Source organism: Triturus cristatus, chromosome 4_1 (assembly GCF_964204655.1).
Source record: "Triturus cristatus chromosome 4_1, aTriCri1.1, whole genome shotgun sequence".
Classification (NCBI taxonomy): domain Eukaryota; kingdom Metazoa; phylum Chordata; class Amphibia; order Caudata; family Salamandridae; genus Triturus; species Triturus cristatus.
This window is the reverse complement of record NC_140585.1, coordinates 1,191,990,860-1,192,062,948: the sequence shown is the minus strand read 5'-3', so window position 1 is coordinate 1,192,062,948 and position 72,089 is coordinate 1,191,990,860. Positions and strand designations below refer to the sequence as shown.

General features: G+C 44.0%; 1 protein-coding gene across 1 annotated transcript; it reads right to left on the bottom strand.

Annotated features, from left to right (window-relative positions):
• Nucleotides 1-15,869: 15,869 nt before the first annotated feature.
• GET3 (guided entry of tail-anchored proteins factor 3, ATPase) lies at nt 15,870-59,727 on the bottom strand. The gene is made up of 7 exons (XM_085654466.1): nt 59,549-59,727; nt 44,015-44,162; nt 43,240-43,388; nt 41,534-41,684; nt 36,496-36,603; nt 34,244-34,441; nt 15,870-17,404 (listed from the first exon to the last, which is right to left on the bottom strand). The coding sequence occupies exons 1-7, from the start codon at nt 59,689-59,691 to the stop codon at nt 17,273-17,275; spliced, it is 1,029 nt and encodes a 342-aa protein (XP_085510592.1). The 5' UTR covers nt 59,692-59,727; the 3' UTR covers nt 15,870-17,272.
• Nucleotides 59,728-72,089: the final 12,362 nt, after the last annotated feature.

The window sequence follows — 72,089 nt, the reverse complement described above, 5'->3', positions numbered from 1 at the left end:
AATAAGTTATAAGACTTTCTTGTCTGTAAGCCCAAATTCAGCTTTCTTGTGGTCTCCCCTGATTGGTCAGAGTTGAAGGTATTAGCCAGGCTGCTTTGTTGAAGCGATAAGTGGCTCACCCAGTGAGAGTCTATCTCTTGGAAGAGAGCTCTGCTACACAGGAATGCCAGAGCAGAGGGAAGGGGAGCTTCAAAGAGGTATAGGACAGGCAGAGAATACCAAGCCCTCTGACTGCGCCAGATGGAAGGCCAGATGGTAGGGGGAGGAGCGCTATGGAAATGAGCCATACTGGAGGTTGGTTTAGCTAGTTCTTGCTCCTCTGCTGCAAGTTCAGCCGTATTGAATTTTCGAGAAATAGTGCTTTCTGATACAAGATTATGCCACACTTTGGAGGAAGTGGTCATGCTCGGAGGTGTTGTCCTGTACCTCATTGGACAGGAGTGCTCTCCTGCTTGACCCCAGAGACCACTGAAAACATATGTGAGAGGTGCAGAGTATTTCGGATCTGCTGCTTGAAACTAAAAGAAGGGTTGCCAAGCTGGAAACTAGATTTGCACCATCGGGCCCTGCATTCTGACTGACTATGCACGCTGCGTTATCTGGGACTACAACCCTTTGGATGTACCTTGCTTCAAGAGGAATAAGGAGTAGACTCACTGCAAGCTACAGGTTAACAGAGCTCACCTGGTCCATCACCACCAAGAATCGCCAGCCTGGAGTGCGTCCAGTGGATTTGAAAAGGGTTTTGTCCAAGTTGGTTGTGGGAATTGAAGTCCCAAACTTTTAAGGACCGTCTTGGAGATTGCAGACCCTTGGATTGTGTTTTGGACACTTTAGGATTGCAAAGGAACTTAAGAAAGAAGTTTCAGAAGTTTGGAGCAATTTTAGAAAAAAGCTCCAGAGGGGGACCGACTCAACCCCGAGAGCCAAGCCAGAGATCTTCAACCGCGAGCCGGCCTACCCTGCTGGTTCCTCCCGCTGAAAAGCTCTGGTGGTCCTACGTCCAGAGTTTGACCAGGAGCTTCTTGGAAAGTAATCAGGCGAACCCTCACCGGACACAGCTTGGTGAAGAGCATCGAGGGACCCTGGCAGAAAAAGCTCCAGAAACGTTTCTACGTCCGAAGGTAAAATCTCGACCGAGGCCTACCGCAAGGTGTATCCAAGCAGGGCTCCATCGCGGTCAGCCTGACACTTTAGGATTGTAAAGGAACTTAAGAAAGAAGTTTGGAGCAATTTTAGAAAAAAGCTCCAGAGGGGGACCGACTCAACCCAGAGAGACCAAGCCGCAGATCTTCAACCGCGAGCCGGCCTACCCTGCTGGTTCCTCCCACTGAAAAGCTCTGGTGGTCCTACGTCCAGAGTTTGACCGGGAGCTTCTTGGAAAGTAGTCAGGCGAACCCTCACCGGACACAGCTTGGTGAAGAGCATCGAGGGACCCTGGCAGAAAAAGCTCCAGAAACGTTTCTACGTCCGAAGATAAATCGACCGAGGCCTACCGCAAGGTGTATCCAAGCAGGGCTCCATCGCGGTCAGCCTGAAACTTTGACTTTGTCCCAGTCAAGCGCGACCAGATGTCCCAATGTGGCGCTATAGGTTTCTAAGTGCTATATGGTGTTAAATCTTTAAAAATTCATATCTCCGGTTTACTGCATTGGAGTTTTGTCATCTTGGTGTCATTTTAAAGATACAAATATTTCCTATTTTTAAAATTGGTGTGGGATTTTTATTAAGTGCTTTGTCTTAATTATTTACTGAATTGGTGTTTTTATTTTTTATTTTAAATATTTTTTTTTATTTTTTCCCCACAAATAATAAACCCCACCCTAGCTCAGAACAATCCAGTACATACAGATAACAATGTTTATCTTAACATGATACGTTTAGGACAACATTGAAAAAAGCGGATAAAGACTTCAACAAAAAATGAACACTATACATTATCTTTGTAGCCATCGTAGAAGAGGATCCCAAATTGCTAACCCTTTTTTGCGTTTGATAAAGCCCTTTCTTTTATATATAGCTACTTCTAGACTGCAAACTGCTAAAAACCGAGCTCTCCATTGTTGAAACGCCGGAGCATTGGTATCTAAGCAAGCTGAAGCAATACACAGTCTAAAGACAGCCATTGCAATGAATATTAATCCACGCATATGTTTAGGTCGTATGACATTTGACGTGCCCAGCATGATTTCTGCAATAGAAATTTCTATTCTTGTATTAAAGATATTGGAAAGGAAAGTGGAGATATCGTTCACAGTGTTCGATAATACCGTGCACGTAGCAAAAATATGAATGCTATCAGCTTCGGGTAGCGCGCATCTGGGGCACGTAGTTCCTTTCCCTGAACCCCATTTAGCAATTTTATAAGGGGTATAATACAAGAAAATAAAAGTCTTATAAAATTGAGCCTGGAGCTTGATTGACATAAAGCTAGACTGATATAAACTAAATGAGAATTGGACAATTTCAGCCGAAATCCCAAGTTTATCCTGCCATTTACATATATATTTATCCATATCATCTGGACTACAAAAATGTAATAGTTCGTAAATTTCCCCAATTTTAATTTTTGAGTTGTTTAATAAATTCTCGATTAATGGGACTGTCAGGAATCTTGACCCACTCCCCCCTCTCTTCAAAAGGAAATCTCGGATCTGCCGAATTGGTGTTTTTAAATGCTTTATATACCCATCTCTTAAGTTAAGCCTGCCTGTACGCAGCCAAGCTACCCAGGGTTGAGCATGGGAATAATTTATTGAGACCTATTCCGTGCCCTAGACTGTGGTAGTGGCCTTATTGCCAGTGGTAGATGCATATTTACCACTCCTAATAACCCACTTTTCAACACTGGCTCTTCTCCAGCTCTCAATACACCATCACATCTGCCTAGAAAATCTGATAAATTAGACACAATCTGGGAAACAATCGAAATATGTTGGACTTCACTTGAAAGCAAAATAGACACATTGACGAATTAAGTAAGAAGATACAGGTTGACCATACTGCAAAGGCTACAGCCAGAAACACTAGAACTACAACAACTATTTGACCTGATGCACTGATTGCGCTTCTTGGATGGCAGGGCTAAGGACGCAGAAGGCCACGCTCAGCCTAGCAACATCAGATTTGTGGGCCTGCCCGATGGGTCAGAGGGGCAGGACACCATAAACTTCTATTAGAAATGGATCAAAAGCTTTGCAGCCCTGCCCCCAACACAAACTATCACCCATGTTTCAAACCCACCCTTAAACTCTATCACCTAGGATACTTATGTTTTTCTACTTATGTTCCACGTTCCTATGCACACCCTAATCCATGAGTACTTGCAAACATCTGCCCAGGGGCCACAAAGTATGGCCTGTGGTGTGACCGAGGGTTGCACTGATGCCAGCAAGGCTATGGTAGGGGTCTGGGTGGATCAGGGATTGTGTAATCTGGTCTAAAAAAATTTTAAATAAACGGCCAAGCATTTATTTGCAGGTTAACTAAATTTAAGTGGTGCAGGATGCCATGGTAGTTCCTTCATTTAACCTGCAAATAAGTGCTTGCCTGCTTATTTAACATTTTTTGTGAATATTAGTGATCAGGATGTAAACTGCTGCTCGTGCTGCTGTTCAACGGGGTGGGGGGGCACGTAGAGGTCAAGAGAGGCGCACTGTGAATATCACTGCCCTAATCCATTTACAGATGATGAATGGCTTGTCTGGTACTGTGATGGCATCCATGCCCCTTACACCTGTAGGAGTTGTACCTTCAGGACAGGTAATGCCTCGCAGAAGTAACCTTGGGGCGCCAGGTGTAAACCCATTCAGTTGCAATCATATTCCATACCCCATATTACTTTGAATTGGTTTATTAATTGCTTTGTACACTTGAGGATTCAGTTCTCCAAAAAAGAGACTAACAGCTTGATTACGATGGTGGTCAGAATGCTCGACGAAGGAATGGAACGGCCCGACATGTAGTCAGCAGTTCCACCCGCCAAATTACGATGCGACCACCGTGTAATCGGTCTGAAAAATGCCTTTTTCCACTGCGGCATTTGCTGCAGCCCGAAAAAGGACTGCAGCACAAGCTACAATTGAAAAAGGCAGTTTGCAAACATCCATGCATCGTATGCAGGCACCATGTGGTGCCTGCACATGGTGCATGGATGCTTGGGGGGCACCACATGCCCCCCTGTCCCCATAGCGGAGGCCCACCGGGGACGGGTGCTCTGCTAGGGGCCCCAAAAGTCAATTTCCGGCTGCCTTTACATGGCAGTCGGACCGCCATGTAAAGGCAGAGGGAAAGGGACATCGTAATCCCTACAGTGGTGCCTCTGCAGGCACCACCCCCATTGTATGGATTATATTCCAACCAACGCATCGATGGGCTCCTTGAGCCTGTCGGAGGCGTAAATTGGTTCCTCCGACCGCGACGCTTCGACTGACGCCATAATGCGGCAGTCAGGCTGCTATCCTGGCTGTCGGGTAGACCGCCACATATGGACTGTCGGTGGCAGTCCGCCCGACATCCTAATCGGTCCCTAAGTCCAAACATAGAAATCTTCAATGGCTGAAGGCCCCAAAGAATGCAACTGGTAAGAGGGCTTCCCTGGGCATGAAATTCAAATGTTCCCCCATGGATCTTTCCCTGCCTAAACCAATGGCTTCAGGGACCTCGTTCTTCGGCTATCTGACATTGTGGAGCTCTCCTCGGACACAGTCTGCTGCCTTGCCCCGCTGCAGGATTTTGACTTTTTTGAGATTAAGTCCCAAGGTACACCTTTTGACTGTGTCGAACCTGATTGGTGTATCTGACCATGCTCCATCGCCGTCATCCTGAAATCACGCCCAAGTCTTGATTTACCATGACAAGTTGACCCGGATTAGCGTTTAGCGGTATTTGGTGCTATTTTTACTTTAAAAATCCACATCTCCAGTTCCCCTCAGTGATTTCTGTCATTTTGTTGTCATTTTATTTATTACTTTTCTAATTCAGTTTGTAATTTTTATTGCATGCTGTTTTTACTTTTTTGCTATTTTGGAACTGCATAAAGACTTTACATATCGCCCTAAACTAAGACCGTCTGCTCTGTGCCATAGCTACCAGGGGTTGAGCTCAGTTTAACTTGGTGACTTTAATGGTTCACACTAACATGGGTTGTGAATATTTCTTGCGGTCGGTACTCACCCACTACACTTTCCAAAACTGCTTTTCCACCATGGCTACTTCCTGGAAAGTTTTGGGGCACTCAGTCATGCAGGGTCTGAGAAAACAGGGGCGGGAGGGAGGGTTCCAATGTACTTTTGTACCGTGCAGTTTACAAAACAAATTTTACACCATGATACAGAAAAAACAGTTGAACATAATTACATAAAATTTGGCAGAAAGCTATATCTCTATCCAGAAGCATGATTTTAACGATTAGGTGTAAATCAGTTCAGCGGTTTCTGAGAAATTAAGGTAAAAAAAATATATAGATATCTTGACGGTTGGTCCTGCGGAAGTCCCGCTGAACAGCAAATTAAAAAACATCGAGCAATCCCATTGGTCGCTAGCATTTGTTTTTCCCATCAGCCTATTTGGTCCCATAGTGCAGAGGAATCTAATTAGCCGGCTGCAACATTAAGAAAAAAGTTGTGGTTACTATTACAATACCCGAGAAACAGTGCAAGGGGAAAGGGTAGAGGCACCCTGACTCCCTAAGCTTTGTAGGGGGAGGGGGTCCCAGAAGCACCATCGTGGGCCCAATATTAACAAACAACGTTTTTTGCCATGCTGGTCTTGTAGTACTCGGTTAAGAACTTTAGACAGTTCCTGTGGGTGTCCCACAAAGCCCAACGCAACTCATGTGGTCCCAAGGAACGAATAAAACATTATTTTGTTTTTTAAAAGGAAAATGTCATGATGGGAGGTGGGGTCTGTGGCCAGTTGCGTGCTCGTGGGTGTTGACTTCCAGTTGTGGTGGGTGTCGGCTCTGACTGCAGCCCAGACCCTGCTGCCTAATCCATTTGCCCACGGCCAAAAGCCACGCGTGGCGAGAGAGGCCAAAGATGTATGGTTATAAGGTTTTACTTTGTGTAAAACATTTTAAAAAACATAGAAATTCACTTACAACAACAAAGGTTAAAATGGGGTTATATGTAAGGTAGTAAGATTTTATCTTATGTTAAAAAGCTTAGAAATTCACTGAAAAAAAGCAAAGGTTAAAGTGTAGGTATACGTAGCAGGTTAATACCGTTTCTCTGGAGACAGACTACTTTCCAGTACCAATATCCATCCAAATTCATTGAGTCACTGTGAAGGAAAGAATTGCTTTTAAGTCCGTATATCTAGTTCACTCAGTCTTTTAAGGTAACACCCCTGCATTTCTGGCCAAATCCTTTAAGCTCTATTACCGTTCACGTCAGCTGACATCAGTGTCTGTCTCTCGAATGCATCTGTGCTCACAAAAAATGTTCCCACGGGCCAAAAAGGTTGGTCTGTGGTGTGAAGGAGGGCCTTATTGATGTCAGCCGGGTGGCGGGGGATGGGGGTGTGCCGGTGTTGGGGACTGTAAGGTGGATGTAGGGGAAGAGAAGCATGCACATCTAGTGGCTGAATTGCATAATGTGAAACCACAAAACCTGGGATCAATCCTGGCTTCCCCACTTTGTTTGATTCTAGGCAATTGTTTTTATTTCACTTTCCCTCCTTTTTAGGTCTCGCCTGGCTTTGGAGCGCGCAAGCGCTCCTCGCCTGCGAGAGCTATAGTTAATTATATATTTCAGAAGGGGGCTTGAAGCCCCGCCCCCGTTTCCGATAGGTGCGCATCGTACTTTATGCTAATCGCAGCCTTGCGATTAGCTTTTCGTCATTTCGGTTACCGCCCTGTGATCATTTAGGCCGGCCAATCTGGACAAGCGCACGCCATCTTTGTTTCTGCATGTCATCACTAGTTAACAATATATTTCAGAAGGGGGCTTTAAGCACCGCCCCTGTTTCCGTTAGGTGCGCGTCGTACTTTATGCTAATCGCAGCCTCGTGATTAGCTTTTCGTCATTTCGGTTACCAACCTGTGGACATTCAGGCCGGCCCATCCGGACAAGCGCACACCATCTTTGTTTCTGCACGTTATCACTGACCTCAGAGAGGAGCCGCGCTGGGATTGGCTCCAAGGGACTCGTCACGAAGAGGAGCCACGTTGAGTGGAGGAGTTGCGAGACGTCACCTAGCAACCCGACCGCGTCCCCCGATCAGCTGCTACCCGCCCGGAGAATTAGAACACACTGCACTACCAAGGTAAACATCTGGACCGGAGTCCTGGGAGCGGGAGTGTGTGGTTGCCTCAGGCAGGGTGCGGGCTAACAGTCATAGCGTAACAGCTAGGGGCCTGGGGCAGTCTACACACCGTCCCTCGGTGTTAGAGGGGCTCATAATTTACTTAAACAGCAGGACTGTGAGTATTGGTATTTTTAGTAGATTATCAGCATACTTAGTAGAGGAGCAGTGAGGGGCATTGCACAAGTGAAACACCGTCCGACAGGCATAAACGTGGCACAAATTTCTAACCCGGCGACAAGCGCATCGATCTATTGGACTTGAGGAACTGTTGGGCATTTTATTTTCCAATCGTCGGGCCTTTTGACTCTGCACTTCTTTGCCGCCATTGTTTTGGCCCCAGCCTGGTGTCGGGGAGGCAGAAGGCAGCCGTATTGTTTGGGGTCTCGGGTGCCACACAGGTCTGCCAGACAAAGCTTCTCACACTGCAAAAGGAACACCCCGCCACCCGTCTTTATTTTACATACATGTTTATTTGTTTGCAGATGATATATTATATGTTGGCAGGGGGAAAAAACTGCAAGGAAATACTTTGTTTAACCGCTTTTCCCTGGATTGTTTGTTTTTAAAAGGATGTGGTTCGCACATCATTTTCCTGTAATTAATGAAAAAGGAAGATGTTTAACGCAAGCAACAACAACAACACAGCAAAACACTATTATATGGGCTTTTTATTCTCCCCTTGTCAGCTTCAGTGGGGATAAATTACCAACTTATGCCGGGTCCCGAGTGGAGAGAGACCGCACACGCTGCAGCAGCTATGCAAGAGGGAAATAATATTTATTTTTCTTCCTTAAAAGGCATATTTTTGAATGCAACTTTATTGTTCTTTAAGAGAAGCATTTCAGGAGAGGGGTCGGTCCCTTCCCAGCAGTGCTTGTTTTTTATTTCCCAACTAGCAACTAAAAGTCCTAATTTACATGGTTGCCAAGCGGCCTTATATCGCGTGTTATCCTCAAGGTGCACATTTGTAAAAATACTGTAGCATTTTAGTTGCTGAAAGCTTAAATACAGTGATAAAACAAAACTACAAGTCCCAGAATGCAAAAAGCGGTGAACTCGAGCCAGGGCCGGTCAGTGTCACTCGGTGACACAGACGTAGTTCGCAGCTAAGGATGCAGGCGTGCTTCCCTTGGAGAGGTGTGGGCTTGCTCAGGGCAGAGTTAGCCATGAAGGCATGTTCCCTCTGTTTTATGCCTTCTTTCCATGCCAGTCGCTGCTTGCTGCCACTGTCTGCTTGCTACTCCCCCAGCCCCAAAGTCGGCAGGCAGCCTCAAGCACAATGCCCCCCCCCCCCACCACAATCACCCACTGCTGTCTGCCGTCACAACCCCACGGTCCTGAGCCCCACCCACTTCAGGGTCACCACGCTCTTTTTTTGTTTTTTTTACTTTAATAAGCGTGGCGCCCGCTTCACAAACACCATGAAAGGCATTGCCATTTACAATGCAAATAGCTCCAAAAACTCACAGCTGCGAGACCTATTGCATTGTAAATGCTTGTTCTTCATTCTCACTTATAATATGATCTTAAATACATGACTTCGTGACTTCAGGATGTGCGCTGTATGAAACATTCTCCTGTGTATGATTTAATAAACTATAATTTTGCCCATGTATAATAGAAACCCAGGCCACCCAAAGACTGTACATAACAAGTAACTTGCCTTCTAGCTAACTATTGCGGTAGTTGTCAGTGTGAATGGAAGAAAGCATGAATGTTTCTTAAATTCATGAATGAAAAGATCACAAAAAAAAAAAAAAAACACCTCAATGAACTGATCTAATCGGATGTACTATGCCTGGTGAGCTGCATGTTATTAAAATACACTTTTTTAATTTTGAAGAAGCTTCATCATATTTTCATAGGTTTGTTGTAAGAGATCTTTAAACATTAAAGTGTTCCTAAAGTTAATTGGCGCAGGAAACCTTAGTTACTTCCTTTGTATAACTTCAACTAACCTGAAAACAAATGCTTGGCCGTTTATTTAACATATTTTTAATTTTAGGGATGATTCGAGTAAACAGCAGCCCAGTGCTGCTGTTGACAGGAAAGCCGCATCTAAAGGCCAGGAGGGCCGCATGCGGCCCTTGGACCATACTTTTTGAGTTTCACTGTTCTAATGGTTCCTCATTTTGGTGTCCAATGCAGGACAGATCTTTTCATGTACAAGCATGCCTTAGAGTTAAACTAAATCATCAGCATTTTCATCTATGCTTAAAACCAGTCTGTCTGATGAGCCTTGATGTTTTCCACTCTTTCGCAGTGCTTGTTCTGCTGTTTGACCATTTAGTCAGTGAACACCAAGAGACCCTTTTTAGGTCTCGCCCGAGGCAGCGCACATGAGATCAATTGCATCTTAAACCGATCTAAAAAAGGGCTTAAAGCTCACCCATTACTTACCATTGGTTGGCGTCTTTTCACTCTCACTTCTTTCGTCTTCTAAGGTCAGCAGCAGAAGGGCTGGTTTCATTTTACCTTAGGTCCCTTTCCAAATGGGTTTGGGTTTCACTTATTTAGATTCGAGACACAAACAGCATAATTTTGGAGTCATCTTTTTTTTTTTTTAATCAACACACACACAAGCTTCGAGTGGGCACAAAGCACAGGAATCATTCCACACAATGCATCTCTATTCCCACTCTTCACCACTCTACTACAATCTACAGCACTCCACGCTACAACAGTCTACTCCACTCTACGAAATAGTCCACTCTGATTCCATGCTACTCTATTCTACTCCATGCCACTCCACGATAATTGACTCTATGCTAATCCACACCACTCCACTCCGTGCTACTCTACTCCACACCGTGACACTATAAACCACTACACAAAACTCCACTTCATGCCACTAACTTTTAGCCATGCTAAACAGCTGCCACGCTGGTGTACAACATGGATAAAACATATGGCAAAGCTAATAGCTCTCACATAGGCAAGACCTACTGACTTTGCCAATGCTTATTAGGATATTTGTCTAGCAACTCAGACATTCTCTAAATAGATAACTAACCATCTGGTCAGAATCACTGAGAAGTTAATTTGCAAATCAAAATGCTACCCGTAACCAATTGGTTGGTACTTGTTGTAGATTCACATGCTGTGTAGGATCCTGCTATTTAGTATTGTGTTTGGAATACAACATGTTGTTTCATTGGAAAACAATCACGTGCCCAAAACCCACAATGAATCACTGCACAGAATTTGTCAGAGCATGAACTACTTTAAATTGGTTCCTCTGCACATTGTACTGACTAGGAGGAAGCTAAGCTAAAAACCACATATAAGGCCCAGATTATATGTCGAAACAGGAACGCCTTGAAGAGGGTTGCTCTTTTGTCCTTTTAGTTACTGGTTACAAAGAAGTCTATTCTGGAAACGTTACTGCAGAGGAAGGTCTCTCTCATTTAAAAAAAAATAATGTGATTCAGACTTCGTTATAATGGCCTGATTTTTCTAGATATCCGCATACTTGCGAAATTCCAGATAATAGCGAACGAATACTAGCACTAACTGATGCATGTAGATGTTGAACAATAACACCAGGTCTTGCACTCAGATTGGGAGAGTTGAAAGTCAACACTTCATCTTCTGCTTCTTGTTGATTAGAAACAAATGAATCCATTCTAGGGCTGTCAGCATTATATCCATCTATTGCTGGATCTTCTTCATTGGGGTGTCATTAGCTACAGTATTCTAGGGTGCCAACAGGAAATGTGAATTACGACTGCATTGTGCCCTTCATCAGGGCCGAAGAAGGTTTTCATATATTTACTACTGTGTTTTCTCTAAGGCATGGGTAATCGCAAACCTTTTCCCAGGGGCCAAAAAGTTTGGTCTCTGATGAGACCGTGGGCCGCACTTATGCCAGCAATGTGGCAGTGGAAAGCTGGGGGGCAAGGAGGGTTGGCGGTAAGGTGGGAGTAGGGAAGAGGACCATATACATCTAGTGACTGAATTGCACAATGTGAAACCAGAAAACCTAGGATTTATCCCAGCTTCCCCATTTAACCAAATTGTGTGATCCTAGGCAGTTATTTTTCACTTTCCCTTATTTTTCTTCATTATCACATATAAGAGAACCTCGAAATACATGAATTCGGGGATGTGCACTGTACAAAACCTTCTCCTGTGTTTGATTTAATAAATTATAATGCTGTTCATGTTTAATAGGAACCCAGGCCACCCAAAGTGTGCACAGAATACCCGGCTTGCGTCTTAGTTCATTATTGGCATTGTCGGGGTGGGGGAAAAAAAAAATCAATGTTTCTCAATTCATGTTTGAAAACTATCACTTTAAAAAAATACTTCTCGATGCACTGGTAATCCAATGTACGAAGGTGAAACGGTTCTGCATGTTAATGACATACGCATTTTAAATTCAGAAGAGCTTTTATCATATTTTTACAATTTTGCTGCAAGATGTCTTTAAAAATGAAGGGGATCCTAAAGTTAAGGGGTGCAGAACAGCCAAGTTACTTCCTTCCTTTACCTTTAATTAACCGTTAAACGCTGGCCTGTTTATTTAAAATGTTTTAATAATAGTTCTGATTCAAGTAAACAGCAACCCAGTGATGCTGTTGACCAGAAGGCCGCATGCGAAGGTCAGGAGAGCCGCATGTTTTCCCCGGGTCGTACTTTGAGTATCACTGCCTAAGGGATCCCAAATCTGACTGGCAGCCATGGTCCCAGAAGGACCCTCCTGGACCAGAAATTAAAAAACAAAGTTCGAAATTACATTCCGGATCTTCTCTTGAATTCCCTTTCCAATATTTTATTTGAATAAGATGGTTTGAATTCGATGCATAACTGACTAAAATATCGGGGTCAACTGGGTTTCTTCTGGAGAAGGTTTAACACTTGCTTTATGCATGTGGACATCTCCCCTTAGAGGGGAAGTGTTGAGAATGTTTGTGATTTCTGGCCTCCACGATGCAAAATGGACTTGATTATGCACTTGCTGGTGAATAAGATTCTTCTTCTGTCGAGGGAAATAGTAGGAGTTAGTCCTTCACCTTTCTTAGAGGCGCTGAGGAAAGAAACCCCTTGATATGTCACATTGTCTCTACCAAGTGTAACAGGTTACAGAGAAGATGCTCACAGGATAGCAGCACCAGGAAGTAAAAGCCCAAAGGCACACAAAACCTTTAAGATGGTAAATCCAGGTTCTAGGACATTTCTTACACAAGGCTGAATTTTTGGATCTGGGTAAGACCAAAGCTGGAACCAACAGAACTGAAACAAAACTGGCAGGACTGGAGTAGGAGGGAGTAACCAACAGTAGGAGCAAGCCAGAGCAGTTGCAACACAATGGTACGGAGACTAAAGGGTCTTCTTTTGTGAGCGCCAGGCAGAAAAGTGCTGGTCTCTGACCGGGAACTACCTGAAAGGAAGAGGCTGGTCTCTGAATAGGACATACTGGGATACTGTCCACGTTTGGCGGCCACCTTATAATGGAGTTCCACTGAAGGAGATTTGAACAGAATTTTCCAGCTTACAGAAGTGGCATTTACTGGTCCAAAAGGAGTGCGAGATCATGCTTTCTGCAGTTTGGGTTCTCTCAAACATTTTCTCACCTGTTCTCTCCCTTACATCTGATTTCTCAATCTTGCTCTCTCTGGCTCCTGCTTTCTGTCCCTTCCAATTTCTCTCCTTTTATGTGTCCTCTACTCTTCTTATTCTTCACCCATCCCCCCCCCCTCAATTATTGGGGCTTATTGCCTCTAACTTTACTTCTATCCTCCGTTTGCTGGTTTTCTTCTTCATTCGTCCTTTTCAGACCTGTCAATTCCTCCCTCTCCTGTTTTCCTCCTCTCGCTTACCCTTCCTTCATCCCTCCTTCTCTTTCCATCACTTTCTCCCCATGGAGCTGCCCCTCATTCTAAGCTCTTTGCCCTAAATCCAATTCCCACTCAACAAATGACTTCTGTGGTGCTGGTTACCAGTGAGAGCATTACCCGTGGAAGGAATGAGCTAAGCAGGCATCAGAGGCCTGGGCACAGATATCTGAATCTCTAACCTACAGACTCTTGCAGGACAGACTCATTCACAGCCCTCAAGGGAACATTATTTGGATTCCAACATTATTCACCCACGTTACCACCATGACCATTATTGTTGTAACTTGTGTATTGCACTTCCACACCCCTCCCGAGACGCTACATCTATTGCCAGCTCGACAAACCAGTAGCTTCTCACAATTGTTGCGCATGGTTGGTTCAGTGCTTGTTTGAAGTGTAGACTTAGAGCTGCCCGTACATGAAGTTTGTTGCATCCATTGGCTGCACTTAAGCTTCAGGTAAGGCAGAGCAATGTGGGAGAGAGAGTTGCATTTGCACACACGTTCTACACTTATTTACCACGTCATACCACTCAATACATGTTCCTTCAGCCAGACCGATGGATTATGGGAATTTCGAGGACGACAGCGTTTCATTCTATGAAAACTTTGACGCACTGAGAGCTAATACTCTCAGCAACTGTTGTGCTTGATGTTAAGTGTCTATGGGCACCGAATAAACCAACGTAAATACATCAATACCTTTTATTTACACAAAAGCAAAAGCTTTAGAGCTTGACGGACTCTTCTGAAAGGTGAGGGGTGGTGGTCTAGCACACCCTCGCATACTTCGAGGAGCTTGTAAACTCTGAGACCTTGTGTGAGACTAATCAAAGTACAGATGCTTCTAACACAGCTGCCTTCCCCAGCACAGGTAGAAGGCAAATGAAGTCGTTAGGGGCATGCACAAGTGCAAACAAAGGAGCCTCTTGACCAGGACTGCATGGGTGGCTTTACAGAGCCATAGGTGTGGCCCACTGTAACCAGAACAGAGACTTAAGCAACAGGTAGCAACAGGGATGTATCTACCCAGAGACTTGTATGAATGGACCCTTCAAATTCTTCACAGCAACATTGGTGTAAGTTGTAGGAGGTCTCCAAAGTAGACCCAAGCCATGCCATATTTACAAGATCACCATAAAAGAAAAAACAATACATTCAATTACCCTGGGCACCACATGATGTGGGACAAAATGACAGTGACCTGATGACTTCATCCCGGGACTGTCCATTCTCATTCACCAATCAGAAAGTCCAGACGTGTCCAAAATTGGGATCTGATCTTCGAGGCAGATGTGTTGATATTGAAAAACTACCTTCTTTTCCCCTCGAATTAAGAAAACCCCTTCTCACTACAGCCCTTTGAATGGACCTCGTGTGCAGACAAGGACACAGCAGATTGGGAGGCTAACTCACCAATCAAGTAGCGCCGTCTCTTGAGATATGATGAGGATTAAAAGGCACCGCAAATAGTTAAGTGCCCATAAGTTGGCCTTATCTTAAGTGATTTTCAGATCACTATTAATTTTTAGTCTGGCTTTAGCCAACATCTTTTGAATGTAATACAATTATATAAATGTCTACGCATTTTTAGGGAGCCCTCTTCACTTATTGGTCTGTTGTCCCAGTCAATATTTTTCTTCTGCTCATTATAGTAGACAACCTGGGCAATCGGTGAGCCAACTACATTGACTAGCCACCTTAATCATGAACGACCGAATCCATCCCTTGCGAAATGTGCATATCCGCCCCCAAAAAAGTAGTCCCCTTCAACATCAAGGACTATTGTGGTAAGGAATGCGTTTCAATTTTTAGCCAATGCCAGTTTTATTTTTCACTGGCGAGGGCACAGCAGCTCTCCCACACTGCAACTGAGGCACATGCACCTCTTCATAAGCATGCACATAATTATTTAGAATTTTAAAAAATCTGAATATAGCCACTCATGCATGCTACATACACAAGCATGAGTGACAATCGTTTTACTTTAAGAAAAATCAAAGAATACTGCCTGTGCTTGAGCATGTGTGCACACATGGTACAATTTTCCGAACACTTTTTGTAATCAAATTTTACAATACTCATTACAAAGCAAAACAAGCATTGTCTAAGCCAATACTGACTTTGCAGAGCCTGTTTTTTTCCTTGCAGCCTGATGGGATCAGGTCTCAATGTTTAGCACCCTACTGTAGCCTGACCATCAGCTGCTGGTGTGCCACTCCGACTCGTACAACATAATATCACCACTACATGTGATGTGTTACTTTTGTAGATTGTTTGCTGTGTTGTTGCTTCTATGTCAGTGTGCTGTAACTTTATTAAAACAATTAGCGCAGCATTTAACCAAATCGCAGTCTATTTGTGTTGGAAACACAGCAGTATCCACACACCGATAATGTGAGATTGTAGTTCAGGCTAACATCTTTTTTTTCCAGGGGTGAAAGAGATCCATGCATTGGTATTCTCAAACCTAGTAGGCTGGAACAAGATGGCCGTTTAAGGTGGGGTCATGCAGAGGGTCTAAAGAGAGGTAGGTGGGCTATTCTCACCCAAGAACTGATTACAAACTTATCGCTGCTAAGTGACCCAATCCCAATCTCAGTTTTTCATCTAGGAGATCACTTAGCATGCAGCAACACACCATTGTAGATTGCTGTTCTTCAAAACCCTGCCCCCAATTCTTTCCCTCACATCCCCAGCAGAAAGACACACACAAAGATCATGTTTTACAAGCATGACAAATTTTACAAAGTGTTTTTTTCAAGTAGGTTTTCAGACCCATATTACAGTATGAAACAACATCTTCCTATATTTTTATACCAAACGCTTTCCCACCAGCTCTCTAAAGGCCCCTCCAAAGCTCTCACCAAATCCCTGCTTTAAGTGACCCTTCCCTTGCATTTCTCAAATAGCCACCCACATTCTGATGGTAACATATTAAGCAGTTTCAGGACATAAGAGGGTGGGTTTGACAGGACAAAGAGATTAGGCCTTGGTTTTCTTGGATCAGTGGTAGAACCTTGCACCAATTTCAGAGGGACACATTCAAGCCTTTGGCAGAGTATTAACACAAATAACAACACTTGCACTGACGAACAGTCACCTTTGCTCCACGCTGGTAATAGTTTTGCAAAGTACTCATTTGTTGAACATGTATTTCTATGGAACATATAGAAACTAGACCCTCAACAACTGTGCAAGGAGCAACGCAACATTATCCGTGCTGGCCCACAGGCATCGAAGAGCTTTAGAAAAAATCCTGTCAACACCCCAGGATTCTGTTGTGTTAGATTTTCAAGGTCATTTATTTTTTAATCTAATCCATACCCAGCCTCAAAACAAACGTGATTTTTCTTTATCTGGCCAGGTGTCCAAGAAGGGGTGTATGAGAATGTATCTACAGCACTGTACAATGCACCTCTTAACCAACACATGAAAATTCCTCCTCAACGCCAAGGAGATGATCTTGATGGGAAAAAAAGAAAAAAAAGCACCCTCTCCACTGGCGATATGAAGAGATAAAAAAAACGTACTCCAGCTCGGACACCCTTGCCCCTTTCCCAAATAAATACTCTAACTTCATAACCTAATCCAGGCACAGCATCCCCTTCATCATCATCACAAAATGAACAGAAGGTTTTAGACAGATGGCAGGAGAGGGCAGGCTTGTACGGTGGTTAGGAGGTTTATCGAATGGCAGTAGGACTGGGACAGAACTGCCTGTCCCTCATGTGGTGCGATTTTCCCAAACCAAATTGTCCCTTTCATTGGTACCGTTCTGTTGAGAAATGACCCAAACAAGTCTCAGTCCACAGTCAGATAAGGGGGAAATGACTTTAAGAACCGACAATGATCTGCCCGGAGCTCCTTCTTAGGCGAGGCGACCATTTCTTGGTGGTTGGGTGGCTAAATTGGACAGTCCTGCCCTTTAATTTAATCCAACGCTACATATTTGATCTTAAAATGAAGCACTCACCCTCACATTGAGAAAAATATGTCCGCTGTCTACACAAAACAAAGACATCCCTTTGCTCCTGGGCAGATCATCATACATTGGGACAGTGAATACTGAGGTCCTCCCACCCCCACCCTTGCAGAAATATGGTCTTCCCCCTTCTGGTGACTCTATTTTCCAGACGGTGGTTGGTATGGCTCCAGAAGGAGGCTGGAGAACGTGTTCACCTTTTCTGCACCCCGAACCTCGTGGGGAAGAAGGGGCAGCTTCACGATGTGAAAGTCTTCATAGAGATCCTCCATCTATGGGGAAGTAATCAGAGAGGACAAGATGTTGTGAGTGGCAGCAAAGACAGAATCTCCCCAACACCCCCTCCAACCCCAACCCCAATCATTTCTCGACTTTTGTCAACTTGAGGTCATTACCAGAAGGTAACCGCCATTTGGGTCATACTTCTTTTTGGGTTGGCCGCCACAAGCAAACCACCAATCTTCGCTGGTCTTTCCCCTCCCGCACATCTACTAGGAGAATGCCTGGGCAGGGGTTTCTTTAGTGCACACACCACCAGATTCATAAAGTCTAAACTTTAGAGATAAGGTAGTCCCCGTTCACTTGAGTGACTCGGAGATTACATAACATTTTTAAGTGGATTCTGGAAGGGAGAGAGAGCTGGCGCAGTTCTTTCAAGGCAGAGGAGATGAGCTCTAACTTTCTTTGGCTGGTGAGTAGTTGAACTGATGTGTGGAAAAGTGCTTTGATTGATGTTAATGAGGAATCTGGGAAACCAGTCAGTAATCCATTGACTCTGCCCTTTTGTGATAGGAGATCCCAAACCATGTACCAGAAGAAGTTCACAAGAGGGAGAAAACGCTGATTTTGCACAATGGTGTAACCCAAAACTAGACTGTTTGTAAAGTGATGGCAATAATGCAGAAACAAGCATTTACAATGCAACGGTCTCGGCATTGTTAAAGTTAGAGCTATTGGCATTGCTCATGACATTATTTTTGTTTATGTTTTTGTTTTTAAAACATTTAATAGGCGGCAGGGTGGGATGTAGTATGGTGTATAGTAATCTTCTGGATGTCCTTTAGTGGCGAGTAGTCTGGAAACAGAGTATATAGTGTGGCTGTTCAAAAAGAGGCAGGCAAGGTGCAGAGTAGACTTCTGTAGTACTTTCAGCTTTCTTATCAACTGTGCACTGATCACTGACACCCTATATTAGCAGATGAAATTGTGGCATGCTCCAGACTAGAGAAGAAATGCAAACCACCTGGACTGTTTCCTCAATTGAATTTTATGTTGGTGTTTGCCCATAACTTTGCTGTGCGCGTGGTTTCAGATTGTGGGCTGCGTGCAAGTCACTAACAAAAGCTTTATTTTATGTACAACTCTTACTTCCTGTAAGAAACATACGTGAAGACATTTTTTGGGGCTGAGGAAACACATGCAGGGCAGACACCAGTCATGTGACGTATTTGACTAGGCAATTACCCCTTTTTGCAAGTCTACACTCAATCACAGCACAGAATGACTAGCAATGTCTGAGGCAGGAACTTTGTACATATTTACCTACTGAAATGTTATTGAGCTGCTGTGTTTCTTCCAACGGGTAATCGAGTCCCTCACACAGCCTATGTTGACCAACTAGTTACAGCATAGGTAGGTTTGCTTTTCCATACATTTATAGCGGTCTGGCATAACCTATTTGTGTATGGACTGCGCACAAAGCAACAAGCGTCAGCAGTGGCAAAATGTTAAACGAAACTTAAGACACGTTATTGTGGGGCCGTAATTTATTTCCTCCAACATCCATGTGGCAGATCTAAGCACGATCTGGAATAGATTGATAAGTGTGTAATAGATACAACAGGGGGACCACAGACCCCCCTCGAGTTCTCAAGAAAACGGGAGACTCAATATCGTGCATTACTGAAGAGGTACTCAAATATCAGACAGCTTGTAAGGGTTGATGTAGCAGAACTCGGGGTTTTCAACACTACACTGAAAACGTTTATTGTACACGTTAACTGTTTGCATTGCTTGCAGTGTACTGCAAGGTCCACTTAAAATGCAACTCCGGCTGTATCTTAAACTGTTTGTGACATTAGCCAGAGATGCAGCTATCACTGGACTGGCCTCCTCGTTACCAGCCACATTTCTCAGCTCAGTGTGCGCACACATCATGAAAGCACAAACTGACTCTCAATGGCGCCTTTGCACTCAAGAGGCTCACTTCGGAGATTGTACACCATCCTAAACGGATGCTTTATAAAAATGTAAAGCTTGCGGCAAAAAAACAGGAAAACCGTGAGGTACTGTGGTTTTATGGATATTCCCCTTTCATTCACGATCACCGCGATGGTAACAATCCTAACTTTTCTTATTAATGTTCAGAACAGCGCTGGTTTTAAATGAGATGACGTGTGCAATGGTTTTTAATAAAAAGGCACAATACAACCGTGGTGCTGTAAAGGACAGGTAACAGCAGACTCAAGACTTCATAGCACTTTACTTCTCGGGCGGTACTTTATGACAGTCAAATACCGTGGATCGTTCAGCATACACTTCAAGATTTGACGTGCACCTCATCTACACCCGACTCCATTTTAAATCGTATTAAAATCGTGGATGGTAACCTTGTAATAGGTTTACGGTGTTCCTGTCGCTGAACTTGTCTTTCATACACGTTTTTCAAGTTTAAAGCTGTAAATGGTGTGTAACTTTACATTTTAAGATCTGAAACGCACTTCAAATTCTCCTCGGTATCCTTATGCAGTTTGGGAGGACTGCTAACGTGTAAGGGGGCCTGTGATTTGTTCCACCTCAGCCAATTCTAGTGTGCCGCTCAGAATTCCGAAGCTCGGATTGGCTGCGGTGTATTTACATGCCTCTGTCCGTGCAGTCGTCCGAAAGCGTGTCCTTTGCCGCCGCTCAGATTAAAGTGACCTGGCAGCCTGAGTTGGCTGTGTCCATTTCTATCCCATGAGGAGTGTTGATTACGCATATGCTAGGCTTGGCAGCTGCCGCATGTTCTTTAAGGGTACAAAGGAAAAGGAAGGGGAGCGGGAAGTAGGGCTTCCCGAACAACGGGAGGAAGGGGCCGTCGCAAGTAGACAGACAGCAGAGGCAGCAGTTACACGAGGAAGATAGCTCAAAAGGACACACTTTTGTAAAGTTCTGCAACAAACAAAGAAGTAGCACCTATAAACAAGTCAGAGCAACACGCATCGCGCAAAAGTGAAACCGCAATGCAAAAGTATACAGACGGCTCACTTTGCTAAAGCCGAATGGAAAGAGAAAAGCAAATCAATGACCGGTGGCAGACGAGACAAACAAACAAGGAAAATACCTTAGAAATAACGCACAACTGCAAAACAAGATCCTCACAGCCAGAGAACAATCGTCACAGCTAGAGAACAGCAAAACAATGGCGGATGGAAGCTCCGAAACTTTTTCGGATTCGGGGGCGTGTTCCTGCTGTTCTAAAAGGGCGTGGCTAAAAAGTGGAAAGAACAGCAAGGAACACGCCCCCGAATCTGAAAAAGACGGAGCCTATTTGGAGGGACGGCTCTCTCCTCCAATGGCGGGCCTCCGTTTAGGAAGCCAGCCAATGGAGGAGAGGCAAAAAGAGAGGCGGGCTAAGGAGCCACTCTAGGAAACATTAAATCTCGACTTCCGGTTCTGCCTTCGGCAGACCGGTAGTCCTCGACCTAAAAAATAAGCATGTTTGGAAAAGGCGCGAAAGGGAGTGGGAGAAAATAAATAGGTTGGGTTATGCAATAGCATACAAGGGTTTCGACTGGGACTCTCCCCGTTCTTCCATTGATATTAAGGTCAAGGATAAGTCTTGACATGAGAAAGTCCAACATTGTCAAACTGGAACGTCAAAATAATATCACAGCATTAAAACTGTATGAAAATACAGAAACTCAGAACAGAAGGAAGCTGAAGTAAAAAACACAATAGCCTAGCTCCCAGTCAAGCTGGACTGGGTCTCTCCTCAAGTTGAAAAGTGCCAGTGTGACTGTAGTTAAGTGCCATTACTGCCTGGTTTTGGAAGCTGTTGCACTGTGTAAGATAGCCTCAACTTGGTGATAGTCATGAACTTTACCAGTGTGTGATATCTATGCCGTTCACTGAATCAGATTTGGGTGTACAATACTGCATCATCCTATGTGGTCCTTTGGAACCCGGTAACCCCAGCGCTGTAACCTTCAACTTGGAGGCTTAGTGATGGAGTAAGGCTCTTTCTGCACCATCATAGTCATTCAAACTGAGCCTCTCAGCAGAGCACCAATATGATCTGAGCATCACTTTTGCCTTAGAACAAGCGTACTGACCATCCTTAGAAGAATGGGCAAGGTCATTCGCAATAGCTTCTTTGACTTCCTGCCTAGAGATTAGTGCAACTTGCGGGGCAATTCTGGGTGCTCAGGTACAGGAGAAGGGTTTGTGCACAGATGGGTCATCAAAGAAGGAAGCCCTAGCCAATACTGACAAAAGTAAATCTTCTGTGTTCTTCCCCCATTGGCTTCCTATGTATGCACTGATATGTCGTGTCTGTGAATGAACCAGTCTCTTTGGTTCAACTGTGCGTCCTCACTCCCCCAACTGATAACTGCCAAGTAGTTTCAGTAACCTGGTCTGTAAATACACACACTTCTTGTGCTTTACAGATGTGAGCTTCCGAGCAATAAGGAAAGGCCTAGAGCAGTAACACCAGAGTTATACAATAATTTCCCCTGTAACCATGTTTGTAGCCTGTAGTACAGTAGATTCACATGCTCTTCATATATACACACATGTATACTCCTGCCATCTAGTGTTGTGTCAGGACATGTGCAACTTGTTTACCTCTAAGTTGTTTTCACATTACAAGACCAGCTGTGCCTCAACCCTTGGTCCACAATGCCCCAGGACCAAGACTACACATTGTTTTCCTCTCAGCAGATGAGTAGTGTGAGTGAAGTGCAGTATCAAAGACAGTGTGAACTGTGCTTTGCAGAACCTGATGAAGTTGAAAGGAGAAACATATATGATCCTAAATAGCTTCTGAGGTGGGGGGTGGGCTCTTGTGAATCTACAGCACTACATGTTACACAGTAACATTTTCAATTAGTAGCAAGAGTGGCTGTTGAGACACATGCTCTGCAAAGATTATTAATTAGTTTCTCCCCAAGGCAGTAGCTAGTGAGCAGACGATGCAGATGTTTGAAACAACGTTCTCAATGTAGTATGGCTAACTAAAGCCTACTTGTAGACGTAAATGTCCACACAGTAGATTTTGTTGTTGACCAAGTGGCAGCTTTATAGAGGTCTGCTAAAGGTATGGTTCCCAAAAAGGCCATAGTGGTGCTTTTCTTATGTGTGGCATGAGCATTTGTGGGCACATGCAGAGTGCCCTTGGCTTTGGCATGCCAGGTGTGAATGTCATTGGCAAGCCACTCCCTAATATAAGCTTTTGACATGGGGTGTTCCAATGTGAGGCATGTCTTTTTTGCAGATGGACTTGGTTTTGTCAAGACCATACCAGTGCCCTCTTAAAATCTAATGTGTAATGCCCTCTATGCTACAGAGTCTGGGTGCAGGAAGAAGGTGAGCAGTTCAATAGTTTGATTGACATGAATGTAGAGACGCCTTAAGTAGGAATTTGGGGTTAGTTCTAAGGACTAGCCTATGCTTATGAACATTGATAAAGGGTTCGTCTGTGAACATTGCCTGTAACCCACTGTCTGTTGTAAAGAGGTGATGGCCCTCAAAGAGCAGAACTAAGTCACAGGAATTTAGTGGTTAAAGGTGGACCTAATAGTCGTATGAGAACCACATTTAAGTCCCAAACTGAGGCATTCTGGGAGATATGACTCCCGAGGCCCTGTATGAAGGCTTTAATGGTAGGGGTTTTAAAGAGGAATGAATGTTATCCATTTTGCGTGCATGTTGCAACTGAAGCTAAATGTAAACAGATCACAGTGTACGTTAATCTGGCTTTCTGCAAATGTAAAAGATAGCATGTAATGTCATGCACGAAGACATTAAGGGGGTCTATGTGCTAGTAAATGCAGTAGTGGACAAACTGTTTCCACTTGGTTGTATAACAAGCATGCATGGAAAGTTTACATGCTTCATGCAGGATTTACATGCAATTCTCTGGAAGTTTGAGGTAACCAAACTCTAGGACCATAGGTGCCAGATGGCTAGAATCAATTGCCTTGGGTCTGGATACTCGAAGTGAACCTGTTGTAGATTATGGGGTCAGGCCTGAGGGCAGTTTCTTGTGTGGGCTCACGGACATCTCAGAGAGCATGGCGGTCCAGTGTTGCCTGGTCCTAGACGGTGCCACTAGGATGAGGGTCATGGCAAATTAAATCATTTTCCTCACCACATGCAGGATGAGAGGGAGAAGCAGAAAAGCGTACGCAAATATCCAGTTCACTTACAGTACATTGCCCATAGACTAGGGGTTTGGGTACCTGGAGGCAAAGTTTTAGCATTTAGTGATTTTCGGGGGGGGGGGGGGGGGGGGTTGACGAAAAGATCAATATGGTCCCCGTAGCATCTTACTTGTGCCTAGGTCATAGGTGTTCTATGTTCCAGATTTCAGGAGAGTGGTTGACTGAGGAGAGTCTGTTGTCAGTTGGTAAGATGGAAAATTGTGTCCTGTTTCTTGAATGAATCTTTTTTTTGGACCTTATGCTCTCTCAGTTTGTGGGTTAATTTGGGAGCCTTACTACAATTTGGCAACGAGGATGCAATACAAACGTGTACAATGCACAGTGGAATCTGTAAAAATTCATAACTACTTTGCGGCAGTTCGCTTCCACAAGCAACTTTGGGGAGGAGGGGAGATTACAGATGAGCAAATAAGAGACCAATTCGTGTTGATGTGTGCGAATGACAAATTCAGGGAAGATCTGTGGTTGAAAGGAGATCATAAACTCAGTGAGGTGGTGCTAGTGGCAAAACAAATTGAACATTAGCAGGCATGTGTTGTGGAATTATGTCAAAATTCTACTAAAACAACTGAGCTGCAAGTGGTAAATGCTGTTCATTCCAAACCAGTTGTGGTATCCAAAAATAGATACTTGCAAAAAAACATAAAGGAGCGTGTTTTTAGAAGTGGTAATGTGGGGCTTTGGGCCAACAGCAATGATTGTCCTGCTCTCAAGTGTGAATGCAGTATTTGTGTGTGGGGGGGGGTAGGACATTATGCTAAGTTTTGCAAGAGTGGCTCGAGCTTTAAAACTGCAGATAAGGATCAAGGAAAAACAAATCGAGTAAATGTGGTAGATGAACCTTTCTTGTTGCATGTTCTGAGACTGCCAATGAAGTGAGTGGAGATGTTGAGCATCCTACAGATGTAGTTTTGGTGAATGATGATGATGTTGAAATGATGATGGATTCAGGCGCGCATTTGACATTAATATTGGATGGGATGTTTGAAAAATACTATATAGACATGGTTGAGTTGTTCAAACCGGATGTTAAACCTTTCTCTTATGGGGATAAACCCATAGAGTTGGTTGGCTATTTTAAGGGGCATTTCAGTTTGAAAGTGAAATGAACCGGATGGTAAGGTTATGTTCTTGTTGGTGATACCATTTTGAGCTGGCACCACGAGGCATTGTTGGGTATAACGCTAAATCCCAATGGCAATCCCAAACTTCAAGTCAAAGCTAATTGTGTCAATGATTTTCCTGAGCATCTATTGTGTGAATTTCCCTCTGTTTTTTCATCCAAAATAGGGTGTTTGAAAAACTACTTGCATGACACAAAACTCAAACCTAGTGTCATTCTCTTTTCTTGCAAAGCGAGCATATTCTTAATTGTGTGAGAGAAGCAGTCAAGCAGGAATTAGATAGGCTCTGTGGTGAGATTGTGATTGAACAGATGGAGGCGACAGAGTGGTTAGCCCCCATTGTAGTACCTCAGGTTATGCATTGATTTGAGAGTGTTAAATAAAAGAGTAATTGAAGACAGATTTCCTCCTCTGAACCTGATGGAGAGTATGCTTTCAGGTGCCAAGTGGTTCACCACTTCTGGATCTCACCACAGCGTATCATCAGGTTAGGCGTACGGAGCGTTCAAAGGATTTTACTTCATTTATAATGCCTTTTGGTATTTTCAAGTTTAACCGCATGACTTTTTGTCTGTGTTCAGCAGCCTCAGTATTTCAGAGACTGATGACAAGAATGTCTGGTGACATGGAAGGAGTCCTATTTTTTTTTCAGGACGATATTTTTTTTATATTTGGATGTGACAAGGAGCAGCATTTGGGAAGGGTCAGGAAAGTACTTACTATTTTGAATGAGAATGGGGATACACTCAAAGGCTAAGAAGTGTAATTTTGCCAGAGAAGAGATCGAGTACTAGGGTCATGTTATATCAGTCAGAGGTGTTCGACCTAAAGAGGATTTGGTAAATACTATTCTTAATGTGTCGAGACCAGAAAGGAAGGAAGATGTACAAACGTTTTTGGGAATGGCAGAGTTTTTTTTATACTTGTTTTGTACCAAATTTTGCAGGCAGGACTTGTGCTTTGAGAGGTTTGTTGAGGAAGGGGATCGATTTTAGTTTGTGTGATCTATCGGAATTTTTTTTCCCGGAAATTAAGGCAAGTCTGCAGGCAGCTCAGAATTTAAGTTACTTCATCCCAGGAATGTTGTTCTATACAGATGCCAGAGTCAAAGGCGTTTGAGCAGTTCTGAAGCAGGTTCAGATTAATGAAGTGGTCATCATCGCCTTTGCCTGTAGGGCTCTGAGAGGGTCAGAGTCACGGTATTCCACCATTGAGAATGATGGACCGGCTGTGTATTGGTCTATAGAAAATTAAGACGTTCTTGTGGGTACAAAGATTCAAGGTGTATACCAATCATAAACCATTACATGACATTTCTGTTTCCAGTCGCATTTACAAATGGGTTGTCTCGTTGCAAGATTTCCAATTTAAAGTGGTATATGTGCCTGGAGCGTTGAACAAAACAGTTGATTATGTTTCTAGATTAGCAGTGTCGGAGGGTGAGAGATCTGAATGGAAGATTGGTGGGTAGATGAAGACATTTAAGTGTGTAAGGTGAAAGAGGGGTGCATCTTGGAAACTGAATAGTTAGTTGAATTAAGCAAGGACAGACTGTTGTGTAGTGTGCAAGATAGAGTTCTCAGGGGAGGACCCTGGGATGTATCCAATGAAGGTGAGAAGGTATTTTGCAGGGTGAAAGAGGAGTTGTCTGTGAATAATGGATTGGTTATGAGAAATTTGAGATTGGTACCTCCGGAAAATGTGAGGAGACGTTTGACAGATCTAGCGCATATTGAACATCTCAGAATGATTAAGAAGACAAAAGAAAGGTGGAGAGGTGATTACTGGTAGCCAGGAATGCATCTCCAGGTGGAACATATTGTAAGAGAATGTGTGGAGTGTTCTGTAAGTGAAAGACCAAAAAAGTAAGACCGCCCCCTATGGTTTGAAGAAAGGTTCTAGCAGCACCATGACATATTAGGGCCTTTATGTGTGGGGGTCATGGCCTATTTATTTATTGGTGCTTATGGATATATTCTCCCGATAGCCTGAGGTTGCTGTTGAGTCAGAAATTACGATGGCATCTGTAATTAAGTTACTGGAAGAAATGTTCAGTCGAGAGAGTAAACGAGGAGCAATGCTTACGGATAATGGTGTTTGGTTCACTTCAAGTACAATGGAAAGATTCTTACGTGAAAGGGGTATTCTACACAAGAAGCGTTCACTTTACAATCCAAACTAATGGCATGGTGGAGAAATTCAATAGAACCTTCCAGGAGGGTTTACAACTGGCTAGAATGAGTGAAAAAGATTGGAAGGAGGAGTTATTGAGATAGATGAGACTAAGCTACCACTGGCCAGTCTCATTTGAGTCGTTTTACAGGAGATGACTCAGTTCGATGACTTGTCCATTTTGGGTCAAGAAAAATGTTTGTCCGGATGAATTTGAGTGGTTGGAACGCAGTTGAAAGTTGATGGATGAGTATGTGGTAAGGGAGGAGGGTAAACAAGCGCAAAGGAAACAACCTGCATAAAGGGGTTGTGGATGTAAAGGTGCGAGTTGGAGATGTGGTGGTTAAGCACCCGGGAGCATGCTGTAACACACTTTCTAAGTTCACCAAGCCGTTTAAGATTGTGCAATTGTTTACAAATGCAGTGAAGTTAGAAAATGGTCGCATTTGGAATCTTAGACAGGTTGTTGTGATCACTTGATCACATTGGGTGACGTAATGAGGGTGAGATTTGCAGTTTTTACATGGTTTCTCATTGAAATGGGGTTTACCTGTTTATTGATGCATGGTTATCAAATCATATGCTATTATTAGATCTATGTTTTGCTGCGATTCATTTTTTTATATTTGAAATATTGTACCTCTCATCTGTTGTATGATATTGAGGTGTTCCCTGGTGTTCCTTTCCCTTGTTTTTTCCCTCTGCCTCCTTCCTTGTCTTCTGTGATAACATTTGTAATGTTTGGGGCAGGATGTGTGGCATCTTACTTGTGCCTAGGTCATAGGTGTTTTATGTTCCAGATTCCATGAGGGTGGCTAACTGAGGAGAGGCTCGTGTCAGTTGGCTAGCCAGGGGCTTCCCCAGCTCCCGAGGCCCCCACCCTGGTTTCCCTGAAATGTCGATCGGCGCGTACGTTGCGCTGACGTCATTCGAGTGAAACCGAAACTGAAATGAGCCAAGAGGCTCATTTCAGTTTCCCTTTCTACGTGCTCAGGGGGCTATCTCAGCCCCCTGAGCACATAGAAAGACGGGAGAGGTATCGTTGGAAAGGGGAGAATCTCCCTTTTCCAATGGTACCCCTCCCCAGTGGATCCCCACAGGAGGGCGATCCCCAAGCAGGGATCCACCCGCTAGACACCAGGGAGGGGGGAGCGGCCCCTTGGGCAAGGGCCTTTGCTCCCCCCAGATTATTTTGGCAACATTTAGTCTTCTTGCCCCCCCTGGGGGGCAGATGGGGCAGTAGCCCCCAATCTGCCCGCCCCGGGGGGGGCAAAAAGCCCACTAGACACCAGGGAATTTTTTTACAAGTAAAAATAGGGGTGGGGGCTGCCCAAAACGGGCAGGCCTATGCCCCCACCCCACCACCCCAATTATTACAGTCTTTCTGCCCCCCCCCCCCCCGGGGGCAGATGGGGCTTGGCCCGTAATCTGCCCCTTCGGGGGGGCAGAAAGCCCACTAAACACCAGGGATTTGTTTTTAGTTTTTTTTAGGGTGGGGACTGCTCGAAATGGGCACGCCAATGCCCCCACCCACCCGCCACCATTACAGCCTTCGGGCATTGGCCCCTAATCTGCCCCTTCTCGGGGGCGGAAAGCCCACTAGACACCAGGGATTTTTTTAGAAAGTAAAAATAAGGGTGGGGGCTGCCCAAAACGGGAATGCCCATGCCCCCACCACCCCCTGCAATCATTACAGTCTTTCTGCCCCCCCCCAGGGCCTTGCGCAAAAAAAATCCCTGGTGGATAGGAGGCAGTCAAGTCACCCCATCCTGGATTCCCCTGGGTGTCTAGTTTTTAAAAATGTATAGGTTTGCTAGGTTTCCCTAGGTGCCGGCAGAGCTATGGTTAAAAAACTACAGCTAGGCGCCTTGCTGAAAAAGGGTAATTTTTCATTGTGAAAATGTGGTGCGTTCACGTTGGGTTTTGAGCAATTTCCTGTTGTGGGTACTATGCCTACCCATACAAGTGAGGTACCATTATTATCGGGAGACTTAGGGTAATTCAGATTTGTAAAGGAACTGTTATTACCTATTGACTTTCGATGCATTTCTGCCTTCCAAATGAAAGACATTGTGTAAAAAAGAAGTCATTTAAAAAAGTGACTTGATAATTCTCATGCTAGTATGGGTATTCCCAATTTCGGAAATGTGCAAATATCTACTGTTACTAAACTCTATATTTTGTTCCCATTTCAGAAATACATAGTTTTCTTTCATACCGATTTTTCCATGTACACATTTTTACAGAATAATTACTATATACCCGGTACATAATAAAAAACCATTGCAAGTAGCTGCTCAGTTTTGGCTCTGGGTTCGTTGGGTTCTTGGTGAACCTACAAGTCCTATATATCCCCACAACCAGTAATGTCCAGCGGATGTAACAGTATATTGCTTTCAAAGAGCTGTCATAATTAGAAGAAGTTACAGATGAAAACGTTGACACAAAAGGCTGTTTTTTGCTTTTGTAACCATTTCTACCATTAACTGGAAGGAGTTCGAAAGCACAAAAAATAGCAAAAATAGCAAAAATAGGCTATGTCCCAGAAAAATGCGAAAACTGTGTAAAAAATGTTGGGTTTCTGACAAAAGTCTGGTATCCCCTAAAAGCTGGGAAAAAGGGGATTTCAGCCCCACAAACCCTTTGATAACATTTGCAGGGAAAAACCCAGATGCTTTCATTTGCAGCCCGTTTTTCCCCCAAAAAACAAAATTTTGCTGTATTTTGGCTCATTTCTGTGACCCCTCCAGGGGAATCCACAAACCCCGAGTACCTTTAGAATCCCCATGATGTTGGAAGAAAAGGACGCAAATTTGGCGTGGATACCTTATGTGGTCAAAAAGTTACAGGGGCCTCAGCGCGCACTACCCCAAATAGCCAAAAAAAGGCGTGGCACAGTAGGGGGAAAAGGTCTGACAGCGTAGGGGTTAATATGACACCCCTAATGTGGTGGGGTCCAGGTGCCCTAAGTAGTCATGTGGTTAAGGTGACCCTGCTACCATGGGAGTGAGGTGTCTGTGGTAATGGTCACCTGCAGAAGCGGTTTGCGAAAAGGTCTACCGAATAACAGTTTTTTTCTGTTCCACCAGAGAAGATTGCACTCAGTTCTGGACTTGACCAACACTAGATGCTCCTAGTGAACATCCACTTGTGAACATTGTCTCACAAAGCATTCTTGTGGTGGATGCATGTGAAGCTTGGTGTGTGTGGCACTAAGCCATCATTTCCAATAATCTCATTACCTTTCTTACAGTAAGAGAACATCTACTCTGAAAAACAGGCAGCAACTTTTGGAATGCATTACCCTCACTTGGTTGAGGTATGTTTTCCATGTGACAACGTTCAGGATGGACTATAAGAAGGGTTGGATGTGCTGGGGATAAAAGTGGAATTTTGATGCATGTGAAAAAATGGAAAACCAAAAACTGTGAAACCACAATGAAGAATTCTGAATCCTGGAAAACCACATTTTTAGAAAAGACAGTTTTATTGAAACACAAATAAATAAAAAATTAAAGGAACCATTTTAAAGTAAAGATAATTTAAGTACAACATTACATTGAACTTGAGTGGAGTTTAGGGGTAGTGAAGGTTTTTGGGGTTCAGAGATATGTGATTTTTAAGAGTTGAAGGTTTTTAAGGGTCAGCGATGGGTGGCATTTAGGGATGTTGAGGAATATTTTAGGGATCAGGAATGGGTGGATTTTAACGGCAAATGTTTTTTTGGGTTCACAGATATGGGGAGGTTAGAGTGAGGGGCTTATAGGGTTCAGGGATGGGTAGTGTGTAGGGCTGGTGAGTTTAGGAGTGGTGAAAGGTTTATAGGGTTCAGTGGTGGGTGATCTTAGGGATGGTGAGAAGATTTGAGGGGTCAGGCATGGGTATTGAGGGGTTTTAAGCTTTCATGGATGGGTAGGGTTTACACGTAGAAAGGCGTTTTTAGGGTTCAGAAATAGCTGGAGTTTAGGGGGTAGTGAAGGTTTTAGGGCTCAGGGATGGGTGGAAAGAGCTTTCAGGGTTGAAGGCAGGGCCTGATAGATTGAGGAATCAAAAGTAGCCCTGGCAAAATTGGTCAAACTAACCCTGCCCCCTTCATCTCCTCAAGCAACCTCTCTTTCCATCAATCCATTCTCTCTGCCCGTCTCTCCTCTCCCTCACTGATCACTTTATCTACCTTCCACCTCCCTCCCTCTCTTGAACCCTCCCTATGCCTGCTGCAATTAACCTTCGCGAGCTGGATGAAAGTGTAAAAAGGCACCAGGAGTGGGCACTGAGCTTTCACAACCAGCCTCCAAGGTATAGGAACGGTGAGGGGTATTTAGGGGCCAGGGATGGATAGTGTTTAGGCATTGTGCGGTGGTCAGAAATAGTCAATGTTTAAAGGTGGTAAGGGGTTAGCAAATTAAAATGATCCAAATTAATTGTTTGACAATGTAAAAAGATAAACATCTAAAAAGTAAATAACTGAAATAAATACCGCAGACAAAAACGTTTCTGAAAGTAAGACATGCAGGCATTGTACTTACACCTCAATAAATAAGCATACAAAAGCCAATAAGTTAAATACAAAAAAGCAAAGACATTCTATGAATTGGCTTCTATGTAATGGGAAATACAATCCATCCTACAAATATCCATGAAACCGTTTAGGTGAAATTATTTCTCAATAATTGTTTTCCATAAAATTGTATTTCTATAAGAATCACGTACAACCAACATTTTTGGGCACTGATGATGAAACCTAGCCTTTGGCACAAGAATACCACTGTGAGTGTTTCCTATGAATAGCTCTCTGCTGCCACTCTTGATCAGCCAATTGCCTAACTAATGAAAGATGTGAGCAGAGTTTTAGTGCAGATGAGCTGCCACCACTGCCAAAAACTTTGACACAACCCTTGGGAATGTAGTATCTTCGAACTGGCAGAACTTTGAACTGGTAGTGTTGTCCACTTACCACAAACTGCAGATACTGATAGTGGGTTGGACTTATGGGGATATGGAAGTAGTGTGTGTCTTAAGCCGAATGCCAATAGGAAGTCAAATCGACAGAAGCAGGATGAGATCCTGCAGGGTAATAATATGAAATGACTTCAACAGGATGCATTGATTTTACAGGCTGAGGTATACGACTGGCTGTAGAGACCCATCCTTCTTGGGAAAGAAGAAGTAAAAGGATTACACCATCGCCATGTTGGTATTGAGGGCACCAGCTTGATGGCACCCATGGCTAGGAGCACCTGCATTTTCTCTTGAGCAGCTGGGGATGGTCACTGCTGAGGAGGTGGTGCAGTGGTGGTGTGGAACTCTAGAAGTAACCCTGTTGAACTACTGACAGCAGCCATTTATCACAGGCAATGCTCTCCCACTGGGGAGGAAATACCTCATTCCTTCGACAGGTGTTGTGTGGTCATGGGAATTGGATAGAGTCACTATTTGAGGCAGGGGCACCACAATTGGAGACACCTCTCCAGTTGCCCCTGTATCTACCTTGGCCAAATGTCTTGGAAGGCTGTGTGTCCTGGAAGGATTGCTGTTGCTTTTGGTAGCCTCCATCTGGGTAGATAAAGGTGGCACGCCCATCTGGTCTAGTGCTTATGAAAAGTAGAGTTGGGTGTAGCGATCTGAAGGGCACCCATTGCTTAAGCTGTTTGTGTCCTACTTAATCTTTTCTACCATCTCGTCGACCGAATAGCCGAAAATATTCTCCCCATCAAAGGTCACATTAATTGTACATCTGGCCAGTGGTCCGAAATCCTGAATCACGCATGCTGCTGCACGACTAAACTGGTGTTTATTCCCCGGGAGGTGGTATCCACAGCATCCAATGCGTACCTTATATTTGTGCTGCAAGATACCTTGCCCTCAGCTACAAGTTTCTGGCTTCTTTGCCTGTGGACCTCGGGGAATTGTTAGATAAGCAACTCCATTTCCTCCCAATGTTGGAGATCATTTGGGAAAGTAAGCTGACAGAGCTGGCGTTTCACCAGTTAGTAGTTTCCCAACCGCCACACGCTTTCCTGCAGCGTCAATCCTCTTGCTTTCCTTCTGGGGTGGAGGTGGAGCATCCTCGCTGTGTGAACTATGAGCGACTTTAAGGAACCTGGCCTTGTATGCGTACTGGATCATCATTGGCTAAAATGCACTTTCTTCTCCACCCATGGAGTACCCACCATATCTTTTACTGGTTCTTTAAAGTTGTGGCAGATTTTTCCATGCCTTTGAGCATAGCGCAGCATTAAAGGTGGCTCTGGGGGTCGAGCGGTGTCCACTGGAGGAGCTGGACTAGAAGGTTGGACCCTTTTGATTATGACTTTGGGGTTCGGTGCCCATCTCTCCCTCAGGAACAGTTCTCTGTCTCAGCTTGTAGATGCAGGAGGGGGGAGGTGGGGGAGGATGTCGAACTGGCTGGGATCGACCTTTTTGTGTCTCAGGAGGAAACGGGGTCCTGGATGTGTTCCTGGTCTTCAGTCCCCAGGGCTTTGTGGCTGGACGCTCTACTAACTTGTGCTTGGATTCTGAGGCTTCAGAGGATAAAATCTCCAAGCGTTATCCGTCTTGCACAAGACGTAGGCCGGATGGGCCAGCTTCTCCCTCTGTGCCAAAAATGTTCTCCTGCTTGAAGAAATTTGGGTTTTCAGACAACTGTTCTTTGCTGTACCCTGTGATGCCCCTAGTGCTTCTTCATTCAGTATCAAAGGGCCTTCTTGCAAAAGAATGCCTTACAGGCAAAGCAGCAGGTCTTGTTGTGCTTTGGTGACAAGCACAGTTTACACAACCAGTGTTGTTGTGAACAGGGGTACTTAGAATTGCACCTAGGGCTGAACAGCACCCCCTGCCCCTCGCCCCCACTTAAACTCTGGAATGCACCCTGAAATTCCTAGGTGTCGCACCGATGCAGGTCGCAGCTGTGGGATTCAGGTTCCAGTCCGGCAAAAAGTCTTGAGGTGCGGTGCATCAAAAAACGTCAAGTTGCCTAAATGAAATACTTACAGCTGCTGCAGAAGAAGTCTCCAACAGTTTACTGGTCGCTGGAGTCAAACTTCCAACAGATGGCTGCAAAGATCCCTTAGCAAAAGACTTTGTCCCGGAGATGGCATGCGAAAGTCCTAACCCGATAGCGAAAGAAAATAATCTGAGTCTTTCTCCGGGTACATTGTGGACCAAAGGTGGATTTGCAACAGATCTTGTGTCTCGAAAACAACTTCAAAGAAATCCGATCTCAGCTCTATAGGGCAGGAGTATGCAGAGCCCATGTATCTATAGCCACACATGATACAAACCTTCCGTTTCTAGTCTTAGCCTTTGTATGTCTGACCAGATATTATGTATACACAAATAGTTGATTATTCGTTGTGATCTTATGTCACCCAAGCCTGCTGCTTATGCTCACCTGGTCCAGATACTTGGATTGGATTTTGTGCCGAGCCTCACACATGCGACATGGCCTATCTGTCTCGGGGAAGACCAGCTGGTTCACGATGATGTTGTGCGTGTCAATCTTGCATTTGGCAAGCTCTTGGATTAGTCGCTCCGTCTCATAGAGGGACAGGAACTCGGCAATGCACACACAAATGAAGGTGGTCTGCTCCTGTTGGAGAAGAGGGAGCAAAATCAATGTAGGAGGATAATGCACATAGAATGAAGCTCTGCTGCTTAAGGATGAAATAAAAACAAGGATGACTAATGGTGGGGGGTGGGTGGCTAGGGAGTAGATTCATTTCAGTGGGTGAGCACATGGATGAAGGCAGTTTTTACTAGCGGGAGAGCCTTAAGGACAGTCACTACAAGAGGGAGTCAACTGATGGGGGTGGCGCTTTCCAAAGGAGGGCAGAGTCAGCAATCTATGTAGGGAGGATGGACAGTATAAGCAGTTACAAACATATTCTTGAAGTGACGTGAGAGCATGTGGGGGCAGATAGGGCCACAGAGCAGGCCAAGTTCTTCACAGCACCTACAAGCCATGTAAGTAGCCGAGTGCAAAAACCAAAAGCATTCACTCGCAGATAAAGACAAAGCCCACTTAACCCTGACAAACAAAGGGCAACTGAAAACTAAAAAAAAAAAAAATCCATAGAAATACCTAAACTGTGAAGAAAGTGGAGGGCTTCACTTGCAAGGTTGTTACCAGATGACTTTTTGTAATACAGTGGGTGATGTCTTTCAGGGCAAGGGCCAGGTGTGGTATTAGGGATGGGAGGGAACAGGATGGCAGGGTAGCCAAAACGAAATTATCAGGGTATGCAAATTGGCTCCTGCATGGATAGGGGTTGGGAGTTTCACTTTGGAAGGGGAGGGTCAATGCTTAATACACCCCCTGCAAGACCAGTGTGCACCTTGCAAGTGACATGCTCAAATATTGTCACGGTCCAGAGGTCCATAAAACGAGTATCCCCGGTAACAAATGATCACAATTCTTGGAGACCACTAGATTTTACAACCCTATATAAATATAATAACACCATTCTGTTGCAGCAACTTGACAAAGTAGCGTGTTATGCTCAAGAAAGGGTGCATGTTCATGTACTGAATAATGGTCAACAAGTATTGGTAATCATCCAATGTATCCCCTGTAACTCCCTCATCATTTTGTTTCATGTCCTCTAGTAAAGTCTGGACAACCTAATTTTCCTAATAATATTCTAGACTAGGGAGAGTTCACTTGCATGTACTAGTAAAACAAACTAACTTCACCAGACAGACCAAGGTTCAAATAATATTGCGTCTTTATATGTATCATCATTCTTCACTTCTGCCCTTCTGAAATGCTGTCTCTCTGTTGTGTAATTTAATGGTAATCAATCATTGGAAGGATTAAAGGCGGAGTCTCCCTGGGATTCAGACTAGTGATCTGTAGATCACTGTATATCTCGATGTTTAAGGTATACCTCGCTGAGCCATTCTGCTCACATGATAGCAGGTGGCTCTGAAACAGAAACAGAGCTGGAGTAGGGTCAGCTAACAGCCAGGAATGTGTGAAAGACTATTCTCCGGTGCTACTAGCTTTTCAGGCTGCTGTACCTGGGAGTGTTAAGAGTTTGAATAGGAGGAGAGACAGTCTTGTTATGAAGCGGTTAGACCAGAACTCTAAAATTAGAGCGTCCCTGCTTGAGTAAGTTGCAAAATCCTTTCCAATTGCCTTTGCCTCTGTTCGCTTCTGCATCTAAAAAAACCTATGAGCTCTCAGAAGTGGGCTGAAGACCAGTAATAAGCACCTACAAACAAAATAAAATAAACATTGTCCAGCCTGGCATGCGTATACCAAGGATGCCCAAGAGCCGAGCAGGCTGGATCCATGCCACCTTTTCAGGATGACTATTATGTATTTTATTTCCAGCCAGGTTCCTTGTATGTAAAGCTATTTTATGTGGATATAATGAGAATCGGACCTAGATTTGGCTCTCATGGAACTATGTTGGATTCCTACGGCCAAGGTAATTCGGGTTGGAGTAGCACACTATATACGGACGCAGTGGACCATTTATTTAAACAAACTGATCAGGACGAGTTGGCCGAGCGGTTAAGGCGATGGACTGCTAACTGGTTAAAAAAAAAAAAAGTGACCGGGCCAGCAAGGCTAGTTTGACTTGTCCTACGTTTGCAGAGTGATTCAGCAATATAAGAAGATTAGTAGAAAATGCTTACCGGATCTTTGAACTGCTCACTGACTGAGCGGATGACAGGTAAAGTCTCTTCCAGCTTGGATGCCAGCTGATCTGCATTCATATCCCCCAGACCCAGCATGTTACACATCTGGGGAAACAGAACAGCCATAAATAGGAATTACATTAATTTTTTTATTTGTGGGTTTCATTGGTGATGCACAACTTTGTTAGGCGCAGAGGGAAGAAACTGTCAAAATTGGGGCAAAGTGTACTAAACTAAAATAAGAGTGAAACAAACAGTGGAAATGCAAACACTATACAAATCCACACAGATTGTATCAAAGTATTAACATCTTAAGCTTTGGTGGCCACTAGGTGTCACTGGGTCGTCACTGTGATTTTGAGACCAGGCCCTGGTGTCACCCCTGTGCCCGTCTGTCCCTCAAGACCAGGGCTACTGGAATTATGCGATTGTGGGCCATGGAGATTTTTGCATAATTATAGATTTGCCACATAATCCATCATCTGCAGCATAATCTGCAGATTTTAACAACAAAAAAGTGGAAGGCCCTTTGCAAAGCTGGACTGGTCTGCTTTCTGTTGCATATTGCTATATTTGGATATTAAACTACTATTAATGAAGTGCCACCAAAGCCCACGGAGTGTTACTAAGTTTAAAAATGAAGAAAAGATGAAGTAATACTATTAGAGAATGTGCTGCATTATGCCGCATAATTTGCGTTTTCTCCCCACATAATTTGTCCCTCTCCTGCCGCATAATTCCAGTGGCCCTGCTCAAGACATCAGCCAATGATTACTGTGCTTGAACACAGTTGCCAGCTCTACTCTCAGGGACTTTATCCAGAGCCACAATATGACTGCACACAGTGTGTCGCTGCTGTAAGAGTTTGTTCCTAGAACGTCCTCCGACACTACAATACTTTAGCTAGCTGCAGTGTGTCAAAACTGCAAAATTCACCCCGGTTAACTATCAAGAGTTCTCTGAACATACTCCAATTGAGGAAAGAGCCAACAACGCACCTCTTAAAATAACACTGTCAAGGGGGACACAGGGTTAACATTGCTCAAATGTCACTGGTGATAAGAGCATGTTGTGAAACATAAATGACAATAAAAGATGGTGGTAATAAATTAACACACATCACGATGCACTGACAGTCGAACACTGCTCCCTGAACCCAGCAATCTCACCAATCGCTTGACTGTACCTTTGCTTTCACTTATAAAGTACACTGCCTGGCCTTTATGTTTGTCCTAGACAAATACCACTTATGTACATATTCTCAGCAGAGGCTATTTGCTTCTCCTGAACCTCAGGCGAGGCTATCACGTGACTTCCCACGGGTCGCTACTGCTTTTCCAAATACAACCTCGATCAAGGCTCTTTTTAGGTCTCACCTAGGCAGCGCGCATGCACTGCTCTAGGAGAATGCCTTTAGGAATCGGTCTGCACTCTGGCATGTGGCGGCATCCACCTTGTGGGAGCGAGCAGGGGGCCATCTGTTTGTAATTAACGTGGCCGTGCTGCTGCTCGCTCCCGCAAGGTGGATGCGGCCACAAGCATGAGTGCTTGAAAAGTGCAGACCGCTTGTCTTGCCTTGAATGGTCCCGCACCGTTTCTTGCTCTCCTGCGGCCGCTCTTGTTCCCTTTAAGCATATCTAAGATCTGCTCCCATCTCAGAGCGGACGCGGTACCCATTGTCCATGCTGCGTTTGCTCCCACCCCCTCCCTTTGTCCGTGTTCACCACCTAACTTGTCCCTCCTCCTCTTCGTTTTCTGGGGCTTGGTGTTTTTTTGTTTATTAAATGATTTTTTTTTATTTGGAAATACAATAGGAGAGGAGCCAACATCCAGTATCTCCATGGTGTGAGGACTGCAGCTGCTGGAAGTCTCACACGCTCCTCCTCCCAACACGCTGTTGCAACCTTTTTTACTCTAGCAGGCTCACTCGGCTGATGTTTACTCGCTGCATGGGCCTCTCCCCCGCCCCACCTTCCCCCTATGAAACACATGTGCAGCCCGCTGCTGGTGCTTCGTGTGCTCATTTCATCGGATGCACGCCACCTTCCCCCATACTACAAGTCTCTCGTTTCCCACGTCCTCACCCCATAGGAGCCTGTTTTAAGGAGACAGCAGGTGGTCCGGCCTGCCCATGGGTTCTGGCCGACCTGCTCCTGCCTCAGCCCTGGAACTGTTCTGCCTACTGTGCAAGGAGCTGAGGCAGCTTTAACTAAATACCCCATATTCTCTCTTTTTGTGCAACCTCCTCTCTGCATGTGGAGCGGCAGAAGCCCTAGCTTCTGGCTCAGGGAGACACATGCTGCCCACCTATATGTTGCATGCTGCTAGGAGCACAATTTACAGACACCTGCAGACCACCCCTGCAGGTTAAAGTACTGGAGGTAAAAGCAACAAAGCTAACATATGGCTGGTGCAAAATACACCACAAGCTTGTAAGCCACTCGACGGAGGGGATCCGACGAGTTATGCAAGCCAAGCTAATGCCAACACTCAGCTATGGCCACCTTGTCTTCCCTGGTCTGCTGACCAAAAAATTGGAGGGTCTATACACAATGGCGTATAGAAAAGTCTTCAAGCTCCCCTACACGACCAGGAGTTCACTGATCCGATTAGAGTTCAACATCACAAAAATGGACATTGAATGCAAAAAAGACATAGTCAAACTCCAACACAACGTGATCAATGCATGCCCGGGCACAATCAGGGCAACACTACAGATGGTCTTTACAGATAACAACAGTCGCTGAGCGAGGTATCTCTCGACTGCCATACAAACATTGGGACCATCAATCGAACCTTCTACAGACATACCATTAACAAAGTGTAGATTGAAGATCCTGCTAAAAAAGTGTGGCAAGAACATCTCGAGGCAACAAGACCTTGAACAGATCAGATTAGTACTAGGTGCAGAAGGCCTTGTTAATTCACATGAAAGCACTACATGCCAGCCCTACTTAAAAGCAGGTCTTGGAAGGCAAGCCCTACAAAATGTCATGAGAGTGAGGCTCTTAACCATGCCTATACAAGACTATAGAGCCCACTGAAAAAACTGGTCATCAAGTGGCTCCGGCTGTTGTCTGTGTCAACATCACACAGAATCTGCGGAGCATGTTATTTGCTGCTGTCCAGCCTTGCTTTCCCCAAGGCGCTTGTATTTAAGAACCATGCTTATACATCACGGCGTTAGATCATGTAAGGAGGCCTTAAGGCATATCTACACCACCACAGTCCCGATGGAGTTGGCACTAATTGGGAAGTTTTATGCGGCTGCTGGAATGCTCATACGATCAGCCAGAGAAGAGACGGTTGAATAAACTATGCTTCAAGTACCACTGACACTTGTAATTACTTATCACTGCATATTTAATATATATGTCTATACTAATTTTTGGTAGGAACAGGATGCCCCCAGCAGTTTTTGTAAATCCCCCGCATGTCAAATTCTGCATGCGTTGTCTCTAAATGGACTGCTTTTTTTCTTCCCTTTCTCTCTTTGGTACCAAGTCATGTGTGTTTAGTTATTTTATAGCATCTTTGCATTTTAAACATGTTGTCTTACTTAGATTTGGTGTATTTTATTACCTTTTCTAAACTTGCACTTTCTGCCGCTTTTGTAAAAGATTTTAAATAATCATACAATAAAGTTGATAAATTGCATGCTGCCTTTAGGTTTTGGGGGGTCTGGTGCCCTTAGGAGCTCTCCAGGATGTGGTGGAGACCACGATTCAGCAACCCTGTCTCCTGCATTCTACTGGTAAGGCACCCCCAGTGGACACATGTCTCCTTCCAAGAAGAGTGGGGCATGGATACAGCAGCTGTTACAGGCAAACTTGTTTCACAGGATGTTGCAATCACCAACTGGAGCATGTGACCTTTTGGTGATTTTGTTGAGCACATTGGGCTCTGTCAATTCCTCAATGTGCCAATTTCTGCAATTCGATGACAGGACTTTTTCCCTCTTTTTGCTCGTCAGTTTCTCTACTTGTCTATCTCTTCTCGCTCTGCATTTCTATTTTTGTTGCTGCATGGAAAGTTATTTCCTTTGATCTACACACCATTTTCTCTCTCTTCTCTCTGTTGTTTACATGCTCTCTGCCTGTCCGTTTTGTGCTGGTTGCTTGTCCCTTTTCGCTCTGCATGTCACCTCTTTATTTAAGACTTTTTATTTGGCGCCACAAATCACCTTTGGCATAGCCAATAGGTCTTGCCTTTGAGACCTTTTAAGTGTTTAGTTATCCAGCACAATATCAATGGTGCAACATCAACTGTTGGATGGCTAAACACTTATAAGGTCCCAAAGGCGAGACCTATTGGGTATGCCAATGCTTGTTTGCCTTGGTATCGACGCCACTGCTGCACGCAGCCGACTTAACCCAAGAGCCTCAGCCCTAGACAGGCTGCGGAGTGCCCCCGCTGCAGCGGCATCTGCCTGCCTCTCTAGGGCCGCAACTACTGGCAGACCTGCGCCTCTCCCTCTATAGCCACAGCGTGCCTTGTCACTGGGTGTGATCACAGCACAGCACTGTCCGTCTGCCCCCTCGAGACGGCAGGCATTGGATGTAGTAGTAGATTCAGGGCCACGTCCTCTCCCAGCGCGGCCTCACTTGTTACATCCCACCAGGCGCGCAACACCCATTGGGCTCACCGGGCTTCAGCCCCCCCCCCCCCCCCCCCCCCTCATGTGTGTCAGCCCGGCTGAGACAGCCTCGCGGGCTGGCGTCCGTCTAATTACAGCCGCACCCGAGTACTTCACAGGTCTTTAAAAGACCATTTACTCGTTAATGAGGCTTTTGTTGTGTTTTCACCCCTTCTTACAGCCACTCTGCCTATGGCTGGAAGACTTAGCCCCCCCCCAAATCTTTTTCAGCCCCCCCCCCCCCCCCCCCCGAAATTTGGCTCTAGTTGCCCGCCTGCATCCCACTCTGAATGTTTATTTCCGGTCAGAAGAAGGCACATGCGCAGTTTTTACAGGCCACAGCCTGTGCTCACGAGGAGGGTGAATAAACATTCTGGACGGGGGCAATGGTCACAATACCTGCGATATGAAGGGGCTGATCTGGTTTTTTATCTGCATGAGCCGGCCCAGCCCCCGCTCCACGATGGTGGGGAAGTTCAGCAGCCGAAGAGTGTGTCCCGTGGGGGCCGTGTCAAACACCACCACCGAGAAGTTCATTCCCTTCACCAGCCTGCAGGAGAAAAACCCAGGTACAGTCAGAAACGAGCCCGATGCCTAATCCCAGCCAATCGTCCAGTGGAAGAGCAAGACATGACAGAGTCCTGATTCACGAGATTTTGGCAACATTCATTCATCCATTCCTCAAATAGCCACGTCCAGACTGGTATGCCCACATGCCAGCTGCCGAACAATACTACCACTTTGACAACCACTTGCACCACAGAAACCCTATAACCTGGTATGAGCCCAGACTTCCCTCAACACTTGACTTTGTTAAGGGTTAGAATAGCACTAGCGGTTGTCCTGCCCTTAGTGTAGTATCCAGGCAGTGAGCAGCACATGTCATAATACAAGACAAAGGACACACCCTTCCCGGATACGGCAACCCCAAAGAAATCCCACACCGCCATATTCTCAAACATTTAGTGAAATATAGGCTTATACCTCCCTCTCTAATATGAAGACCCAGAAACCACAGTCACAAGCAAATACTTGTTTAATACAACACAAACAAGTTGTTACACTTGTCACATCATTCATTAACGGAGATCAGGACAAAATACCCACCTCCTTAGACCCCCTCAAGATGCTTTCGAATAAAGCCTCAATATGAACTCCAAAACTGAAATACATTAACACTAGATGCAAATAGCGGATACCATCAAACCTAAATAAATCAGTGTAATGTATGTTCCAATTGCAACGTGCACGAGCTAGACAAAAATATAAATACGGCTCATATGGCTTCTGTTACTAAACTTGTATGGATTAAGAGAAACATGGAATGGCGAAATAGGACTATTTTAGTTGACAGCTGCTAATGTCAAGTTTTTCATAAGACCTCTTCTTTTAGTTTTTTTTATTATGCAATACATTGACCTTCATTTCCATGATCTCTAGCCCATAAACAGTGTAAAATATATTAATTGAGAAAGGCAAATCACTGTTTACACACTCTGATGTTTACTGTTGTAGATGTAGTCAAAAGAGAAGCACCACCCATCTGCTGACAATCCGAAGTTCAACGTGGAACATCGAATACTGCTTCACTACTTTTACCCAACCGAACAGAGGCATTCACCACCCTACACTCAACAGTCTCTAGCCCTATACACCACAGGCAGTCAAGGAAAGGTACATCTCTTCTGTTACTCATGCATGGCAGTCACTTTCATCATCAGAATCTCTAACCCTCCCGCTCTATCTGTTCCACCTTTACAGTTCTCCCTCTCAAACAAGTGGTCTGCTACACTTTTCATGGCCACTCTGTGGTTCATTTCATCTTCAAAGAAGGGGACACAGGTTCTGAATCCCTTGCCAGTGTTGCTGAAAGTCTCCCTGCTGCCATGGAAGGCTTGCTTGTGGTCTCCTGCCCTCGTGACCATGAACCTGTTAGCTCCTACCACCACACTTCAGGCCATATAAATGTCAATGGTGCATGCGTATGTGCTCCTGGGCTTCTATACCTCAGTTTATGACAAACCCTGGCGTCTGCACCTCCTTGTACAGCCCCTTGCCTCGGCAAAGCGCGCTGGTGCTTGCTGACCTACAAAAACCATACACACCTCATGACTTCCGCGTAACTCATTGCTTCGTCAATGCCAGGGAAGGCACTCATAGCCTCCTGCATCATCTTCTTGCCCATACTGAGCATGTTGTCTTCCTCAAAGAACTCATCCGGAAGCTCGGCCACCCCCAGGCTGGGGTCGATCTCCTGCAATGTGTTGATGGGGAGAGAAAATGATGGTCAGAGTTTGCAGATGTCCATGGCCTCTCTGTATTAGCCGTCAGCAACTGAAATAGTCACAGGAACACTTAAAACAACATGGACACTTCCTGGGACTGCAAAGGTTGATGCTCTGTCACCCAGAGCACTGTGCCAACAATGGTTTGGAAACCAATATGAATATATGACCATTGCCACTTTCAACGACAAAATGTTGTTTCAAGCAACGTCAATAATGTTCTTTTAATTTTATGCTCATGGTGACTTCAGAGATAGTCACAAAAAACAGGGCGTAATGAAAGAGCCCACTCATTTTTGTAATCGTTCTAAGGGAAAGCAACTCAAAATTCTCCAGCTGTTGCAATCATTACAGGAATCGGAGATATGATCAGTCAGAAATCAATCAGATGTGCCACAGAGCAGCCAAAAATATGCCAAAATGGCACACCGGAGGCGCACCTGCACATGTGGCTGTGGCACCAATAACACTCATAGGCAAACAGCAAAACAATCCTGTGCTCCTCCACAGGCATTTAGGAGAGCATGAAGAGCAACACTTATGCTTTCAGCCAAGTTTGCATGTGGACAGGAAGATATGGCCTTGGCATACTCACCATTGCAAAGAGGTTGTCATAGCCTTTCACTTTGGTGGGCACCTTGGAAAACTTCTGATCGAAGGCATCGGAGATGTTATGGGCCGGATCAGTGGAAATAATTAGCACGCTCTCCCGTACCTTGGACAGCTGGACAGCCAAGCTGCAACTGTGAACAAAAAGAGAGGTGGGCATGTTTATAGTAGAAAATAAAAAGGTGGGCATGGAAGGGTCCGAACAAAGACAGAGGTAAGCAGGATAGGGGAGCAAACAATACGACCACGGCACTTATAGGAAAGACTGTGGGGGTCAATAGGGAAAAGGTGAAAGAACTGGCCATAGAGGTCAAGAAAAAGAGGCAAGAGATCGGGCAAGCACATGAGGGGCAAAGGCAGGCACATGATCAGCACATATATTGGGTACATCATAGGCAGAAATGGGTAAAGACATTGGAAGTTACGCAACAAAGACAGGCGCCTCGTGAATGCAAAAATACGTTATTTTTTCTAAAAAAAACAAGTTCTTAAGTGCAAAATGTTTCTTCTTTATTAGGTGGTTAGGTTAAAGGAACAAGTACAGGACATATGATGATTCTCCAGGAGAACTACCCTTTCTTACTAGACCCCCTCAGTGGTGTAGCAAGTTGGCGGACCGCCCCGGGAGGCGGTCTTCCCCCCATCTTAAATGTGGCAAACGCAGGAACCGCCAGCACCCGTGCCCCTCACCCACCCCCCTTCAATATGGATGCGGGGCGGCAAAGGCAGGGCCCACCAGGAGCGCCAAAGTGGCTAGCTACGCCACTGAGACCCCTACACTTACTCTAAATGCGTGCAATTCACAAAATTGGGATGTATGCACTTTCCATCAAAAGCATTATAATGGTAAGAACTGAGGGCACACGCAAATATTACGAAGGCCTACTGTGGTGCTTAAACAGAGAATGTTTGTACGATGTAAAGACAGAAGATGGGGAGGGATTTGACATTTCGCCATATCTTCCTCACTGTTATACCAAAAGAAACAAGGTGAAGGAAACAACAAGGAGAGGCAATGAATACAGAAATAATCTGCCAGGTACATTAATTGGTAATAAGTCATTACAACACATCTCCTTCCTATAGATGATTACTTAAAAACAATCATGGTTCCAGCCTGGTGGACGATGCGGGCGTGTAGTGACAGTCATCTCAGCTTGGACACTGTCAGAGAGAGAAAGATCACCAGCGACATAATTCTTGGCAACAGGAAAACTGTTACATTTAGCAATGCTGTCCATACTCCTAACACAACCATCTTCCAGAGTCACAACATTAGTACTGACCTTTACCACCTGTAAAGTCAGAGTGGAATCAATCGTAGAACATTCCTCCCATTCATCTTGTGAAAGCCCAGGGCGGCTAATCAGTAGGACGTGGTCATCGAGGTTCCCATCATTTCCCCCAACATTACCTTCCCATGGTAAACGAGACAGGCAGTCGGCCACAGAACGTGTGTTCCCGTGGATAAAGTCGACTTTGAAATTATAGCCTTAAAGACCCAGTATCCACTTTGCTATGCGGGGAGTAGTGTTTTCTCTGCCTTTTGTGGAGTAAATGTAGGTCAGGGGTTTATGGTCTGTCTTCACCATGAAAGGAAGCCCCCACAAGAAAAGCTTGAAAAGTGTGATCCCCCCCAAAACACGCTAATGCCTCTCTTTCTATAGTTGAGTAATTCGCTTCAGCATCCTTCAGTACCCTTGATGCCAGGCCACAATTCTCTCTTTACCATCAACCACTGGCATTAAAGACGCAGCCAACCTTTTAGCGCTAGCGTCAGTGTATAGGATTGCCTTGCGTGTAGTGTCAAAATTACCCAGGGACGGAGCATTTACAATAGCTAATTTAACACATTCTAAAGGACATCTCCTAGTCCCCATTTTCTCTAACCTGACTGAACTAAAAGGGCAAGCCCCTTTACCAGGGCACCACCTGCCACGGCCCCACCTACCTTTTCTACAAGTACACAAATTGGTCCCAGGTCCAAACTCCTCGTAGAGGACTGGACACGTGAGCTTGAAAAAACCATTCCTAATCAAGATTCCGACCCAGTCAAAGCTAATAGAAGCTTATCCACTTGGATTGAGAATTCATTCAACTCCGTGTGGCCCAAAAAAATAGTTCCGAAGAAAAGTGGACCTAATAAAGCCTCTTGGTTCTCCCCGGAACTACGCCTTCTAAAACAACATTGCAAGAAGCTAGAGAGAAGGTGGAGGATTGATTTTTCTCTGGATAAGAAATCACAATACAGAGCGGCCATCGCATCATACAAAGCAGAAATTAAAAAAGCCCAAGTCGCCTATTATGAGGAAAAAATCTCATTATCGGCCAACTCCTCTAGAGAAATATTCCGCATTGCAAAAAAACTCCTCAAAACCCCTGACCCCCCAGTGGCACCAGATCTATCTGGACGCCGGTGTAATGAACTTGCAGAATTCTTTTCCACCAAAGTCCATAACATTCTCAGGCACCTCCCCCAACCGCACTCTGATCCAATACCCAATTCCATTGCACCTGAACCACAGGAGATTAACTTTCACTTCCAGACCTTCCCCCCGCTTACCAACGAATCTCTCCTTCCCATTTTCAACTCTGTTAAGAGCGGGTCCCCTCTCGACCCGGCTCCACCCAACATCCTGAAACAGATAGCCCCCACAATTTCCCCCCGTCACCATTGTGATCAATGCCTCAATGGCCTCAGGAGTAGTACCACAGGACTGGAAAAAAGCAATGGTAAAAGTACTTTTAAAAAAGCCTCACTTGGACCCGGCGGCGCTGGGCAACTATCGCCCAATATCACTCCTCCCCGGAGTCAGCAAAATTGCAGAAAAATGTGTCAACCTCACACTATCGGCATTCCTTGAATCCCACAATCTGCTCCACCCCTCACAAACACCTCGCCAAGGTACAGACAGCATTGTTAGCGGTGGCGGAATAAGCAAGAAAGATCCTGGACTCCGGAGGATCCTCTGCCATAATCCTCCTCGATCTAAGTGCAGCCTTTGACACGGTGAACCACCGCACTCTGGTTCACCGCCTCTAGAAGGTAGGAGTGTCAGGTACGGCCCTATTCTGGCTCCAATCCTTCCTGGAAGAAAGACACCTCCAGGTATTCGAAGGTGAGATTCTATCCAAACCCTTACCGCTGCAGTGTGGAGTCCCCCAGGGCTCATCCCTGAGCCCCACTCTTTTTAACGTATATGTTAATGTTAATGTTGTGGGGTATTTATAAAGCGCACGGCTACTCCATGGAGTGTCCCGGCGCTAACAAGTTCCCTTGACAGAGAAACAGTGTGCAACCTCATCCACCAAAGTCCCCATTACTGATGGAACAGAAAAGTAATCGTGCAAAATACGCTGGAGACAGAGAGCAGAGAAGCAGCATCTGCTCTGTCAAGGGTGGCCCTTCTGGCCAATATTATACTTCCCTTTGAAATCCATATACTTACATACGCTGACGACACCCAGCTAGTAGTAGCACTGAACCAGGCCGAACATTCGCCCACTGATCTCCATTCCTGTCTCGAAAAAGTTGCCAACTGGATGAACCTGTCTCACCTAAAGCCCAATGGGGATAAAACTGAGCTTATGCTGCTTGGCAACCAGCTACGTTTCAAACCTAGCACCATGTGGCCAGCCTGCATGGGTCCAGCAACAGTCCCAAAAACTGAGATAAAGAGCCGAGGATTCTGGTTAGATCAAGACCTCACCTTCAAAACCCAAGCCAGAAAGACTGTCGCCGCATGCTATTGCCTACTCAGAATGACCTGCAAAATACTCCCCTACCAAGCGAGAAAGCAGCTGATCCAGGCCTTGATTTTGTCTAGGTTAGACTACGGCAATGCCCTCTACCTAGGGGCCCCTAACTCGGTAATCACAAAGCTACTGATCGTCCAAAATTTGGCAGCCAGATTGCTGACAGGTACGAACAATCGCTGCTCAGCAAAGCCAGCCCTACGCTCCCTCCACTGGCTTCCGGTACAGGAGAGAATTCATTTTAAATCTCTCGGTGTCGCCCATAGGTCCTTAGAAGGAAATGGGCCTCCCATCATCAAAACCTTGGTTAGACCCTATAAGTCCACAAGAAGACTTCACTCCGACGACCTCCACTTGGCAGAAGTGTCCAGAATTAAGAAGGCCAAAGCGGGCGGCCGACTCTTTTCTTACAACGCTGCCAAACTCTGGAATTCCCTCCCGCCTCCCCTTGGCCTGGAACCCAACCATCTAACATTTCGCAAACAGCTAAAGACATGGCTCTTCCCTTAAGGATTTCCCCCCCCCCTCCCCGGCTCGCTGCAGCGCTGGGATGCCTTCGGGTAGCCATGCGCAAGACAAATGCCTTTTACATTACAAATGCTTTCCTGCAATCATCATTCCACTCAAAATATGCTCCTTTCTTAAAGGAAAGGCCTTAGTGATGCGGTATAACCAGCAAAATTCTCAAAAAACTTGGATATGTATTCCACAAGTTCCATGAAAGATTAAAGCTCTTCCTTAGAATCAGGGTGAGGAGCTTCGTTGACTGACAGTACCAAATCTGGCTTTGGCTTTATGCCATCTATAGAGATGTGATGACCCAAGTAATTTACCGAATTTGCACTTTTCAATTATTATAGTTAACCCTGCATCTCTGAGGACATTCAGTGCATTCCTAAGTGTGTCATTGTGATTTGCTCTTGAATCTCCATAGATCAAAAGATCATCCTGAAAGTGTAACACATTACAAATGTTCCTAAGTAGCAAGTGCATCACTCTTTGAAATATGGTTGCCGCTGCCGACGACCCAAACGGCATATGGCGGTACCTGAAGGCTCCAAAAGGTGTAATGTTTGACGTGAGAGATCTCGAATTTGGGTGGAGTTCGATCTGATGATAAGCTGAGGAGGTCAATCACACTACAAATGCAGGCATTACCAATCATACGATCATATATTTTTTAGGTAGAGGGAATCTATCCACCCAGATATTATGATTGAGATCTCGAAGGTCCACACATTAGCAAATGTCTCTTCCGCCTGACTTCTGAGCCACCACAATGGGAGCCAACCACAGTGAGCTTTCAATAGGCTTGATAACCCCTTGATTCATAAGGAGATTTAACTCTTTTTTAACGGTTCTTGCATCAAGATAGGAATGGAATGAACCTTGTGTACAGCAGGTACAGCGTTCTCTTTCATAATGATCTTGTGTTGAAAATTATTGAAAAGACCTAACTTGTCAATAAAATATTCTGGAAACTCTTTAGACATTCAACTCGCCCAATCACATTGTTCCACAGACAGTACAAGTTCAATGCTATTTGGATCAAATTTGATTCCCAGCTCTTTTTGGTGTTTCCACCCAAGTAGGTTGGACCCTCTCCCTGTAATATACACCTTTACCCTGGTACTGCGATCCTTGAATGCAATGCACACTTCAAGCATACCCATCAATAGAATGGGGTCTTGATTATACCCTCCAGTGTGAACATCAGCATCGATAAGAGCGTGCCCGTTGCTTTTCAATTTTTCTTCATAAGTTTGTCGCCACAGAACAGTGCAAGTCGAACACGAATCCGCATAGACCGTAACCCCCACACCATCCAGTAACATTTCACTCGTAGGATAATCATTTCCAACATCCCCAGCAAGAGACGTAACCTGAAGCACCAACTTGCTAGTATTTGTATTGGATTCCTCCACAATGTGAACTAGCTTAGATTCCCCTTCAGCAAGTCTACATGTGCGTGCATAGTGACCCCTTTTGTTGCATTTCCTACAAATGCTGGACCTTGCTGGGCAAAAGGAGCTATTAGCTAAATGACTAAAACTGCCACAGCAGTAACACTTGCTCCTCTCCCTTTCTTTAAAACCCTCACCATTTCTCTTAACCGGCGTACCATGGCTCAATTTGGTACTAAAACTATCTTTGTAGAGCTCGGCCCCATCGTTGCGGTTACTGCGACTCTTGATCACATGCACAGTTTCAGAAATAGAGCTCTGCTTCACTTCCTTAATACTCCCTGCAGTGTGTTCAATGCTCCTTGCTAAGTTAACAGCTTCTTTGAGGTCAAGACTGTGTGCAAGCAACTTTTCCTGAACCCTAGGATTAAAATGTGGAAATTCCGTCCGGGGAGTGGCTTGTTATCAGGCACAGTTGAACTCCTCCTCATATGGGCGTGTACAGTCGCAGGAAACAGGAACTCCTCGAAGATAACTTAAATATCTGGTGAAAACAGAGCTTTGTGAAGAGAGTGCCCTGCCAACTGGAACCAGTGTTCTAGAGCGAGGAAAGATTTTCCCTCCGGTAGGTCCAGATGTCATACCAAAATTAACAAGGTGATGGAAATAACAAGGAGCGCCAAAGAATATAGAAATAATCTTCCAGGTGCAATTAATAATAAAAACATTAATTGGTAATAAGTCATTACAACAATTTCCTTTGACATTAGGTGCCTGTCCAAAGACAGGGTGTCACCTGTAATCTCTTTACAGTGCTGTTTTGAAAGTCTTTAGTGTTCATGCTGGTTTTTTTTTTTAAAGGCTTGTTACGAAAATAGATGTGTATTTAATACTAGTATCATTCACATGCTGCTCTTTAGAAAATGTGCAAGGGGAACACACTAATTCCTTATTATGTCATAAACATTATATGGGGAGCACATAAAGGCTATCATTTGCATCCTGCACTCCAAAATGTATAATTCTACCTCATGTTTCCTGGCTTACATGCGACTAGCTTAAGGCAGTAGGAAAGGTACTGTGTACCTCTTAGATGTAGCAAAGTATGAAAACATTGGTGTTTAGTTGCAGGAGGTGACTTGATGAGAGGGCATGATGTGTCCGTTTGGAGAGATGCCGAAATTACAGAATTTATATCTGGCAAACAGGCACATTCTCTGCCAGCAGCCAAAAGAGGTATTCTATACTGAAGTAGGGCCTACTTCTCAATAATGGAAGATAACATGATATAAACTGACATTACAAAATACAAAATGCTAGGTATTTTGTTAACTTTCTAATTGACTACAATAATGTGTCAATAACAGTAGTCCTGATTAGTTGTGTTTTGTGCTAGTCTATAATAAATACTTCTAGTGATAGTAGTGAAGAATTCAGCCACTACATTCTGAACATATCATGATGGTGTTCCTGTTTTTTTCTATTTACTGTGCAATTGTTTTAATAATACTTAGTTTCTTAGCTTATTAGTAGGGAAACACAGGAAGTACAAATATAGCTTTGCAAAACTCCTTGCAGGCTTGGTAGCAATCTCCGTTCTGATCCACACACCATGAGTTTGTCTAAGGTCTGCAGGGCCTTTTTATGCCACACAGCTAGAAGCTTCATCGCTCTCTCGCAGATCACCTTAGAGTGAAACGACCAACAGTTGACACGGGCCATGTAGTCATGGTCCGACCCCAGGCACTAAGGCAGACCAAGTGGGGATCTGACACAGACATTTGCCTGTGACATTCTGTATAAGGTTTAAAACCCATAGGTTTGTTAAGAGACATGTTCCTAGCACAATGGGAGCAATTACTCAAAAAAGGTTGACAAAAATATCTTTAAAAATTGGTCAAAAAATGACAGAGGTAGATCTCCAGATCTACATGGTTGGCTTGTTAACTTTCTATTTCTAATTGATTTTGAAGACGTCAGTGAGACCAGCTCTATGACAGGGCTCAAGATCTCCCCTTGGTTCGGGACCGCGAACAACGATGGGCCTTCTTATGCCGCATCACTAGGAGCTTCATTACAAGATTGTGGTCCAGGGATTATTCTTATAAAATAGCCCCAAGAATATTTGAAATAATGAGAGAAACATCATAGTGGGACCCTGTTTACCGAAGACTTGCAGTGAGGGTGCGGGAGTGGGGTGGGGGGAAATTAAGGCTGAATGTAAAGGACCACCTAAGTAGATGGGTTGAAGCAAGTAATATGTATTATGTAATAAATGTCCAAGAAAATATTGCTTCATGTAATGCACAGTACTTGATACATAACAGAATAATAAAAATGCACATTAAAGGAAATGAAATATGTATTAAAAAACAAATTGTGGGACCCCTTTTAGATTTGAAACTACACCACCCTATGCACTCCTTGCTCCCTAAAGGTCCATAATTCAGTATAGCAATATAATGAAGGTGGCTAAAATATAGGTGCGAGCCACCGAAACGGGAATCACTATTTCTTATATCCCATCGGTCATGAGCCCCAATGTATACGTAATATATGTTTAAAATATTGAATAGGATCAATACGAGCTTAGGATTGTTTTTATTCTTTTAGAATGTGTATGTAATTATGTAGTGGTGTTGTAAGAGGTCTTGGAAGATGGGCGGTATCTGTTAGAATGTTTTAAATACTTTTTAACAATTATGTCATCATAAATGTTGTGCTTTTTTATTTATTTTTTATTGTAACTTGTTAGATCAGGGCTCGAAAAATCCACTCGCATTGTCGAGCAAGATTTATTTAGGACGAGCTGAAAATCCTCTAGCTTCAGTCACAGAACAAAAAGTAAATGTAGGAAGATAAACTGACTATTGACCTCTGCCTCTGAAAGCAGAGCAAATGTGACAATATAACAAGATTTAAAGGCATCTTTATTGCTCACAAAGTGAAAGAGCAATAAAAATGGCTTTAAATCGTGTCACATTTGCTGGCTTTCAGAGACAAAGGTCAAAAGTCAGTGTGTCCTCCTACATTTACTTTTTGTTCTGTGACTGAAGTTAGAGGATTTTCAGGACAATGCGATTGGATTTTTCGAGTCCTGATATAACAAAGTTACAATTAAAAAAAAAAAAAAAAAAAAAAAAACATGTATTCTCACATCATTGTTAAAAAATATTTAAAACATTCTAACAGATACCTCCCATCTTCCAAGACCTCTCTTACAACACCACTACATAATTACATTAACATTCTAAAAAAATGAAAACAATCCTAAGCTCGTATTGATCCTATTCAATATTTTAAAACATATATTACGTATACATTAGGGCTCATGACTGATGGGATATAAGAAATATTTCAAATATATTTTACCAGTTATGAAGACCCAATTTTGTAATTCTGTGGTGAAAAAAATATTTGTATTGGATCAAAACAAATTAGAACGTTTTACTGGATGATGTGAAAATTTTTAATATTTTTGCTGAATTTCCAAACATTGTTTATGCGCAATTATCAGTAAACCTACATGTTAGTGGGAAAGTTTATGGTGATTTCAATGGAAAATAGGCTATATGTAAATGACAGTGAACTATCACATCATGCTTTAGTAATATATTTAGGAAAAGTGAGTTTTTAAACATGAAGTGGGAATTATAACAGCATCTGCCCAGATGACAACGCTATTAGTAAACTAATAGGCAAGCCGGGGATCATGTGCACCCTATAGATGAACTTAATTCTTGTTAATCATGGAGCAAACATTTAGTCTAGTAAATAAAAATAAAAATGTGTACAGCAGAAAGAGTGAACTTGCATATTTGAAGGCGCTCTCTTATGTGATAATAAAGAAAAAGAAGGCTCCATAAGAAAATATTTGCCTAGGATCACACAATTTCAGACCAGTTCACGGGTCACGTGCATTACAGTTAGGTCGAGTAGATTATTAAAGTTACTAGACCTGAAGGTCTAGTAAAAAATTTCGAGCCCTGTATATACATCTCGTCCAATAAATATATATATATATATATATATATATATATATATATATATATATATATATATATATATATATATATATATATATATGTAGATTAAATGGACGAGAAGACAAAAAGATTATTTCCTATATTCATTTGTGTTGTCTTGTTGCAAAGTGATTATTAGGAAAATAAGTCAAACTTGTAACTTTGTGTACTGGAACAAATCAATATTAAAATCAAACACCGGTCCCCATGAGGGGGATATGGGCAGGGTTTGATTTTTATTAGCAAGGTGCATCAGGTTGACTTAATAAATTGGTACATGGTTTTCTTTAATGTTATTGTGATTATATCGCCATTCTCTGCCAATAAAAGTTAAGTTGGGGTGGTCGTTTTGTAAATTGGATGTTACAGTGAACAGCATACGAGAGCCACAAATCAACCACAAATTCTCTCCTGGTCAATGACAATGGTAAAAATAAACAAGCATTGGAGTTTAAGTGTTTAGTTATCCAGCACAATATCCTTGGTGCAGTAAGTGTTTAGCCATGCAACAGTTAATGTTACTGCACCAAGGATATTGTGCTGGATAACTAAACACTTAAACGGTCCCAAAGGCGAGACCTATTGGCTATGCCAATGCTTGTTAGCATTTGAGTGTGATTATAGAGGTATGGGCGAAACCGTTTAGGGCCGTTCCGTCCAGAATTTGATGGCCTGTGGTGTTGAAAGCACTGCTAGATAACAAGGGTATAAGAAGTCGGGAATGGGCACAAGTGAAGGGTATGACATGAAATTCCAAATGTCAAAATCATAAAATGTGTGATTTAAGATATGGATGTCGTTTAAGAACAAATGTGTTATTTTCTTGAAAGTTAAAAATAACCAATAACTGCATTATAAATAGAGACACAAGTTTTCCATTTTTACTATAAATGCTTACCTCTGTTTATTTTAAAAATCACAAAGAAGTAGAGGTTAAGGGTCTGATTTGCAAAGGGACTTACATGTAGTAAAGGTACAAGTGTGGAGTCTCTGCACTCTGGGCAGCCTCTCTGTCCAGCACACTGCAGTGAGTGCAGTGCAGAGATTCTGCCATGAGTGAAGAGACACGTAACTTTATTGCATATTAGTCCCTTTGTGATTTGAGCCCTAAGCCTTCATTTAAGGGTCTCACCATATGTTCAATCATGTCTGCTAGATCAAACATTATGCATATAATCAGAAGCCCTAGTATTAAAACATGCCATCTTGTAATGTGCCATACATTGTCATTACCTTTTCTGTTTGCGAAAGGCACCAGTTATCGAAAGTAGTAAAATAAACTTTTACTAAACTCACCTTGGTGAAACTGCAACGATTGCTGCTGCTTATTGAGGAGCATAAGGGCTGGTACCCAGCTAATGCCCCGTGCGCTCATTGAGAAAAGTGTGGGGTGACCAGCAATATCAAAGGAGAGGCAGAACGATCTAAGAGTATGTGCATAGACAAGAACAGGGGAGAGGATAGGATAGTGGAATGAAGGGTCCCAAACACAGGAGAGGGTTGAGTAGTCGGTTACAGGACAGGCAGTCAGTGCGATGGGAAACGCAGGGGAAACTGTTGGATGAAAGAGGCAAAGATTTGATGAAGGGAGGACGAAATGGTTACAGGGGGGGGGCACAGGGTGGATTAGCTACTTTCATAAGAGGAAACGTTTGTTAGGAGGGTGTTGTGTTAAATCGTAATAATGTAACTGCGCAGGGTTGAGGCGAGTGAGGACTTGAGCACTGTGGACTAATTATAGTGTTAATCTTGGAGCAGATGTAGCAGGGTGAAGTCATGAGCAGGTAAGGATGAACAATAGAATACTGATAATTGAAGATGATGGAGAGAGTAAAGAGCTGAAGGTTTGCACAGAGCGCTTGTGGATGGTGAGGTAATGAGGTCCTGGAAATAGATAGATTTGACACCTCCTAGATCATTATGCAGTGTATGAAGGGCTTGCTTATTAACCAAAACGTTAGCAGTGAATATGTGCTTTCGCCATTTATGTACTGCTGCCCTCATTTACTGTTATGCGCTCTTATTTCAAGTGTAATTCATGGCTGAGGCCTATCTTTGGTACAAGGTGGATAATGAAGCAGTTGTATGAGCTGTAGTGCAAGACTGAAGTAAGGTCTTTATGAAGATCACATGGAAAGCAGTGAGAGCACTGGGGTCCCGTTTTCTACAGCAGATGGGTACAAGAGAGAGCGATCTACAAGGAGACGAACTGATTTGCATGTGAAATGTGTGATGTCAGATGGAGCGATGATGGGTTTAGATTTGGATAAAGTGTTTGAAATTAGCATAAAATTGAGTGGCTTACCTTGCTTGTGGGTGGGATTAAGGAAGGTGTCATTTGAGGAGTGATCAGACAGAAGTGGAGACACTGCCGAAAGCATCAGTAAAATATTTTGGCAAGTTATGGTCACACCAGTGAAAGCAGAATCGTTTGAAGGCAATAAATAGGTGTGTAGCATAATTTCCGCCAGCTGTAACTGAAAGCCATTACTATATAGTTACAGAGACGAATGCGTTTCCAGATGTTTGGAATGAAAGAGGCTTATGGTGCGAGTCCTAATGAGAAAACATCTTGTCATCCATAATAAAACACTGACCAAGGAGAGTAAGATCACATAGGTATGCTTTACTAAGGTAATACCTAAAACAAAACAAATGTTAGACTGGTTTTGAAATAACAGTAAAATCATGAGTCTGAGTCTTAGGACCTGGAAGGCCAGTGCAATCAGGAGTGAAATACGGACAGTATTGGAGCATGCTAGTATAAACTATGTTCAGGATCCTTTTATAGACACCTTTAAAAATACATTTTAATACAAGTAAAAGGGATAGCTCCTTTCCGCTCCTAAAGCGTCTTTTTTTTAAACGCAGAACAAAATGCTGTATGGTGCTCTGTAAAACACGTTAGCGCCACCTGGTGTATTTCATGCAATCCGGCCCCAGAAATGTTCTGCCAAATGCAATGGATCTCCGTCACATAAACAAAGGCAATAAAAATCAAACATCAAAGCGGTGAAAGTAATCGAGCAGAGCATCAAAGGGCTGGGTGAGAAGGGAGTGGGGAATGCAAGGGTCAAAGCGGCTAAAGTGAAAGAAAGCTATAGAGAAGGGAGGGGGGGGAGTGGGAGCAGCTGTGCATGTGATCGTGCACTCAAGGTTTAGGCCAGCCAAAAGACTGTGGGTAGCACTTTGAAAATCCCACATACAAAATGTCTCTTTGAGCCTTTGGCTCAGCGAGACCTAAAAAAGGGAAGGAGAGCATTTCTTGATATATTCCACTGATCGCATTACAAGAGCCAAAAGAATCTCCACCCAAATGCCAAATTATGATCCATCATCGCAATGTCCCTGCCCTAATAGAAGCTTCTGTGAACATAGTAGACAAAACATAACATCTTAAGTTCATCAAGCGATCACAGTTGACGAAGACTTAACTTTACACCTGTGGAGGCCAGGAACTATTACTGGTGGGTGGCACATATGAAAGAGAAATACAGTGTGAGAAACACGAGATAAAGGCAACATTCTGTGGGACCGACTGGTAAGGGGTCAATGCAGACATAGTAGTCAGTCGCAGCATGGCAAGGTGCTACAATTTGAGCTAAGTGTAAGAATGTGTGAGATAGAAGACTATATGCATAAATTCAGCCACACATACACTGGTTTAGGCTACTTTCAGAGTTAGCCAGTAGACCTTCACATCAACCTCCCTATTTGGCCGGCGGGTCTGACATTTCAGCACAACCTATTGCACATATGCCTGCAAGTAGAAGAACTAAGAAAGCTAGACGAGGAAGGAGTTATAGAAAAGGTTGATGGCCTCGGGAAAATAGGTACCCACAATGGCCATCAAGAACAGAGCATCAGAACTAAGCACTGTCATTGGCCATTTGGTCAAATGGGATAAAAAAAAAAAAAATCTCCAGGGTCTGCGTTTCCAAATAGTCCTCAACCTTAGATGGCAGTGATTCTGATGGCACGGCCAAGTGGTTGCTCTTCCCAGAGAGAATTTATTGTGTTGTGAGCCCGCTTCAGAATACAGGGTCAGATGTACAAAGAGTAGGAATAGCGATTTCCAAATGGAGATTTTATACCAAATTGCTTTTTGGAAACCTCTATTCCTTATGTATGAAACTTTTTGTTTCATACTTGCAATTCCTAATCGGTCGCAAACCAACCTACCACATGAATATTAATGTGGAAGGTCGCCGTTTAAGACCCATTAGGAAGGTCTGTCATCACAGGGATGGTGGCCAGCTGAGGTCAGCAGACCACCAAATCTATGACTGCCTTTGAATAAAGGTTTTTTTTGCTTTCCTTAAAGGAAAACAGGATGCGTTTCAACAATTATTTTTTTTTCTCCAACATTCACAAAGGGGAAGAAGTTCAATGGGGGCCCCATCCAATTTGCGAAAAGCCTTTCCACCAACTTTGACTTGGTGATAAAATATCAAGGTTTTGCGTCCGCATTTCGGTCGCAAAACCTTTATAAATAACTCTGGATATAACTATTTGGAAGGGAAACCCTAAAAACTCCCCTTTCAAATAGCATTTTCTACATGCAAATGGGTGTTTGTACATCTGGAAAAACATTTTTTACAGTTGCAAATGGAGAGAGCGATTTTGCGATTCAGGCCATTTGCGCCATTAAAAATGCTTTGTACATATGGCCCACATTGTATATTTTCAGTGCATTTAGGTGAAGTGGCAAGCGTTGGAAACTTCCATAGCTGAAACGTACCCCTAGACCAGGCACTGTGTCAGTTGCTGGTTACTGGACAATGCAGGATGTGTGGCAGATACTGAAATTTACCGTTATTGATTCAAAGCGTAAGACTATTTCCTTCTGTTTGGATACCAGTACTGTTCATTTTCTAAACTTGTCTCAAAAGATGCAATAGCAAGCACTCAAGCCATACACCAGTAGGTGGTATAGGAATTAGAACTCAAATAAAGTACAAAAAGTAATCACACTCGACAGGCTCAAACCCAAGCGAGTTTTATCATTTAAGATGGCTAGTGGAGTGGGATTTAGAATGACCCCATAACAATGTGTTACCCTAACAAGTCTTATGAAGTTTCAGAGCGTGCAGTGACTCAGCTGCCTTCACTTTACGTATATTTTAGTCAACGCTGCCACATAATTTGGTCCTCGCTTGTCGCATAATTCCAGTGGCACTGATCATATAGCACCTGCGGGAGACATGCTCCAACCAATGGGTAATGTCTTATCTTTTTAAGAGGCTAAGCCAATGTCATTCCCAGTTGGTCGCTTCCTCCCTTGCAGGTGAGCTCCTCCACACCAGCAAGCTGTGTCGGACTCCCATCCCACACCTGTCTCCTCCTCCGTTTTCTCGTAGTGCTGCACTCAGCTACGGCGGTATAATGTTCCCCCTTTCACGCCACCAAGCTTATTACCTCCTTCAAGTTCTGGTAGCCTTCGCCAGATCTGTAGATGTGTCCCTCGCCTGCTCGCACGCCTGTCTCCTCCCCCCTAAACTAGTCTCTACTTCTTTGCTTGCTGTTTTCCTCCACTGGTCTCTGTCTAACTTAGAGATAGTTATATCCTAACAAACCTATGGCATACATGTCAACATTTTAGAAGAGGGAAGAGATTTAAAACAAAAAATAATAATCCGGGGAATGTATTTTCCCCATTGATTTCAATTGAAGGGGAGGCAATTTCAGGTGGGAGATTGGCAAAATGAGATCATTTTTTGGCTGGAAAATCGGGAGTCGCCCGCCTGACGCGGGGCTATGGGCATGTACGCTATGATGCTTCTCTTTACCGTTCAAGATACATTCTCTATCTGTCGCAGTTGCATTCTCTCTCACCTGCAGGTGGTTTTGCCTACACCACCTTTGCCACCCACAAAAATCCATTTCAGGGAACGTTGGTCAATGATGTTACTCAGTGTGGGCTCCAGGGGCTCCACGTCAGGGGCATCTTCGAACTCATCCTCCAGCGGGGCTGCCATCTTGGGAGTGGCTCACGTGACTACACTGCCATCTTGAGAAGGGCACACGTGACCGTGACGAGCGACTGAGGAGTCACTCATGGGTTAAATGCGGCCATTTGGGAAAAGGTGAACCTCCGATTACCGGGTGCTGTCGAAGCCGCAAAGCAATCAGCGGCGGCCATATTAGAAAAGGTTTCCTAAACGGAAGAGACCAATCAGGCTTGTGGGGGTGTTTCCGACCAATCACGTGGAGCTAGGTTTGTAACTGTGGCTGAGGCTTATCGTAGCTGGAGCATCTTATGAGTGGTCCGCATGAGGTTATGTGGAATGGATGGCTGTCTATAAAGGTCAGGTTGACCAGATTTTATAAATCAACAAAAACCGGGATAGTCCACGAAAAAAGAGAAGTAGCCCTAGAATGCAGCAGCGACTGAGGGGCACAGAAATACTTCATTAACAGCGCTGAGCAACATAAGAAAGACGGACAGTATGGCACAAGAGGGAATGAAATGCAACTTTAATACACAGTGTTATATGTGTTAACTACTTTGTTTTACTGATAACGGTTAATAATTAATTCTGCACCAAAATACACAAAAACTTGCCGCCTTCTGTTATGCACCAAGCCTCTGAAAACCAGGACATCTGCTGAAACATGCAGAGAAATTTAGCTAGAAAACAGGACTGTGCAAGGAAATCCAGGCCGCTGGGTAATGCTAACAATAATGAATGCACTTACTGCCATAGAAGGACTATTCTGGGATATGCCACAAATCTAAATGTTAGACAAAATCAGTTCAGTTCAGTTAATCTTTATTTCGATGGTTAAAAATCATCATAAAAATCCATATTATATAAAAAACAGAACACATAATTTTTACATTTCTGATATAGATTAACATAAAAGCAACCACCAAACAAGCTGGTACAATTCATATAATAAAGCTGTAGTATTACATACATAGTTGCTTAGTCATTGTGTTCCTTAATCTTACTACTACTTTTAAAAAGCTTATTACTGAACATAAAGTGCGCATATCATTTGCTCTTTGGAGGAACAGTAATGCAGATTTAGCCTGACGAAATTTTCCATTTCTTAAAATGTCAACCAAGAACATGCGCCGAGGGGTACAATAAAATGGGCACAATAATACAAAATGAAGGGTGTCCTGCGGAGACTTACTGTCGCAGCCGCAGGCACCCTTCTGCTCAATAGTTACAGTAAAACCAGATGGATAAGATAAAATATTAGGTAACAAATTGAGCCTAAAACGACACATTAAAAACCTGTCCTGCTGGTTATACATCAGAAATAAGTAGGGTTCCATGCCCTCCCCATTTTTAACCAGACAATGAGCTGCTACTGAACATTTTAATGTTAATGCTTTGGTTGCTCTAACCATTTCCAATTTTTCCAGCAGCATTTTTTTAATTTGTGGTTTGCTGGTCCTGGAGATTGTACATGGCTTACTAAAGAGGGTATGCTGGTCTATAGCCTCTAATGTTATTTTAACATATTTCAGCCATGGGATTTGCATCCCCTTATCCCTTTGCAAACAGTCCGTAACAATTTCTCTGCTTAGTTCCGCCTCAGGATTGGCCCAAATACTGAGCCAAGCCATGACCGGCCTAATCATCACCTGGTCTGTGATATATGGTATCCCAAGTTCTGAATGTGCAATTTCCGCTGGAATAGACTGTGGGATCTTTAGGATTCTGCGGAGAAATTTATCTTCCTCTTGCTGTAAATGTTTAGCATCCCTAAAGCCCCACACCTCGGCTCCATACAATGCCTTAGCGGTACTTATTGAGCTATATAGGATCATTATTTGTTCTGGGGACCAACGTCCCAACCTATGAGCAAAATTTAATATTGCACCATTTGAGGAGACCAATCTAGTGCAATGTTCCTCAATCAGTGAATCAAACTGGATCTTGCCGTCAAATAAAAGGCCTAAATAGGGAAAGGTACTTACAGTGCCCATTATGTGGGTCCCTGTTTTAAACACAGATTTCTTAGTGAGCTTTTTGCCTGCAACCATCGCAAATGATTTGCTCAAATTCACTGACAGGTCTAAATTGTCCATGAATTTTACAAATCCATTGATGAGTGATTGGAGACTTCGTGGGGTTTGTGCAAGCAGGACCGCGTCATCCGCGTACAGAAGTACCGGAATTTGACGCTTCCCTACTTTGGGGCAATCTACAGTCTGAGCAATAAGGCTTGTCTCTAAATCATTGATATACAATGAGAACAAAAAGGGAGCGAGAATACACCCCTGCCTTACTCCACTTGTACATGGGAATGAGTCAGTTCGCCCCCCCTCCGTGCTAAAGTGAACCCTGGCTGTAGTATTCCAATGCAACTCTCTCAAAATGTTTATAAGGCCCGGGTCTATTCCCAAATTATTTATCATTGCCCACAATTTGTTTCTGTTCACATTATCAAAGGCCGCCGCCAGATCCATAAAACCCATGTAAATGGGGCCGTTGCTTGCTTTAGTGTACTTAGCAACCAGTAAATATAGATTTAGACATTGGTCACTAGTCGATTTTCCCGCTCTGAACCCATACTGTGTATCGGCTATTGTGTGATGCTCTTCAGTCCAGGTTATAAGACGATTCAAAACCACCCGCCCAAGTATTTTGGCTGATACATCAATTAGCGATATCGGTCTATAGCATTGAGGATTGTCCCTATTCCCTTTCTTAAAGATAGGGACAATGAATGCGGTGGACCAAGATCTCGGGAGTCCTGATTTAATAGCCGCATTTAACACCCTCGTTAAAATTGGCGCCCACAGGTCGATGTTACTTCGGTATAAGTCTGGGGGAGTGCCATCGGGCCCTGGAGCTTTATTCGGTGTCAACCCTTGAATTGCCTTCATGATCTCTGTTAGTGTGAAGTCCATTTCCAAACTCCTTATGCCATCCCAACCCCCTTCTTGTTTTGTGTCTTTAGAGTGGTTATAAAGACCCTCAAAATGAGTCACCCATTGCTGAGGGAGGATATTTGAACTAAGAACCGGCGCACTACTATCCTGGAAACAGGGCCTATTAATAATCCTCCAAAATTCTGTAAAATCCCTGTTTTCTCCTGCTTCTCTTAGATCAGTCCAGACTTCTGCTTGCAGAGTAGCCTTTCTTTCTTTTATCTTAATTTTGTAAATTTGTCTATACTTGGCCACTCCAGTCTTATCCCTAGGGTTAGCTTTGAGGCTTGATTTTAGGTTTCTTAATGCTCTGGAACAGTTAGTATCAAACCATCTTGGCTGTGTGCCTAACTTTCTAGGACCTTTTGCTTCTAATAGTTTTTCGGCCAATTTTGTCAATTCCCCAAAGGCCACAACTAAGTCAACTCCCCCTATCTTAAGATCTAAACAGTCTTCAACACACTTTTTACCCTTTACAAGCAGTGTGGTATAAAATTCCTGGGCATTGATTTTTGCCCACCTTAAACGCCTCCCCTGGTCTGTTGGCCGTAGAGTAATATCCACTTGTTTGTTCATTTCTAGGTGGCCCTTATAGAATAATTCTATAACCAAGGGATTGTGATCACTAAAGGTACTCCATTTGGTACTAACCTCTGTGATCCAATGTTTTGCAAAGGGAGATATCAGTATATAATCTATAATAGAGGAGCATCCTCTTCCTTTAAAAGTTGGCACAAGAGTGCCCTCTGCGCCTGGGACTACCAAATCAATAGTGTGTACTAATGTATGAGTACCAATTAATTTAGTTAATGTTGAGCCCTCAGTGCTGTGCTCAAAGTGTGGCCCCTTCGTGACCGGGCAGAGATCCCAGTCTGCAGTTACCGGTAACAAATTTGGGCAGAGATGACAATTTAAATCTCCCATTAGTAACACAAATGGTTCCCCCCCCCCCCCCTTTCCTTCGATCGGCTTCTTGGTTCAGTCTGGCATCTAATTCCTGCAGAGCAGCATTCCTACCGTTTAAAGAGCCTGAGTTATAAATATTAAATAACTGTACTCTCAGCCCTTGTCCTTGGAATGTTACTGCTTGAAGGGTGTGTGATGTCCAAGATGGCAAAATCCATTTTCCCTTAAGGTTAATATCCACATACAGTATTAACCCTCCCCTTACCCTTCCTGCCCTGCTCTCCTGGGCTGGGACAAAAAAACACTTATAGCCCTCCAAATGATAAAGATCGGACTTAACCGCCCAGGTCTCCTGTAGAGCTAATATATGAAAGCCACATAGTTGATTCCTCCAATCTACATTTTCAAATTTTCCAGCTAGGCCTGCTATGTTCCAGGAGGCTATATTCACCCGTCCCCCGACGCCCTCACCACATTTAGACCCTGGGCATTTGGCCTAACTACATCCCTCCTCATTGTCATGGGCTCCTGTTTCTCCCCGTCCTGCTTTAACGGGGTAACTTCCAGCCCATTCAGCTTATGACTTCCCCGAGATGGTTGTTCGCTAATATCTGTGGACATCCTTCTTTCCATCCCCTCCTGGTGTACCTCTAATTTGGGTAGTCAATAATTTTCATCCAAAGACTGAAGGGGACTGAATCTATTCGTCCACTGTAGGCCACCCTGATTTACTAATGGCAGGCCACTGTATTCAGATATCCTTGCCCTATATCCGTCTACTCCTCTATCCTTTCTTCCCTGAATGTAAGTTGAGGGGTAGGCGACACAGTTTCTAGGATAGAAGTACCCTAGTGACATAGATCGTATAGTACTGGTTGCATTCCTGTTATGGTTACCCAGTATATACTCCACTAGGTTCGGATTCCTAAAGTTTGCAATAATGCAATCCCCTTCAATATCTTTCCTTCTGCTTCCCAACCAGGCTACTCTCCTAACATGTATAATTTCTCCAGTTTCCTGCCCTTGTAATGGTCTATGTATGTTCAACCAGTTGATAATCTTGTTTTTGAGTTCCGTGTATGACTCTTTCTGACCCATCCTAAATTCAGGTACCCCAGTAAATACCACAACATAGGGACTTGCTTGAGGAGGTAAATTTACCCATGGGAGGGGGAGTGGGTTCTGTCCATATGCTCCTGTCCTGCCTGGTCATTATCATTCTGACTGTGAATGGGCAAATTCCCTGTCTGAGTCTGAGTAGTATTGGGCTGCACATGGCTTTTATGGCTATCATAATTCCCACCTTTTTGGATACTTCTATCCTCCGAATTAGCTGAGACTTTAGGTAATGCATGGACTTGTACAATAGTACAATTAGCAGGAATTGGCCGTGATAAGGTAGTCACTAATGGTGTAGGATTTCCACTGAGGTTGGAATTTGTAGACTCCTTCATCTTAGCCTGTTTTTGTAATTCATTAGCAATTTTATCTAATTTACTAACTAATGATTTTATTTGGGTAGTAATGAAAGCCTCAAGATGTTTTTGGAGGTCAGCAATTATAGAATGCAGCCACCCTGGCGGAATTAAGGGACCTAGTACTTCTACTTCCACAACCTCATCGTCTATTGTGTGTGTCTTGCCACCCCCACTAGTTGGTTTCAGTTTTCTGGTATGTATGTTCTTTGCACCCCGTCTGTTAGTTCTAGTTCGGATTCTGGCTGTTCTTTTTCCAGCCCTATCGGGGGGTAGCCCAATGTCTGTTACCCGTTGGCCACAGGGGACAGCTTCAAATGAAGCATCAAGACTGTTATTTTGTAAGCTTTCACAGAGGTTTATATCTGCAATTTGTGAGGGTATGGTTTGTATAGGTGTGTGGGAAGTATTTATGGGTGTCATCGATAAGCGTCTCTGTGTGCGCTCAATCTCTCCATTGACAGCCCCAATAACCTTCCTTAACATTAAATCTATTGCAGTTGGTGGTGCTGTGTATCCTACTGGGGTATTAGTGTCAAGTCCTATTTGTGTGGAAATAAGTGGAGTACATGGTTTCCTCTTGGTAGATCGCGTTTTTGGTTTAGTAGCCATAGTGCAATTAATATTCCCTACCTCCTAGTGCGCTCACAACGGGATGGCTAGGTAATATTAGTCAACCTAACTTTGTCGAACACAGTTTAGATCAATTACAATCCCTTACGTGAGAAGTCTATTGTCCATTGTATACGTGTATTGTACATTGTCCACAATTCGCAATTAAGAAGTTGTGACTTGATAGGTCAAACACGGTTATTCTACAGTACCTGGATCAACATCCAAGGGGGGTGGCCCAGCCCAGCCTACTCCGGCCACAGAGGGCCTGCCCTTTGCCCGGGCTTAGCCCGGCGCTGCCCGCGCGCTGTTCCCGCGACGCGGGAGGTGAGCTGGGATTTAAAGCGCCTCCAGGTGCGTGAGCTACGTTTCCGGGTTCCGCCTTCCGGCGCTTAGGAGCCTGGGAAATGGAGTCCCCTCCGCACGGCGGCCGCGGTGTTTGGAAATGCGGCGGCGGGAGGGAGAGAGGGCAACAGCAAACAGGACGGCCACAGAAGAACACAGGTAGGTTCTAAGTCCCAGAGATAGCCTCAGACCAGCTTAGGCGCCTGCTCCACCGGAGGTGAGCTGGGATTTAAAGCGCCTCCAGGCGCGTGAGCTACGTTTCCGGGTTCCGCCTTCCGGCGCTCAGGAGCCTGGGAAATGGAGTCCCCTCCGCACGGCGGCCGCGGTGTTTGGAAATGCGGCGGCGGGAGGGAGAGAGGGCAACAGCAACCAGGACGGCCACAGAAGAACACAGGTAGGTTAAAAGTCCCAGAGATAGCCACAGACCAGCTTAGGCTTATTCACTCATTAGTCTCTGATGGCTTGTTTGACAGCAAGAGGTCTCAGCTGATCAAATGGGAGAAGAAATCCAGGCAAGAGGAGAAGAGAGGAAAAAATTAAATTGAAGACTTTTCTCCCCCGCTGTTCTGCAAACCTTTATTCCAGATACGTCCTCCGGATCCAGGCTTTTGTTTTTCCAGCTGGGTCGGCAGTAGACCAACCAGAAGGGCTCCCCAGCAGGGTCTCAACGTGTAGCGCACACCTGAGAGCTCGTAGTGGCTTCCCCAGCAACCGACCCGGCTCGTAGCACTACCCTGCTACTGTGGTTCAGCCTGTTTACAGTCAGTTTCAGGCATGCGGAGCAAGTAACAGTAAGATCGCTGCCGCGGGCCGCAGCGTGATGCCCCGCGGGAGCCGCGAACAAGAATCCTCCGAAGAAGTCCGGCGGCCAGCCTCATACGGAGCAGCTAGTACGAACATCAGGCAACTCCATTGCAGGGGGAGGGACTAGAGACAAAGTCTGCATTTTAGGGTTTACGCCATTTTGTTGAACTTTAATGTTATAGTGGTTTTAATGAAGATGCATACTTGTATTAATATGCCTTGATTAACATAATGAAACTGAGACTGTAATAAGTGAATAGAACAGAGACCAGTTGGATTTCCATGTAGGCTTATTGTAGATTTTGAAGATCAGGAATCACAACATTGAGTACTATAGAATTAGATGTAAAGTAGGTCTTCTTTTCAGAGCGAGCCCCACCAGGAGCAGCGTCTTTGCTGCTCAGCCCATCCTCTCAACTGACACTCCACACACAGACATACCAGCATTCTGTTACTTCACTGCACATACCAACATTCCAAGAACATCCACACTGGCTGAGCAGCAAGGCAGAGAGGCATGAATGGTGTATTACATCAAAGAACAGTATACTACACACCTTCCCCCATTAATGAACAGCAAAAAGGATAAAACAAAAGTAAGCATAGTAATAGCAAAAGTTAAAATACGCAATCAATCCAAAAGGAATGTATTGAATTAATAAACGACACACCACACCTCTTCCCCCCCCTTTTACAAGCAAAAGAAGAATGGACGTAAGAAAAGCAATAGGTAAAACAATAAATCTTGAATTAAGAAAGTGAAAGAAACAAATTAGAGCAAGGAATACACAAAGAAGAGAATGTTAGAAAAAGATCTCCCACTGTATGCTCAGGAAAACTAAAACAAACAGAAGAAAACAAGAACTTGACATCTAAGTCACCAGCAGGACACACCAGTTGGCCAGACTAGTATGGAAGTGGTAAAAAGAGAACGTCAACCAATGAAAAATTAGCACAAGACAAAGACAAGAAAAAGAGATATAACGCAAGACTCTCTAACTCACACCCGCAAGAAAAAGATTGGGTATGCTCCAACATACAATTCTTGAAAGAAGAAAACTAGAGAGGAGAAAAAGAGGTGAAGACTACACCCTGTTGAATTTTAAAATAAATCCAACATGACAGTAAGTATTTGAGAAATCACGCACAGGTACCATGTGATAAGTGAAAACGCACTCTGTCAAAACAGTAGAACCCAAGAACAGGGGATTTTAAAATATAGGTGACGTAACCACACAAATGAATGTCACATAACCAGTAGACTATTACAATGCATAACTTAAATAAGGTGACGTATCCACGCATAAGTGGAGGTCACATAGCCGGTAGACCATTCCAATGCATAACTTGAATAAGGTGACGTATCCACGCATAAGTGGAGGTCACATAGCCACATAGGCTACAATAAACCTACATGGAAATCCAACTGGTCTCTGTTCTATTGACTTATTACAGAGACTTCAGTCTTTTCGTAAATATACCACTTTTTCTCTCTTCTATGTGTCAACTCCTCTCTTTAACAGGCCCTCTTTCCAGGATGACTAAAAGGTGGGTCATGTCTCTCCTGTCTTGAAAACACATTCTTTCGACCCAGAGAACATGAACGACCACCGTCCAGTCGCCACACTTCCATTTTTAAGCAAAGTGTTTGAAAGTTGGGTTGCTTCCCAGCTCACTTCACACGTTCAAACAAACAACCCCCTAGACTCTCTCCCATCAGGTTTCCTTCAGGGCCACAGTACAGAAACTATGATCCTACAAATAGTCGCTGACTCCCTTAGAATCCTCGAGTCCAGGAACTCCTGCCTCCTGGTCCTACTAGACTTGTCTGCTGCATTAGACACTGTCAACCATCTGGACCACCTTCGCAATCTTGAACAGCGCATGGGCTGTGGAGGCACAGTCCTCCATTGGTTCTTCTCTTACATCCAACTGCTCCCGAAATGTGAAATGGACAATGCGTCCTCGAGACCAGTCAATGCACATCAAGGGGTCCCTCAAGGCTCGGTCCTCTCCCCAACCCTCTTTAACCTGTACCTAGAACCACTATGAGTGATTCTTAGATACGCTGGGATTCTCTTCCCCCTCTACGCTGATGACACTCAAATATACATGAAAATCTCTTCCCCTGAAGACCTTGCCCTCCTTTCAATCGCCCTCCTTTCAATCACACTCCTTAAGATTCAAAACTGGATGTCTAACCATCATCTAAAACTCAGCCCAACTAAAACATAATTTATTTTTGATCTCACCACTGAAAGCAAAAACCCCAGTGCAGGAATGAATGGCCATCTTTCCTGTCCTAGATGGCTGCCCTGCCATTGTTCAGAGTGCTAGATCCCTTGGTATCACCCTTGACAATCATCTATATCTCTACAGCCACATTAAAACCTTGACCAAAAGCGCACAACACCAACTCAAGCAGCTGTGAGGCACCAGACAACGGATCCCAGAGCAAAACCTCAAAACAGTGGTGCAGTCTCTCGTCCTCTCCAGATTAGATTTAGAAATTTCCCTTCTAGGAATTCACAAAGTTAATCTAGGCCCACTGAGAGCAACTCTACATGCAGCAGTGCGCTTTGTGCTAGGTCTCAAGAAATGTGACCACATTTCCCCGGCCCTGCTAATCCTCCAATGAAGCTCGGCCCAATTCAAAGCCGCCTGCATTACCCACAGATCACTGCACTCCTCTTCACCCTCCTATCTAAGTGATAAACTGAACATCTGGAGCAAATAGGGATTTCAGAAATGCATAAACCATGATCCTGGAACCCCCCCACCTTTAGTCGAGAACGGTACATGAGCCAGTCATTCTCTGGTAGTGCCACAAGAATCTGGAACTCCTTACCTCCATCCCTTCACCTTACAACCTGCATAGCCACCTTCAAACAGGACCTCAATCTCCTCCTATTTGACAGACATCTGGGTCAAGCACCCTCAACCATATCTAAGTACTCTATCCAGGAGATGAGCTACCTTCATTGTCTTCATTGTGTGTCCCAAACATCTTAATCAATGCTTGAACCGTGTACATCCCTGTCCAATGGCTGCTTTTGTCCTGGTCGCAGCTACTAATGCAATATGTCTGAACTTAAAATTGTAACTGTAACTTGCTGTACCTTTGTATCATGCTACGGTTGTAAAGCGCTCTGATGCCGTCGAGTCATGTCCACTCTATATAAAATTGCAACCAAAAAATGTGCTCCTTAGCCTCACAAATGCAGACTATGAGAGAATCTTCTTGCAGGCGATTTCCTCTTTCCTTAAAAAAGTGAATTTTTTTTGCCAGCGCGCAAATACTTGTCAGTCGGGGAGCTAAGATACAGAGGTTCAGACACAAATATAGCACAAGATTTCTCTAAATACTGCTGCGGGACGCAGTAGATTGAGTCCATCCCTTAAAATTGGATATCATCAATATTAAAAAAAAAAGATGCTTCCTAGTCCTCCACTTCTAGGCCCAGACAGTGCTTAAGAATAACCAAAGGGTAGCTTTGGCTGCTGAAACATTATTTGTTAGAAGGCTGGGGTTAAAGGGAGAGGATGTGACGTTACAGCCAGAGTTGCACACTTCAGAACTGGGGAACCAGGTTTGGGGCTTGACGTCGGCTCAACATCCTGTGGTTCTGGGCAAATCACTTAATTTGCCTATGCCAAAAAGAAATAATTTGACCTTGTGCAATGTAACCGGTGTTCATGTAAAGCACTCCAATGCACTTGGGTCAAATTCATACTATTTAAAACTGCAAAACAAAAAAAGAGAAGAGAGAGACCTTCCTGAACAACCAAAAACACACACATGTCCCTCAATCACCTACCATGCTAGTAATCTGATTTCTTGCTCCTCATAAAGGTTTCTCACATATGGACAAACAAACCAATAGGAAGCGTTGACATAAACTACAAAGTGGTTGAGGAAGCGCCATGCCCCCTGTTGTAAATAACCGCTTTGTAGTTCAACGCTTCCTGTCCATTTGCTTGTTAATTTGTGAGAAACCTTTATCACCTTGGCTTTAGGCTGGAGATGGAGGGGTCATGTTGGACCTGGCCCTGTCTGTGTGGTTTCCCCCCAAACGTTTTGCTTTCACTTCTCCTGTTTTCCTCCATTCATTTTTGTTAGAACTCAGTGCACTTTACCCCTGTCAACCAAAGCTAAAGTGTTTGTGCTCCCTCCTTTAAACATGGTATAATTGGCTTACACCCAATTTGGCACATTTGATTTACTTGTAAGACCTCAGTAAAGTGGTACTACATGTACTCAGGACCTGTAAATTAAATGCTACTAGTGGGTCTGCAGTACTTGTTGTGCCACCTTCTTCAGTAGCTCTTTAAACATGTCTTGAGGCTGCCGTTGCAGCTTGTGTGTAGTTTTAAAACTGCCATTTTGACCACCCGGCAAAATAAATCTTTTGCCAATCATAAACCTTCCTTTTTGAGACTTATACCGTTAATTGTATAGTGGGACAAATATGACTACAAGTCCCATAATGCTAAGCAAAATGCCTGGAATGGGCGAGGTTACAGTACTCATGGGTTGAAAACTTAAGAACTCTGGATTCTTGCAATCTCATTTTCCTGCAACAGCTGAACCAAGAAATGTGGGGGTCACATTAATAAATAAAACATAAAATGTTGAAGCATTGTTTACACACACTTCCCATGACACCAAAAGTGATGTCATTTTAGATTGTTGTACAATCTTTGGGGCAAGTTGGGCAATACTGCATGAGTCAGCCTTTCTTTCCTCCGCTAAGGCTTTTTATGCCTCACCCTTTCTCTTGTCCGCAGCCAGCCTGGCTAGCTGCAACTTCTGGTCCCTCTCAATCTGTTTGTCCTTCAGTTCTTCCGGAGACACGTTGTGAGAGGAAACACTGCTTCTAGCAGGAGATACAATCTCTGCGGGCCCTCCTCTCTCTTCTCGAGCCATTGCCAAGTCATTTCCTTTCCCCTCCTCATTATTCTTAGAGTCATCACCCTCTTGGTCCTCTGTTGGAGCTTTCCTCCAGCGCGCTACTTCAAAATCATACAGGGCGTCCCGGAAGCCCTGCTTAGTGGATCCCTTCATCATGATCAGCCCCCGCTACTTTCTGATCACCTTCCGCTCCATCATATTGTAGAATGATAGTCATTTGGGATCCATTTATATTCTGGCAACACAGATACATCAACGAAGATTCCCAAGTACAGAAAGGTAAGGAAGGAATGAATATTGACAAAATGACCGATTGAGGGAAAAAATAGAATTTAAAAAGTGGTTGAATCTTGTATCAAATTATCTATATGGGATTTAAGTTTTACAGTAATCACTGTATGGTACTGCGCAAACACAATTACTGAATCC

What these genes read in the sequence shown, in the direction of transcription:
- GET3 (XM_085654466.1), bottom strand. Translation starts at nt 59,691, where the DNA reads ATGGCAGCCCCGCTGGAGGATGAGTTCGAAGATGCCCCTGACGTGGAG. An exon ending in AGTTACGCGGAAGTCATGAG is followed by an intron (nt 41,685 to 43,239) that starts GTGTGTATGGTT and finishes TTTCTCCTGCAG; the next exon opens with GCTGGTGAAGGGAATGAACT. An exon ending in GTGAGCAGTTCAAAGATCCG is followed by an intron (nt 34,442 to 36,495) that starts GTAAGCATTTTC and finishes CTTCTCCAACAG; the next exon opens with GAGCAGACCACCTTCATTTG.